Source organism: Silene latifolia, chromosome 7 (assembly GCF_048544455.1).
Source record: "Silene latifolia isolate original U9 population chromosome 7, ASM4854445v1, whole genome shotgun sequence".
Classification (NCBI taxonomy): domain Eukaryota; kingdom Viridiplantae; phylum Streptophyta; class Magnoliopsida; order Caryophyllales; family Caryophyllaceae; genus Silene; species Silene latifolia.
Genome location: NC_133532.1, coordinates 23,728,855 through 23,791,420, shown reverse-complemented (window position 1 = coordinate 23,791,420; position 62,566 = coordinate 23,728,855). Strand labels below are relative to the sequence as shown.

General features: G+C 35.9%; 6 protein-coding genes and 1 pseudogene across 13 annotated transcripts; 4 read left to right on the top strand and 3 right to left on the bottom strand.

Moving 5' to 3' along the window:
• Nucleotides 1-2,842: 2,842 nt before the first annotated feature.
• Nucleotides 2,843-3,709, bottom strand: LOC141589872 (uncharacterized). The gene has a single exon (XM_074410494.1). It carries the CDS (start codon nt 3,707-3,709, stop codon nt 2,843-2,845), a length of 867 nt encoding a protein of 288 aa, XP_074266595.1.
• Nucleotides 3,710-6,582: 2,873 nt separating this feature from the next.
• On the top strand, nt 6,583-11,726 carry LOC141591957 (protein FLX-like 1). Of its 4 annotated transcripts, none has more exons than XR_012521007.1 (6): nt 6,583-6,750; nt 7,349-7,992; nt 8,079-8,242; nt 9,562-9,647; nt 9,734-9,907; nt 11,445-11,726. XR_012521007.1 is itself a non-coding variant. In XM_074412480.1 (6 exons), exons 2-5 carry the CDS (start codon nt 7,382-7,384, stop codon nt 9,824-9,826), a joined length of 954 nt encoding a protein of 317 aa, XP_074268581.1. In that variant the 5' UTR covers nt 6,617-6,750; nt 7,349-7,381; the 3' UTR covers nt 9,827-9,842; nt 11,445-11,726. The 4 variants fall into 4 exon arrangements, 1 of the variants encoding a protein (XP_074268581.1); XR_012521008.1 differs by having other exon boundaries at nt 7,331-7,992; XR_012521009.1 differs by having other exon boundaries at nt 6,617-6,750; nt 9,565-9,647.
• Nucleotides 11,727-12,512: 786 nt separating this feature from the next.
• Nucleotides 12,513-21,220, top strand: LOC141591956 (poly [ADP-ribose] polymerase 2-like). The gene is made up of 18 exons (XM_074412479.1): nt 12,513-12,701; nt 12,790-13,081; nt 14,128-14,279; nt 14,404-14,485; nt 14,906-15,132; nt 15,410-15,539; nt 15,844-15,899; nt 16,407-16,480; nt 16,627-16,673; nt 17,113-17,162; nt 17,324-17,386; nt 17,584-17,664; nt 18,334-18,444; nt 18,690-18,765; nt 18,858-19,000; nt 19,900-19,973; nt 20,477-20,582; nt 20,846-21,220. Exons 1-18 carry the CDS (start codon nt 12,606-12,608, stop codon nt 20,936-20,938), a joined length of 1,953 nt encoding a protein of 650 aa, XP_074268580.1. The 5' UTR covers nt 12,513-12,605; the 3' UTR covers nt 20,939-21,220.
• A 4,291-nt stretch (nt 21,221-25,511) lies between these two features.
• Nucleotides 25,512-37,142, top strand: LOC141591955 (gamma-tubulin complex component 4-like). Its single transcript, XM_074412478.1, has 17 exons — nt 25,512-25,790; nt 25,882-26,152; nt 27,182-27,318; nt 28,091-28,189; nt 29,037-29,157; nt 30,259-30,555; nt 30,658-30,738; nt 30,802-30,885; nt 30,964-31,050; nt 31,603-31,658; nt 32,531-32,695; nt 32,903-33,128; nt 35,092-35,180; nt 35,455-35,605; nt 36,084-36,206; nt 36,423-36,513; nt 36,594-37,142. Exons 1-16 carry the CDS (start codon nt 25,624-25,626, stop codon nt 36,483-36,485), a joined length of 2,217 nt encoding a protein of 738 aa, XP_074268579.1. The 5' UTR covers nt 25,512-25,623; the 3' UTR covers nt 36,486-36,513; nt 36,594-37,142.
• A 275-nt stretch (nt 37,143-37,417) lies between these two features.
• On the bottom strand, nt 37,418-41,639 carry LOC141591954 (O-methyltransferase 1, chloroplastic-like). 3 transcript variants are annotated; one of them, XM_074412474.1, is made up of 7 exons: nt 41,361-41,639; nt 40,167-40,318; nt 39,963-40,083; nt 39,148-39,272; nt 38,511-38,639; nt 38,206-38,422; nt 37,418-37,670 (listed from the first exon to the last, which is right to left on the bottom strand). In XM_074412474.1, the coding sequence occupies exons 1-7, from the start codon at nt 41,548-41,550 to the stop codon at nt 37,636-37,638; spliced, it is 969 nt and encodes a 322-aa protein (XP_074268575.1). In that variant the 5' UTR covers nt 41,551-41,639; the 3' UTR covers nt 37,418-37,635. The 3 variants fall into 3 exon arrangements, with proteins under 3 accessions (XP_074268575.1, XP_074268577.1, XP_074268578.1); XM_074412476.1 differs by having other exon boundaries at nt 38,264-38,422; XM_074412477.1 differs by lacking the exon at nt 40,167-40,318 and having other exon boundaries at nt 39,963-40,067.
• Nucleotides 41,640-46,685: 5,046 nt separating this feature from the next.
• LOC141591951 (outer envelope pore protein 16-4, chloroplastic-like) lies at nt 46,686-50,095 on the top strand. 3 transcript variants are annotated; one of them, XM_074412471.1, is made up of 7 exons: nt 46,734-46,914; nt 47,014-47,065; nt 47,251-47,282; nt 47,386-47,419; nt 48,418-48,485; nt 48,781-48,941; nt 49,697-50,095. In XM_074412471.1, the coding sequence occupies exons 1-6, from the start codon at nt 46,840-46,842 to the stop codon at nt 48,913-48,915; spliced, it is 396 nt and encodes a 131-aa protein (XP_074268572.1). In that variant the 5' UTR covers nt 46,734-46,839; the 3' UTR covers nt 48,916-48,941; nt 49,697-50,095. The 3 variants fall into 3 exon arrangements, with proteins under 3 accessions (XP_074268574.1, XP_074268572.1, XP_074268573.1); XM_074412472.1 differs by having other exon boundaries at nt 49,644-50,095; XM_074412473.1 differs by lacking the exons at nt 47,251-47,282; nt 47,386-47,419 and having other exon boundaries at nt 46,686-46,914.
• Nucleotides 50,096-50,833: 738 nt separating this feature from the next.
• LOC141591953 (UDP-glucuronic acid decarboxylase 2-like) lies at nt 50,834-55,959 on the bottom strand (annotated as a pseudogene).
• Between the last annotated feature and the right edge of the window lie 6,607 nt (nt 55,960-62,566).

Genomic DNA, 62,566 nt, shown 5'->3' with positions numbered 1-62,566 from the left:
TCTTCCCTATTTCCTAAAACGGATTATTCAGGTTTTCTTCCCCTTTCCTTTTTGAGAAGGTTTTTATTAATATTATACTCCTACCTCTCTCCACTCATCAAACCCCACTATATCCTTTATTAATATTTAATTCTAATTATTCCTACATCTCTCCAATAACCAAACCCCACTCATCTCTTTTATTAATATTTAATCCTAATTATTCATACATTTCTCCAATTACCAAACCCCACTCATATCTTTATCAATATTATATTCCCCACCCTTAATATCCGTACCCACTTCAAATGGGAAGAAAAGAGTGGATGGTAGGGAGTATGTATGTGTGCCCTTAGGCTTAATATGGAAAGATATACAAGATATTCTCATGCTCAAAAAATGGCAAAATAATTATTAAACTAGTTTTGTTACCCGTGGAAATCACGGGTTATCTCTAGTAAAATTAGAAATTTAGATAGTTGATTTTTTTTGTGAATATCAAATGAAATCGAAATTTATTTCATCATTGATATATATTCCTATTCTTTAATTTTGATCATTATCTAATAAAAATTCATAAATTTTAGAATTTGATTATGTACGAATTATAAAACTTTAAAACCAAATTGAAATATTGAACTTGTTAGTTGTATAAAAAGTGAATTTATCTGTGGAGTGTGCATGGCATCAAGAGTTAGCCATTAACCATACGACTTCACCACAAAAAAAAAGTACAACAAAAAACAATACACAAATTAGTAATTCGTCATTCCAAATTCAAGTTAAAGAAAATACTAAAAAATTTTACCACCCCAAAATGATTGTTTTGGAGGAAAACAAATGAGACGATTTTAAATATGAGAGGCTAAATAATGCTAATTTGGAAGTTAAATGATGTATACTAAAATTAGTGTTACAAACTTAAAATGACATAAATATTAATTAGGAAAAAAAACAAAAGCATTCAAAGGGTTGTATATAATGGGGTGCTTTATATAATCTTTATGATGGTAGGAATTATTGCAAAATTAGTATGAGAGTTAAATGGAGTAACAGTTAGACTAGGGTAGGGAATTAAAAGGGACTTGTGACAAAATTCGACGATGCCTTTAAAACAATCATTGTACTTTTATGAAATTTATCATGGTTGAACTTAAATAATGGTTGAATATAAAATGCCATAAATTTTACATTTAAGAATTTTTTTTTTTTTTTTTGCAAGAAGAGCAAGCCTTTTTATTCATCCATATAGGGAATAAATGGCCAATCTTACAAAAGGAAAACCAAAAGTTTCCTCAACTAACATCCATCTAGAGCTTCTACAATCTCACCCTCTTTAGAGGGGTGAGTTACATATAATAATCTAATTTTCACTAAATATTGAATACGTTTTACCACATAATCAAACTGATGCTCCTGTCCAGAAAAAATTCTTGAATTACGCTCCTCCCAAAGGCGAGAGACAAAGAAAGACCCAACAACTAGAGTACCATTTGGCCTTCCAATGTTTGCAAGCTCTACGACCAAAGAATCCAATGCATCTCCTTACTTAGCTTAACAGTTATGTGGTACGTTTAAGAATATGATTAAGCTACTCATTTGTTTTTCTTTTCAAGTTTGTGTAATTTTAAATAAATAAATAAATGTATAAATTTTACGAGCTATATTACTATAAAAAATGTTAATCGATTCACTAACATTTTTTATTGTAAAATGGGAATTTAATTGTAAATTAAGAAATTTTGATGTGAATTTTGGTAAGTTACACCTTTTTTTTGGAATTTTTTAATTCAACCATGAAATATAGTTTGTAATTTGGAAGTTCATGAGTAATAATTATTAAATGGAGTATTAGTGAATATAAACTATCTATAAAATATAATTAAAAGGCTACCCTAAAATGACAAATAAATGCCACATAGACAAAGCCACTTAGGATCCAAAAAGTCACCTAGATTAAAATTTAATGTGACGTGGCATATTTAAATGTGATGTTGCATATTTTAATGTGACATAGCGAAATAATGTGACATGGATTATCAATTTATTATTACATGATATTAATTTAAATCATTTATCTATAAATTAATTTAATTCACTTATATCTATAATATTAAATGATATCATCATTATTCTTAAATTAAATTTGTATATTAAATATATTGTTTTCTAAAATTTATACTCGTATAACTCTTACAAATTTAAATCAAATTTCATAATTTATAATTAATATTGACATTTTAATTGAAATTTTTGTAATAAAACATGTTAATAAATTTTATAATCTATAAAATTTTATTAAAAAGTTAACCTCAAAAGGCCACGCAGACAATGCCACGTAAGATAAGAAAAAGCCACGTATGCATTTGCAATGTCACATCTTAATCCACGTGTCACCCTAATCTATAAATTTTTATTAAAAGTCCACTTGAAACACCTATTAAATGTCACGTAGTCATCGACTAAAAGCCACCTAGGATTATAAATGTCATGTAGACATCGACTAATACCATTTAATTTAATTTCACATGTAACCCTTAAAAATTTACATCAAAACTTTATAATTTATAATCAATATTGACATTTTAATTGAATTTTGTAATAAAAACATGTTAATAAATGTCATAATTTATAATTAAAATTGACAAGTGGTACAATTTAGGAAAATTAAGTTTAATTTTTTACCAAAAAAAAGAAAAATATACAACATTTTCAACCAATATTTCATCATATGAAAATAAATTTAAAAAAAACTATGAAAAACTTTAATCAATTCTTTTTTTGCAAGAAAGTACATCCTACTTTATTATTCATCCACAAGGGGAAAGAAAATAGGAATGGTTCTTACAAAAGAGAAGCCAGCTTAAGCATAAATAAGAGTGAGATGGTCTAACACCTCCTTACTATGCTTAGAATCAAGAATTTTAACAGCAACATGAAATTTAATCTGATGTAACAAAGTAGGAACAGATAACTCTTTGCCAGAAAAAATCCTAGCATTCCTCTCCTGCCAAATTGTGTAGACAGTCGCGGTTAAGCAACAACCAAACCAACAAGCCTTCCAATGTTTGCGTTTAGTACGTAACGCACACCAAAGAAGCTCCTGCCTAAGAGTAGAAGATCTACCAGGTAGGCTCATCCATCCAAGAATACCCCTCCAAACAGAATTAGAGAAAGGACATTTGAAGAACAAGTGATGGTGGGACTCACCAGCCTGCTTGCACAATACACACCAGTTAACCAGATACATCCCACGTTTGCAAAGATTATCCACAGTGGCTAACTTGGTTTGAGCAGCCAAGGCCGTAATGAAGCTATGCTTAGGTAGGGCCTGAGCAGTCCAGACAGTCTTAGCCCATCTAACTATAGGGAATTTAGGCCTGAGACAGTCATACATTTTACAGACCAGGAAGTGCCCAGCAGAGGTAGAGCATTGCTGCAAAATTTTATCAGCTGCCAAACAATTACCATACAGCTTTAAGAGTGAATCTCGCACACTCAATATACTCCTCCAACTTTCAGAATGATGGGAACTGATAGGAGCAGTCCAGAGCTGGCTGTGTTGGAGGTTGTAATGGGTATGCCAGAGAGCCCAAAGCGAATCAGTAGGGTGCAATAATCTCCAAAGCCACTTACATAAGTTTGCTTTATTCCAGGAAAGAATTTCCTTGATGTTGAAACCTCCCTCAGCAAGAGGGCAGCAGCAAGATGACCAGCTTTTCATATACATCCTGTGCTGGTCATCAGCAGTGTTCCACAAATAGTTCCTGCAAAATTTGTTCAGTAGCTTTAGGAGCCCTCTGGGAAGCAGCAGAATATTACACCAATAATTCTCCAGGCCAAATAGGACAGAGTTGAGCAGCTGCAATCTGCCACCATAGGAGAGCAGTCTGGTGGTCCAATGATTTGTGGCCTGTTGAATCTTGCAGATCAAAGCACTGTAAACTTTAATCAATTCATTAACATGTTTTATTACAAAACATTCAACTAAAATGTTAATTTTATAAGTTAATGTTATGTTGTCAATTGTCATTAATCAAGTAAGCAATATAAATTAAAATTAATTAATATTAAACAATCTAAAAATGACATGTGAAATAAAATTAAATGGTATAAGTAGCCTTTTAACTATATAGTATATAGATGTCTGCATGGAGAATCGTTGGGTAGGCGTGTGTCAATCTTAACCAAGGTGGCAATGTGAATGTCTATGTGGCTTTTCCACATCCTACGTAGCTTTGTCTAGTTGACATTTTTTAGGATGCCTTTTAATAGTATTTTATAGATTTTAAAAACGGATACTATCCTAATTTAACCCGTCCAATCAAATATTTGGAATAAAAGTCAACTTCATTTTGTTAAAGAAAATAGTAACTGATTAACAAAGATTTTTTTACTCACAATAATTTGTATAGAAAAGAAAATTGGGTAACTGGAATATTTGAAGACGGTATTCATGGTAACTATATCATACATTATGAATTTATGATATTGAAAGGTAATGAGTAAACAAAGAGTTAGCAAAAAAAATGTTATATCCATTTTAATTTTATTGTTCAATTTCCCATTTAAATTATCTCAAATTAACTTTGTTACATGACAAAATGATTTATAATGTTTAGAGGCAAGTTCTAACATGACTCATTAACAAAAACATAAAATAAAAAAAGTTAGTATTGGCAACTTGAAAGGCGAATATATGACCGGTATTGATGGTGGGAGGTCGTGATGGGGGATGGGTCACATAGGTTGGTAATAATAGGATGGGGAGTCACAAAAGGTTATAAGACGGGTTAAGGGCCACGTATGGGTCGGGTGGACCAGCATGGTGGTTATGCTGGAGATACGAGAAGTAAGGGATGATGGAGGCAAGATGGGGTAGGGTAGTTGGAGGATGTAGGATATGAATTGCCGGGGGTGATTAGTTGTGGGAGCTGTTGAGACAAGGTTGAGAGAGATGTTGTGGTCCAAGGCGTACGTTGGATGTGGTCAGCACTACGTTGAGGGTCTGGTGGTGGATCTTGGAGTAGTCGGTCATTGATGGCAAATGCTGTTTCCAGATGTCAAAGCGATGGTGGTGAGAGAGAAAATGAGAGAGAAAGTAGAGAATTTAGAGTAGAACAAACAAGAGGGGTAATATGATAAAAAAAAAAACGTACAACAATAAGTAGAATTAAATGTATATTGCGTAAATAAACAAATTATGAAATCTACAATATTATTTTTAATCAAAATTTCAGATTTCACCTCTTAGATCATAAGTTAAAAAGTCGGGAAAAACAAGCGGAATACTTCGAATAAAATTAAGGAATATTTACTTATCAAAAGTGTATAGTAGGCAGAGTAAATTTTCTTTTCTTTTTTGGTGAAATGTAAGTAAATGATACGAGTATAAATCACGAAAAAAAATCATCCAAAATATAAAGAGAGTAAATTTTCTAATATTTAGTTATTCATTTGAATAAAAAAATCTATAAATTTATACCTTTAATAATACTTTTCGTTACCACTCGTGCAGTGCACGACTAGGTTGCACCAAAACGGACACGGGCACGACACGGACACGCGACACGGCATCCCATGAAATTTAGGACACGTGACACGTTATTTAAATTTAATAAAATATATATATATATATATATATATATATATATATATATATATATATATATATATATATATATATATTTTGTAGTTATATATGTGTGATTTTATTTTTGAAAAAGTAGATATTAAATTTAAATAAATGAAGGTAAAATTTGACGTTAAATATAACTTAATCTCATTTCTAAAACCAAAAACTAACTTATAATCAATCTATTTCGACATCTCATTACTTGTCTAAAGAACATCATCTGCCCACCAAATTCAACCATATAACAATTTACGTCATTTACCTTAAATTCAACTTTCTGTTTGAAGGTGTGTCCAAATAACATGGACACGGCTCAAAATACCATGGACACGCGTCGGACACGTGCCCAAATAAAAGATGAAAGTTAGACACGGCTTTACAGGTGTCCGTCACGTTTTGACGTGTGTCCGACGAGTGTCGTGTCTGACACGGGAACACCGATTATGAGGAGTGTCCGTGCAACCTAGTGCACGAGTTCAAAAACTAGTTACTCCCTCCAAGTTTGATCAATCTTCCCTATTTCTTTTTTGAGCTTATTTTCTTATCTTCCCCTTTACTTTTTTGATTATCTTTTATTCATTCTTTATTCATCATCTCTCCTAAAAAGTCAACAATTTCCCCCTACTTTGTCCTACTTTATTCATTTTTTATTCATTATTCATTCATTATTATTTTCTCTCTCAACAACTCATACTACTTTATCCATTTTTTTATTATTTTCCTTATTTTTGGTGCAAAAAGCAAAGGGGAAGATTGATCAAATTTGGAGGGAGTATATGATTAAGGAGGATGAAAGTCCTTTACCATTATAAAAAATGCCTATACTTACCCGTTATAATTATTGACCCGAATAACTCGTAACTCAGTAAGTTATTCACCTTCTGTCAAAAAAAAAAACTCTGAACCCAACTCGACCGGGTACCCATACAACCCGTATCAAAATGATTTGTTCCATCATAATCCGACTCATAATTGACCCGAGTGATGCGATTGACATCTTAGTCACACAAGTCACAAAGTCAGGTCATGTGAGAGTTATGATTAACTCCTTCCCTATACAACAAACAGATCCAAATCCCTGAAATCGACAAACCCTAATTTCCAAACAACCCAGTTCAAATCGTCTTTCAATCAAGGTAATATCGTCTCTCTCTCTCTCTCATTCGTATAATCCTTTTTATTTTTTATTTTTTATTTTTGTAGTTGTTTAATTTTCAATTAAAGTTGATTTGGGTTTGTATAATTGTAAATCTTTATTTTAATGTTCGAATAAAGTTGGTTGGAGTATTTGTTTTCAAGGGTAGCCTGTTGATTAAAGTTGGATTGATTGATTTATAATGTGTGAAGTAAACTAATAAAGCTTGTCAATCAAATTTGTTTAATTATAATTATTCAAATTGAATTACGTATCATTTGCTAAATTGTGATGTTATAATGTAAGTAGTAAGAAATTTTAATTTAGATAATCTGTGATGATACTGATAATTTGTATGGATAGGAAAATAAGGGCATGATTTCCCATGTATGGTGTTGTTTAGATAATGGGTTGGGGAAAATCGAAGGGATCCTAGTTTCCTCCTGTTTTCGAACTCGAGAAGGATTCGGATCGACTATGATATTGCTCAATTCCCGTCCCCTTCCGTCGTTTTTTTTTGTATCAAAAGAATGGCTTGGCTTGGCTTGACTTGGGTTCTAATTTACATGATTAGTCATCAGGGTATCTTTATTTCTCAGGCTATTTAGTTAACTTTAAGAACAGTAGAAATAATGGCGGGAAGGAATCGTGGTCCGCCTTTGCCAATGAACAACATGTCCCATGGTCGGCTACCTCCAATGGGTATGGAACCTCCATTTGGCAGAAGCATGGGGGGTCCGAGGCCTCCTCACCCTGCACTTCTTGATGAAATGCGTGAAACACAATTCGGGATGGGTGGCCCTAGATCACTTCCTCCTCATCCAGCTATCCTTGAGGATCGTCTAGGGCTCCAACTTGAAGAAATTCAGGGTTTGCTGGTCGATAACCAAAGAGTGGCCGCTACCCATGTTGCGCTGAAGCAGGAGTTGGAAGCTGCTCATCATGAGTTGCAACGGATGAACCATTTTGTAAGTTCCTTCCACATGGAGAAGGATATGCAGATGAGAGAGATTTGTGATAAAGCTGCCAAGATGGAGATGGATCTTCGTTCAGTCGATGCAATGAGGGCTGATTTTATGCGGGTTCAAGCTGACATTAAGGAGCTCACGGTTGCTAGGCAAGAGCTCATGGCCCAGCTCCAAGTAATGAATTCGGATGCTGCTCGGGCTTCTGCTGATGCCCAACAAGTCCCTGCTTTGAAAGCTGAAATCGAGCACATGAGACAAGAAGTTGAGCGAGCAAAGTATGTGAAGAGCCTTTATGTGGTTTTTAGCACCCTAGTGGCTGGTCTTGTATGCTAATATTTCAATGTTTACTTTTGGCATGCAGGGCAGCAATTGAATATGAGAAGAAAGTCTATGCAGATAGCTATGAACAAGGACAAAGTATGCAAAGCAATTTGGTCTCCATGGCTAGAGAACTAGAAAAGCTTCGAGCAGAGATTGCTAATGCAGAGAAGAGAGCTCGTGCTGCGGCTGCGGTTGGCAATGCTGGTAGGTTGTGTGTTGGTTATTACCCGTAAGCTTTCCATTGTTTCTTTCTTATGTTTTCGAAGGATACCTCAAACGTACTTGGGGCTTAAGCCTCACTAAGTGATACGAAAACGGAAGTCACTTTAATTTTAAGGGTAGTTTTATGTGAACTTTTATTGTAACCAAGGTAGCAAGGGTTGGATTTTATTTGATTGAAATTAGCGAGACACACGAGAAAAACGTGACCTTGAGGGTCACGGTTTTATCACACGAACACATGAGGTTATTTGCTGGACGTTGACAAAATCCCACCATAACTTATAGCCTGAAAGTATGGGGTCATCAAATTTGGAATACAAACTGCAACGTTAACACCTGCATGTATATCTTGACTTAACCTATTGGACCTATAACATTTCTGGCAAACTATTACTCCGTATATACAACAACATTATCGTTGTGTCTCCAAATTGCGGTGTAAGGGGGATGTAGCAGCTTTACCAACACGGAGATGCAGTTTCCAAGTGAAACAAAATGAAGTTGGATTAAATTGTCTATAATCAGTTCGATGATTTTGAAACCAGAACTTAACTTGCCGAGGATGAAAACTGAGTTGCTTACTAAGTTGTCTTTGCTTTTCATCTGGATGGGGGACTCTTTAAACAACCTGCATTGTACTGTTTATTAGGAATATTAGCACATGCATCATTTTCTAAGAGATTGAAGTGGTAATTGTGTCATTGTGTCAACTGATCGTAGTAGGCACTTAAAGATTTGGTAAGTAGCAGTAGCACTAGTAGTAATTATCATGCTATAGCTTTCATTATGGCCAAATTATCAAATTGGCAACAAAAACTTCCGGACAAGTGACAAATTGAAACCCTTAACAAAAAAAACCCTAGGTGACGGTGTGATGCCTTCCAAAAATTACTACGGGCGACAAGTTAGAATATAGAAATATGGCTGTATAAAGTTGGCTTCGGAGCCTCATATTACTTTCATACATATTAGTCCTCTTCAAAATCTAAAAGGGGAACTGATGTGCAATATATTTGAAAATACGTTTTTTTTTTCTTGCAAAAATGGTGCACCCCTTGGGCATGAGGTGTGAACTTCTGCTTTGCGCCTGATGCCTCATAGCCAAGAGCTCTGTTCACGTGAGCGTGCCTCGAAAACCATGGCTTTCCTTTTGCTGCTTTGTGGTCTTCAAACCATTCTAGTTTTCTGCCTCTTCTCCCACCAAACCAGCGCTGGAATCAAAGCTTGTTTTATAGGTGTTCACATTCAGATAATAGTTTTAATCCATAATACTAACATCCCTTTCTATAAATTCTTTTCAGCAGCTGCAGGTTACAATGCAAATTACGGCATCCCTGAAGCTGGATATACTCCAAATGCATACCCTGCTGCTTATGGGGTGAATCCAGTGAGTTGTCATTCATTGCTCTCTGGAAATGTTTTGAAATGGCAATTTTAGTGTTCCGTTCTAATACATCACCCTTTGATTCTCAGCCACAGGCTGGTGTCGAGAATTATCCTCAATATGTTCCTGGACCTAGTAACTGGGGTGCATATAACATTCAGCATGGTCAAGGGCATAGATGAACTATTGAAGTGGCAGGCAAGTACCTGATGATGAGGATTCATGTGCATGCTTGACTTCTTGTGTCCTCATTTCACAACCTGGTATATATCTTCTGTAGCAATTTTGATGGAATTTTTTTTGTCAAGATCTTTGGTAGCTTAGTTTATAATGCTGCGCAACTTGGCTGCACTTAATGCAAAGGCTCGGTCGAGCACTAGCCAGAAGGCCTCATGCGCCATTAGTGTGTCTTGTAGATAAAGCATAGCTAGTGAAACTCACTATTATGCAAGTTCCATATTTTTTTTTCTTTGAGTCCTTTACTATGCTCATGTGTTTTGCACGTTATTCCTAACTTTTAAAATTTGGCATGCTAGCCCTCTATAATCTATATAATCCTATTAAGTTATTGCTGCACCGTAAATATATTTTTAAAATATAAATTTGTTTGCAAAAATAGGGCCCTATTTGTCCATCAGGCGTGAGCCTTTGTCTCATCGCATTTTGAATCTAGGCTTGGTAGCATTATGTAGAAAAGTCTTTTGTAAAGCGGTTTACGATATTTTACACTAAGATATTGTTAAATCATCTACTCCGTATTAAAGACTCCTATATATTATAATTATTATCTATTTAAATATTTATCTTTTTATTGGGGTATCTAGGTCGAATAACATGTTGCTTTACAAATATACTTGGGTAAACACTCCCCACCCTACATAAGTATTTTGTGCATTTTGCGGACTGTAGTTGAATTGAGTTAGTCTCATACTCCCTCCATCCCATTTTTATAGCCCCCTTTCTATATTAAGAGGATTAAGGAAAAATGTTGAACTACATGCTTTACCCCTCGAATAAAGGAGTGTTGAAACAATAATATTGTGGTGAAGGTGGTAGTTGATTACTTAGGAGCAATATTGGATAATCAAATTTCTTAATTAAGGAGTACTAATTAGAAAAGGGGACAATGATTTAGAAATAAATTTTGAAGTGAGAAGGGATAATAAAATTGGGATGGAAGGAGTATTATACTCCCCCCCATTTGTTTTTGGCACAAAGACCAAGGAAAGGGGAGGGGACCATTTACGGTTGTTGTTAGTGGATGACAAGTGGATATAATTGATCAAATTACCCATAAAAAAAACCTACCTAATATAGACAGGTAAACAAATCAACGAGAAACCCTAAAATGGAATAGGTAAACAAATGACCGGGACGGAGGGAGTATTAATTAGAGGCCGTTTTATACTTGACCATTTGTGTTACCAATACTCATTTGCTTATGTCAGTCATGTCCTTGGAAGTTTATGTGGTCTTTGTCTTAGTGACAGAAGACCATTCTCTATTTCTCTACACTGCAGTTATCAACTTATGATAAGCTATTATTGTCTTTCACCAGATATTGGTCTATATTTGATCTTAGATCGGAATATCCGTCTTAAACTTAAAATAGGTCAAATAGCATAGATAACACAAAAGCAGAATGCCTAGATATTAACAAAAAACTCGTTTCTTATCTATGCAAGTGATATGCTATTTGACCCGTTTTAATCAAAAGGCGGATATATTCGTTTTAAGAGAGACTAATTGTTGGTTGAGTCCTTGAAGTCTTATACATGATCCTTGGTTTGTTTCCTGCAGACAAAGAGATCAATAGCTGTTGCTGCTCCTATGGCTCACTAATCGTCATTGAGGCTCCATATGATACAAACAAATTAGGCAATTTGTTAAAGACTGGAAACACTGGGCACTAAACTACATAGGCTGTGTTTTATATTCTCTCTTGGTCTCCTGATTGTATTTATTTACATAAATGTGTAAGTCAGCTGGCCATCATTTAAGTTTTTTCCTACCAAGGATCATTTTTCGTTGGGAACTTTATTGGCCATGTTTGGTAAGCAAATCAAAATCTCATATTCGTCACAAGCTTGTTACGGATACCATTTCCTCTCACAAAATACCATGAGAGGTGAGGGGGGAAGCACATGGGGGATGCCTCACCTTGTCCCATCTCCCTTTTTGTGAGAGGTCTTCAGAACCCGTCACAAGCAAGGCGCTTTGGGTAAACAATCTATTGAAGTTAGTAGATTCCAGTTTAAATGGTAGATTGTAATCCCATCACAAGCAAGACGCTTTGGGTAAACAATCTATTGAAGTTAGTAGATTCCAGTTTAAATGGTAGATTGACAAATTAATCTACTAATTTCATGTGTTTGGTAAACAATACGGTATGTTGCTGATAGCAATATTGTAATATATTCAATTTATGCATAAAAATAATATAATTGTCATATAATCTAAACAATTTTCTTAGTTATGTCAATTTAACTTGATGGTTAAAGAATTTGCTAATTGTGTATTGCCAAGGGTCAATGAGTAAAAGAATTTCTCGTATAACTTAATAGTCAAACATGCTACTAAAATTTACAGTACTAATCATATTTTGTTAACGCTCTCTTAATTTGCTTCTATCGGTTTGGCAAACTTGGAAACGTATCAGAGAGTCACAGTTAACCATTGATCTCTCTTAAAATGGTTATATCTATCTTTTTCTTTTTTCTTCTTTTGTTTTACTTATTTCATTTGATCGGACTAAAATTAAAACAGATATGCTCGTCTTGAAGGACGCACAATCGAGTAACTACGGCATCAAAACAAACAACTCAAACGTGCGTAGCACAAAACACCCACTTACTTACCTCTTTCTTCCTTCTCTTGCAAGCTTTTCTCCGTTTATTTAAAATCTTTTTAATTTAATTATTTCCCTCCCAAACCAAACAACATTCTCTCTCTTCCACAAAAATGGCGACGACTAGTACCAACACCATGAAAGTCGACGAACTTCGTACCGAGCTCTCCAAACGCGGCCTCAGCACTGCCGGCATTAAACCTACCTTGGTACCTTCCTTCTCCACTCTCCATTTCTCTCTCTTCATTTCACTGATCGTTTATCTCGTTTCATCCAGCGGTTGTCGTTTTATTTCAGGTGAAGCGTCTTGATTCCGCGCTTCGAAAAGAGGCCAAACAATCGGCGAATGACACCGCGGCGGAGGCTGCGGCGGTGATTGCGGCGGAGGACACGGCGACGGCGGTGGTGGTAGGGGAGAAGAGGGAGAGAGAAAGTGAGGAGTGTGACGGAGGAATTGAGGAAAGAGAGAGGTATCAAAAGATGAGTGTTATACAGTTGCGGAAAGAAGCGTCGAATCGAGGCGTTTCGACTAGTGGCACTAAGAAGGAGCTTGTTGAGAGGCTTTGTACTGCTGTTGACACTGTTGATGGTATGAATTTGTTTGCTATTTGAATAATTTGCTAATGTTTAGTTTTGTTGTGTTTGCTTTGTGTTGTGATTTATTGGTTTGATTGTAGCTTAGTTTTGGAGTGAGATATAACAATGGTGAAATGTTATGGCAAGTTGTAGGTTAACAATGTTAGTTTCAACTAAAAGGTCAAGTTAAGGGCGTGTTTGGACTGAGGAATTTGTGTTGTTTTGGTTGATTAAGTGAGGTAGGGCGGAAATTGAGTGATTCATTTTTCTTGATGTAAGATAAATTAAAATCCGTCCAATAAAGAATGGTTTTGCGAGGAAAATAGCATGTCGCCGTCCCCTCCCCAGCTTTTATCGAAGCCAACTGTGAAGGGAAATTTGAATTAGTTACTGAAATGGTTTAAGCAAAGGGAGTAACAATGGTGAAATGTTATAGTATTAGTGTATTACTCCTTGCGTATTGGATTGTTAGAATGTTAGTCGCTTATGGCAATGTGAGTTTCAAGTATATGGGCAAGTGAAGGCCGTGTTTGGAAGGAGTAATTTGAAGGGAAAAGGAGAGAATGAACAGAAAAAGGAGGGATTTTTTTGTTATTGTTTCGTAAGTTCTGTAAGACGTAAATTGAGGGGTCCATTATCCTTTGTGCAGACGTTGGGAGGTTTTGGAAGGAAATTGACGGTGTCCCCTCTTGTCCTTGAACTTCTATTTAACAAGTTTTGAGGGAATTGTAACTAGTTAGTGACTGATTTTCAATAGGTTATCTGATGTTGATGATCATAGTGATGGAGCTCTATGACCAAGTACGCGAGCACCTGTTTACCTTCTGTGATAGGAGCTTTTCAACAAATAATATTGTCAGCATGAGACACTCACTTAGGCAAACTTATCATACTAGGAACATTTCAACAGGTTTCCGAAATATAGGTGGTAGGAAATGATGTCCATTGTACCACATATTAGAATTGTCACTTAGAGTAACACAACGGAAATGTGGCATACATATGTTTGTTGCATTTGATGTTCAATGAGTAAGTACTTCCATGTTGGTGTGTGCTAAGATAATGGAGAAGCAGCAGATGGAAAGCAAGCGGACAAGGTAGTGGAAGAGGTTAAGAAGGAGAAAGTGGTGACAGCCACAAAGAAAGGTTCAGCGGTGTTGGATCAATGGCTTCCTGACAATATAAAACACCACTACCATGTTTTAGAAGTGGTATCTCTCAATTTATAGCCCTCTTAATTTTGTTTTTTTAATAATGTCATACTCGTCATTTTAAAAAATCACTACCATGTTTTAGAAGTGGTAGTTCTAACAGCTATCTCTTTTGAGGGTATAGGGAGATGAAATATATGATGCGATGTTGAACCAGACAAATGTAGGGGACAACAACAACAAGTTCTATGTGATTCAAGCTCTTGGTATGTGTATTCCTTTCTGTATTTTTATTATGAGATCGGTGGGAGGTATTGTTATCTTGATTTAGTCACTTAAAACTCCTTTATTTTACATGAGCACATTGGCATAAAAAGCGAATATAGTAGAGGGTAATGGTTGGGGCCTGGGGGAACTAAAAGGCAAAATGCATAGTCAATAATCATGCTTCGGCTGCCTCCAAATGAAGCAACGTAGCAACTGAATCAGGTGACACCGGAACAGTATGTGGCGGATTTAGCTATGTCATTCTTGGTACTTTTAAAGTTTTAAGTTATCTTAATGTCATTCACAAATGATAAATGTTTTAACGGGTTTAACCTATAAATACACTTTTTTCTTACCGCTGATGCCTGATGCTTAAAGTTCTTTTACTTACCCTTCACTTGCTTTCTCACAATGAGCAGAAGCTGATGGTGGTGGCTTATACATGGTATATACCAGATGGGGGAGAGTAGGTGTAAAGGGCCAAGATAAGTTATTTGGGCCATATTCTTGTCAATCTTCTGCTACTGAAGAGTTTAAGCAGAAGTTTCTGGCCAAGACGAAAAATGATTGGTCCGATAGAAAAGATTTTGTTTCCTATCCTAAGGCTTACACTTGGTTGGAAATGGACTACAGTGAAAAGGATCAGGTATATTCAACAGCTAGATACATAGGTATTAGTTTTCTTCAAGAGTATTATTTTTATTTGTACCTCGTTTTAGTTAAAATCTTATTTTAAACTATAAAACTTGCTTCTACCGGTATTACTAAAATGCTTTGATTTTGTTGATAAGTAATTGAAAAGAGTAGTTCTTTGTAGTCACAGACTCACAGCACTCCTTAGATGTATATTATCTCAAGACTAGTGATGGTTAGTTTTAAAATGTTTTATGATTTTGCATTTTAACTTTTGTGATCACTTTTAGGACCAGGCAAAGCCCTCCGCTTCTTGCACAGAAGTTCAACCTACGGAAACCAAACTTGAGTCACGCATTGCAAAATTCATCTCCCTTATCTGCAACATTGGCATGATGAAGCAGCAAATGATGGAAATTGGTCAGTATCTTTTTGGAGATTTTTCTTTTGTGCTATTTCCGCTGTAAGTTTGAAACAAAGTACTATAACATCCATACATTGTGTAGTTTCTAAGATTATGTAGATGTGAATGTCGGTGTTCCTTTCTCATGTTTGTATGGGCGGATGTTGACTGGCTCTTTCTATGCGTATATTATTATTTGATATTGTTTTGACAGACGATGTAGGGATGACAAATTTTATGACATATACCGCCATATGAGACTTTTTTTTGTTTTTCTCAGCCCTTTTTAAATACTATCTGTTTTGCAATTTTTGTATTCAGGTTACAATGCGGAAAAGTTACCTCTTGGAAAGTTAAGCAAGTCAACAATTTTGAAGGTACATATATAATTTTCTCTTGTTATTAGGGCACGCTAACCTGTGATTGGGGTGCCTCAAGGATTTGGAGTAGCTGTCTGGCATCTACAGGGTTCTCCATATCGGGCGGGGATTCAAATTCCTTTGTTGACTAATTCATAGGACATTATCATAAATTAAAGAAATACTCCTTATACATCTTAGGTGAATGCAGGATGAACTTAGGTAGAATCTTAAGGTTGCATGAAGTGAAGTCTATTCTTCATTATAGGAGTGTATGGCAGATAACCCTAAGCAGAAGAGAAAGACATTCATTATAATGCTCCTTATTTATATTTTAGTCTTTAAAAGCTTTTGAGTTGACTATTGGTCTTGAATACTTGAATCGATAGTCTTATGGGTTTAGCATGTTGCTAATCAATTGCCTCATTTGATATGAAACACAATCCTGTTACAAAATATTCTCTGCATACTGTTTTCTGTCACATCCTTGATGTGTGGTGGCTCATCATTTTTCTCTTTATGTAGGGTTATGGCGTCTTAAAGCAGATTGCTGATGTCATGGGGCAATCCAACCGAAAACTACTTGAACAACTAAGTGGGTGCGTATTTACTGTTCTTTAGTATTTTACCTCTGGTGCCTGTTACATATGCTTTCCGCAGGTTTCTAATATTTCTCTCTTTTTATACTTCTGTCAAATGCAACCTTTCACGAGCTTCTAATTATTTAAAATGCTTTTCATTGCAGGGAGTTCTATACAGTTATTCCTCATGATTTTGGGTTTAAAAAGATGCGTAAGTTGTTTTCTTATGGAGCACAATGGTTCTAAATATTTAGCATTTGATGTCATGGTCTTTTGCGTTTTCCAATGGAGCTAAAGACTCAATATTGTTTAGCTTTGTAATTTGATGGAACAATTCTGACGGGCACACTATAATTCTCGCACTTCTTATATTGTGAAGTAACGTTTTGTCGACGCCATTCTGAATGCAATTTCATTATGGGGCATACTTAAACACTCTCTTTATATTTTGAACATGCGGGCAAGGTTGAGTATATCCGACCCTTCGTTGTCTGCAATAACCAGCTTAGCATTTGGTTGTAACATTGCTAATTTCATTGTCTTGCTCTCCATTTTTTAATGTTTCGTGGATTTTTATCAATTAGTGGCCATGTCGCCCGTAGAGTGTAGGTATGGATAAGTTCCCATCTAACATATGCAATTGCTTGCAGGTGAATTTGTCATTGACACGCCTCAGAAACTAAAAGCCAAGCTGGAAATGGTAACTTTTTAAAGTTCTGATTAACTTATGTTTTTACTTATTGCCTTGGGGATTTGGTTGCAGAAAAGTTTATTATTGAAGTAATGAAATTACTAGTTTTCGATATGAAATCTTTTTTTTTCCTTTTGTCATTAAGTAACTCAGTTGCTTTTCTTTTAAAGGTTGAGGCTCTTGGTCAAATTGAACTTGCAACAAAATTGTTGAGTGAAGGTGTCGGAATGCAGGTATGTTCGTGTCCTATATCTTTTACACTAGTGGTATTTGCTGCTTTTATACATAGATGTCCTTTGTCATTGCCATTCTCTTATGCATATTTTCTTTCTATAATATTACTCCTTGTTTCTCTATAATAGAAAAAGACTGTTTCACTTACCTCTAAATAAGAATATCGTAATAATAATATGCTCTATTATATTTGCAGGACGATCCATTATATGCTCAATATGAAAGACTCAATTGTGAACTGGTACCAGTAGACAATGGCTCAGAAGAGTTTTCCATGGTAAGCCATCATCAATATTTCTTTGATGCTCATAATATTCCCTGAATTTGATGACATTTCCTTTATAAATTTGGATGTATTGGTGTTGCTGAGACAACAATTAGAATTATATATGGATGATTTCCAGCAACAATTTCTATCATCAGCTGAGCTGTTAGTTTCTACCCGTGCAACGCAAAGTCGGAAAAAGTGATTATTGGTGTCTATGACATTATGACTGGTGTTCTTCTCAAAACATGCATCTTGATTGTAAATGTGCAACAACCCTCGACCTCGTAAAAAGTTTCTCATCTTTCCATATTGGTTTGTTCCAATGTAACCTACTCATTAGGTTAAAACATTTAACAGTTTTCATATTAACCTCAATAAAAAAGAAACAAGTTGGGAGATTTCAATGAGAAAACAACATTTCTACCTAGTACAGGACATTTTGAATGTTCTCCATCGCTATCTTAAAATGAGCCACGATAAAAAAGAACTATATTTTTTTTGGACGGAGGTAAGTATGTTTGTGCTCCAATGATCCTGCCTATATTGATGGCTGCTACAATGTTTCCGAGGTATTAGGCTACCAGCAACGATGTTACTTAGCAGTTAAAAGATCGTGGGTTTGAAAAATTGCTAGCTAGTGAGTAATAAGTTTTCTGTTTTTTTTTTTTTTCTTTTCAGATTGACATGTATATGAAGAATACACACGCTAAAACACATTCTGGCTATACAGTAGAAATTGTTCAAGTGTTTAAGGTGTCAAGAGAAGCCGAACACGAACGCTTTAAACCGGTAAGCTGTTCTATTATTGGTGTCCATATGCGGTTTTATAATATATGACCCAAACACAACGACTTCTATGAGATGTCTTCATAGTGACATGTGATACTAACCCATGAACTCCACAAGTAAACGGGGAATGCATGAAGATTTGGTTTGTGTCCCACATATGACTGATGTGAGACCGTCTTACACAAGACTCACTGAAGTTTTATCTTTTCCTTCACTCTGATCTGTTTCTTTACTATTTACCCCAGTTTGTTAGTACCAAAAATAGAATGCTCCTGTGGCATGGCTCTCGTTTGACCAACTGGACTGGGATTTTGTCTCAAGGTAAACAACTAGCTAATGTAATAGGTGGAAAACTATGTACTCTTGTGTTCTTCAGAGTTGATTCTATAAATAATTCTTGCATCTATATTCAGGGTTACGTATTGCGCCACCAGAAGCACCCGTAACAGGGTATATGTTTGGGAAAGGAGTTTATTTTGCGGACATGTTCTCTAAGAGTGCAAACTACTGCTGCTCAAGTTCCACTTCTCCGTCTGGTGTGCTCCTGTTGTGTGAGGTAGATTATGCTTATTATGTTTAAATCCTTTTCTATGGTCTACAGATAGTAGCTTGGGTAGATATGCCTATTACATTTTTTTTTTTAAGTTGAATTAATCTTGGTATTTCGGACCGTTTGGAATACTCTAGAGTTCATTTCACTTGAAACAGTTTTCATACCTTGCTAATACCCTAATCTCCTGAATCTGGTTTTGCCTAGATAAATTTCATAAACTCAATATTAGTTCCTATGCCCTTGGTGTTAAATCTTGGCTGGGACGCAGGCACACAGCATATGACCTAAGTTGTGAACATTGGCACGACCATATTTTGAGGCTGTATTGGCCGCATTTATGTCACAATGGAATGAGATCAAGGCCAAAACTGAGATTTAATACCGTGCCTCTGCCTTAAGCTTTGTTTGAACTTTGAATGGAAGGAATTAGAGGGAAAAGGGAGGGCATGGGATAGAGAGGGGCAATATATCTTGTTTGGTTAGCAAGTGTGTTTGGAGGTACATTGAGGGGAGAGACATATCCAATTCCTTCATATCCTTCACGCCTTTCTTCTAACAAAGCCTTTTTAAGCCTAATCAAAAAAATTCCAACGTAGGATTTGGAAGGAAAATGGCATTGGTCCATTCCTCCTCCCCTCTCTTTCTCTTGGTTTTTCAATCCAAACCAAGGGTTAACTAGCCAATTTGATTTACTTTAAAAGCATGCCCCCTAAACTACCTTTTGTAGTGTTTTTCAGATGACATGTTTCGTTTTAGCATATACTTCTTAATAGGAATAATTATAATAGTTGGGCCTCAACCATCACCTTAAGGTTTTGGTTGAGATGGTTCATCTAGCACTTCTAAGTGTAGTTCCTAATAAATCTTGTGGACTGATGAAACTGTTCTGCATGCTTTGTCAGGTTGCGTTAGGCGAGATGGAAGAACTCCAATATGCAAATTATGATGCAGATAAGCTGCCGCCTGGAAAGTTAAGGTGCGACTGTTTCTACTGTCTGTAATAATGTGCTGTGTGATGTTCAATTTGATTAGCAGGCATATGGAAACTAGTGGGACTGTGAGAACCCGTGTATTGTAACTCTGCAGTGCCGTAGGCCCTTCTGGATATGTAAAACAAAAGAGAGCGTACACACATTGGAATTATCTATCCTTAAGATTCTATTATCTACCTGTTTCCCTTGTTGCATTTAGTACCAAAGTTCAGGAAGTGATTATTTACGAAAGCACATCAAAGCTCTAAAACCAAAGTTGTTTCTTGACTAACTATTGTTCTCACTTTTGGCATTATCATACATGCTACTCAAACTTGGTTGCAAGTGTCAAGTTCGGATGAGTATCTTTTTCTTTTGAAAATTTCCGTGTTTTGGCCTGAAATGAAATGTTTTAGTGTCATGCGCCTATGGTGTTGTTAGTAGGTCCTTGTCCGGAATATTATGCAACCTAACTATTCTCAATCTTGTTAACAATTATATGCATCAGTACAAAGGGAGTTGGCGGCACTGCACCAGATCTCTCTAAATCCAAGGTCCTTGATGACGGTGTTGTCGTTCCTTTGGGGAATCCAGTTCAGTCGAAAAATGGGAAGGTTAGTGTGTCCCTTGTAAGGTGGTTTTACACTCAAAATTGCAAAACCAAATGTTAATTACACGAAGATCCCTATAAATTATTTTTCAGCAACAACTGAGTTCCTTGATGACGAATTTTGTAAATAACGTGCAGTTTTATTGCACGTCAAATGCTTGTATTTTGCGTACACTAAACTTCATTGCAGATAACGAATTTTGTCGTCTTATACAACAATTTGCTGTCAAATGCTTGCCTCTTACAATGTGTATGTTCTGCTTTCAGGGTGGTCTACTGTACAATGAGTACATAGTTTACAATGTGGATCAGATAAGGATGCGGTACGTTCTTCAAGTAGATTTCAAGTATAAGTGGTAGTTCATGATGTAGATCAGATATCATATGGAGCTCCATTCAAGGTATTGTTGATGGCAAAGGAGCTTTCATGAGATTTACTCTCATGCTAACTGCTGTAAAAAGATGGAGCATTTTGTTGTACTGAAAAACTTCCATGTCTAGTGAAGTTCTTGTTTGTGTAGTAAGTAGTAACTGCATCGGTACATAATTTTTACCATGTTCGTCCTAAAATATCTCCAAATTTTCCAAGTGTAATGGACGGCACAAGATCATTAATAAAAGGGTAAATTGATAACTTATACCTTATATAAAGTCACTTTTTCAAATTTTATACCTAAGATCCTCATTTTTTACTTACTCAATACCAAATCTTACAAATTCCCCATTTTGCCTTTACTAATTTATCCATCACCATCTTTTGCTCTTACTAATTACATATCCCTACCACATTAACCCATTAAAGATCTACATTAACCACATAAACCCCATTACCATACCACAACTCACCTCTTCCCCGGCCGGTACCACCACCGGCTGCCACCACAAGTGCCACATCGGCATCGCTGCCCGTATGACCTACCCTCGGCGTAGTCCCTCGCCATCCCCATCGAATCCCCAAAAAATGACCATCATCCCCTTATCCAAGATAACCCTCCCATATACTTAAATACACCAGATCCGATATTTGTAAGGGTGGGGGAGGGGTTTCGGTGGTGGGGTAGTGCGTGATAGGGTAGATAATGGTGCTAAGAGCTTTGGGTTGTTGAGTTTTTGGCGAGCTCAAAAGGTAACGCGTGGATGGGGCGGGAAGGTGTTGTGATGGGTGATGTGACAGCGGTGGGGTAACGTGGGGGTTGTGGGTTTGGGGTTGTTTTGTAGGTGAGGGTGGTGCTGATTGTTGGTTTAAGTTCGTGGTATAGATGGATGTTGTGGGTTTGGGTTTTGACAGGTTGTGGGTGTTTAACGGATGGCACTGAGAACACTCGTCGGCGGGAGGACATTTATGATGGTAGTCTGAAATCGGTGGTGGTGTCAGCGGGGGAGGATGTCGGTCGTGGTGATGGCGGTGGGGGCGGGGTGTGCTATGGATGAGAGAGATTAGGGGTTAATATTTGGGAGGTGTGGGTTAATAATTAATAAGGGCAAAACCGTCAATTTATGTCATTATCTGAGATTTGGTATATAGTTAGGAAAAAAATAGGATTTTAGGTATAAGTTTTAAAAGAAAATTATCTAAGGTATAAAATTCAAAAATGTGTGTTATCTTAGGTATAAGATATCAATTTACCCTTAATAAAATACAAAGAGGGCAAATTTGGACCTTAAAGTATTGTACAGGGGAATTTTAACTCAATATTTAGGTTACGATCTCTTAACTAACTAATGTGAAACTTCTCTTTGGAATTGCATTCAATTCAAATTTTGTATAGCTAAGCTAGAGTTGGACATTGGACCGGGCTGTGCCTAGTAACTTTGACTCGAGATTGGTCCATGTGAGGTAGCGGGTCAGGCTAGGCCAGACCCTGTTATCTGAAGCTTGGCACAAGACAATTAGACAAGCCCTTAAGGAGGCGGGCTTGATGCAATTCTTATATCCTACACCCATGTGTAGGATACTCTATACTCCCTCCCACTCCCCCACTCCTCACTCATCCTCAACTTCTTCCTTTTTTTTTTCTTTTTTTTTTTTAAAAAAAAAACAAAAATTTAACTTCCAATTATAAGAAGTAGTCACCACTATCATATTCAATTTAAGTGTTTTGTGTTTGTAATAATGCATTCATGATATGACACTATCATATTCACTTTAATTTTAGTGAATATGACAATGTTGTATAATGAATATGCGCTTTATAGTGTGATATTCACAATATAACACTATTATATTCACTTTTAGTTTAGTGAATATACGACAAAACAGAGTCGATGATTCATCTCATGCTCATCGTTATATTCACTTTTAGTTTAGTGAATATGGTTTTATAGTTTAGTGAATATGACTCTATTTGTTCAAATATATTGAACAATGACGATCTTGAACGTTTTATTCCATATCAAAACCGCATAATACAAAATAATTTAAAGGAATAAAAATAATTATGTGATATGATATGAATATGTCAGTTACGTGATGTGAATATATGAGAAAAATTAAAATAAATAACAAAATATATCAAATATGATCTCTATTCGTAGAGAAATAAAAATTATGAATAATGATATATTTTTTATAATTTTATAATTTATTAAATTTAATAACTATTTATTATAAGAAAAGTTTAAAGGAGAGAGTACCATGCACCATACTCCTGGGTGCATGGTATAATTTACCGGGCTTGTTGGGCATGGCTTTTTTTTTTATGGTTTTTGTGGGCTAAGTAGGTGGCGCCCCAAAAACTGAAGCCTGGGCACAACCCGAGTGGTGGGGCGAACTAGGTTGGCGGGTTGGTTAATCAAAAATCAGTCCGAGGTAGGGTCGGGGCGGCCCATACCTTTGTCCAGCTCATTTTATTTTGTCCAAGTGTCCATCTTCATTTGAAATTAAGTGCGGTTCAACTTTATTTAAATAAATACTGTTGAAATTAAGTGCGGTTCAACTTTATTTAAATAAATACTGTTAATATCAAACTTGGACATTATTTATGTATTCTCTATTGTATCACTTTTTTTTTCGCAATTGCTAAATTCCGCACGCTCTTTTACTAAGTCTCGCACATTTTGTCCTAATATACCGTAATTACCCTTCATCATAAAAAAGACCTAGAAGAGTTATCTCCCTCCTCCCTCTCTCACAAACCTAACCAATTCATTAATAACTCGACAATTTGGATCGTAATTCGAACATACCACACATAATTTCTCCGTTTTATCAATAATTTTATTAATACCATCTTTTAATTGATTTAATTAATAAAAGGGTTTTTTTTTATAATTAGGTTTTAGGTTGATATTAATGTAGTGTTCTTGAAGGGGTGGTTGTGGGGTCATCAAATTCGTGGCAGCGGTGAATCGTCAAACATACCGGAGTTTAAAGTTGCATCTCCACCAATTACATTTTGCTAATAATATAACAAGAAACAAGCAAAACTAGAACAATATCAATGATTCTGAATTTCTATTAGAGTAATACTATAACAGTTGATAATAATTCTTTGGTTTTTGATTGTAGAGATTTGCAAAATTGACAAGGCTAATGTCATTGGATTTTATCACTTTTGGGTTGGGAGAAGGACGATGGGAGGGTTTGTTTTCTTAACTTTTGGGTTTTTGATTTTCTATTTTGGTGGGGGAGAAATGAAGGGGATAAATTTGGAATAAAAGGTAAAAATGTGCGGGATTCAGTAAAATTGTACGCGGGATTTAGCACGTCCCTTTTTTTGTTTTCTTATTATTATTTGAAATGTAACTATATACAACTTCCTTAAAAATTGATCCAATTAAATAAGATAGTGTTTGACAAACAACATTTGATTTGAAATCTCTCATTCTCAATTTAGTGAAGTGAAATAAAGATTTTTAATTTCAAATTTATTTTTGGTGTTCTTAGAGTTTTTAAACTTTAAATATTTGAGAAAATCATAACAAATTGGCAAACTTTAAACACAACTTCAAGAAAAGAAATATAAATTGTACATGATCGAAAATAAAAGAGATTAGTCGATAATGAGGAATTGAAGATGATGGATGTTGTACAACCTATACTCACACAAATATATTTGCAAATTACAGGGGTAATAAATTTCAAATGAGCTTATTTTAGCTTAACTTTAACTTGAATTTAAAAGCATTTGCATAAAATCCAAACCAAATGTTATGAATTTGCCAAACACCTAGATTAGGTCAAATTGTTTATTATTTACTAAAACACAAATCAATGGAGCTCCCTCATTTAATGTCACCAAATAAAATTGATGCATCACCACTCCAAATTGATTCGAATAAAGCTGATGTATTATCACCACTCATTTAATCTCACCAAACAAATAGAAACAATACGTGAAATTGTGCGAATATTAAATTTTAATTCCATTAGGTGTAAATTGAAGTGTATACGGTTCACAATTAAAGTTGGCTGGTATGATTTGTGAGTGACCGGGACTCCCATAGTCTCATCTTTTAAATAAGTAATAGAGGTTCGATTCATAACTCTTCCGAATGAAAAAACCAAATTTGGGAGGGGTCTACCCATTAAATAACCTTAAGTATCCCAAAAGCGATTGCCCAGCTGTCAGCAAGGGATGCTCCTGATCAACCAAAAAAAGTATACTATCCATAATAGTAACTAGTAAGTAATTATGCTCTCATAAATGTAAACGATTAATCACGAAGTTTGCTTTACAATTTTTATCTCAAAATATTAAATGAACGATTCTTTTTTCCAATCTACTTAAATTTATTTGGATAATGATAAAGTGTCATCGAGTTGTACGACTGGTATTCAATCTCGGTACCACCAACTCATATATACCGATTTATTGTAGGGATTCCACTTATTATATGTGAGAGAGTTGTGTCGAAATGAGATGCCAAAAAATGACGACAACTCATTTTCCAATTTAATTTAATTTTCTTTTTTCCCGCACATTTCCCTGCCTAGTCCAGTTCCCGCACACACTCAGGCGGTCACACTCCCTCAAGTATTCATACACTTTTTCTGCCGCCTAAAACTCCCACACGCTTCCAAATCAAAAATAACAACACAAAAAATGTTACAAGAAATATTACTAGCATTACTAGGTTTCACCGGCGATTTAATTGTCGACGACGACGAACACCGTAACTCCCTCGGCCTCCCTTCTCTCTCCACCGCTTCCACCGCCGCACCCTCCTTCAAGATCGCCGCCGACCTCTCCTTCATCCACCCTAGCGACCGGTAACTCCCTCATTTCTCAATTCTCCGTTTTTTTTTTTGATTTTTTGGAGGTTAATTTATAGAATTGACGTAATTTAGGGTTAATTGTTAGGGATGTGATTGAGAGGATTGTGAAGTTAGGGTTTTATTACCGGGGGCTTGATCGGTTTGCGACAAAATCACGGAATTTGAGCTGGATTAGGTCAGGGAGTGGAGAGGATGTGAACAAGTTTCCAGAGAGTCGGAGTGTGTATCGACGGGCGATTGCGAATGGTGTTGTTGAAGTTCTTTCGGTTTATCGGTCTGCCGTTTTGCAGATTGAGCAGAAGTTGTTGGCTGATCATTTGCCTATTTTAGGGACTGTTACTCAGGGTCTTAATAAGGTTTTCCGTCTTCTCTTTGTAATTTAATTTGTAGCTCGGTTTTTTATGATACATACCTCCTCCCATTCTAATTATTGTTTATGGTTTTATTCTTCTGTGATGAGTATTTTATTGAAAGGTAACAACTAGTTGAATGGGAGGAGTAGCTTGAAATGATTCCAGTTTGTGCTAAATTGCATTTCACATTGTTCTTCCCATTTTTCAAAAATACGTGCTTGAATAAATTTGAAAAATGGGAAGAATGTGAAGGAAGGGTGGAGTTTCGTTTACTCCCTCCATCCCATTTCTACTGTACTGATTTTCTTTTCGGGACTTTACAATTTTTAACCCCCTCCCCTAAATTGAAGAAAAAAGGGATAATGTATCTGTGATGGAGGGGGTATTAGCTACAAGTTCTTAACTATGGGCGATCTCCGTGTATACTCTTTTTTATTACTAAATCTAGAAAGAGGATAATTGAGTTGGAATGAGTTAAGTAGGAAAAGAGACAATATAAATGGGATGAAGGGAGTATTATATTTTTGTGCAAGTGGTAATAATGAAAAAATAGAATAAATGATGCAAAGTTGAGAGACCCATATAGTTGGCAATTTTGTGGTATGTTTCCCCTCTTTTTATCCTTTTTGAGTTCATCAGTAGGTAGTTTGATGCTTGGTTTCTGTTTGATTAAAAAAAAAAAGAACCATTGTGATGATTAATGTTAGATGACGAATTGGATGCTCCTTAGTCGTGATGACGGATGAGTGATGAATTACTGTTTTCGGTAAATTAAGACTGATAGTTGGATTAAAATAAAATTCTAGTGACAACTTTTTGCTTTTTGTTGTTGTTTGATTAGCTTGAATCTACCGTGTTTGGGAGCAATAGTTGGATCTATGATGTCTTTTAACTTTCCCAGAGGAGTATCTAGTCAGCACTGTGTTTTTATTTTTTTTCACTGCAGAATTGTGAATGGTCGTCTTCCATTTTTTGTACTATGTTATTTCCACTTACCCTCAAGGCTGTGACTAAATGTTTTTTCTTTCCCAGTTTTTTGTTCTTTTGCCTCCTCTTTACGAACTTATTTCGGAGGTAGAGCGTGATGATATTCGGGGAGGAAAACTTCTTGACCTTTTACATAAAAGATGCCACTGTGGGGTGCCTGAACTACAAAACTGCTTGCAGAGGTAATTTTTAATTTATTTCTGTGTGTGTGTGTGTGGGAGATGCTTCTTAGTTACCTTTGTCACAGTAATGAATAGTAGTACGTCAATATTTCATGTCAGTTAACAACAGCAACAACAAAATCATAGCCTTAATCCCAAAATGATTTAGAGTCAGCAGACATGAATCATCATTTAAAACCGTATCTGAGTGATCGTAAACCTCAAAGAGATAGAAAGAGAAAAGTGAAAAATTTCATGTCAGTTAAACAAAATATTAATAATAATAAATTCATGCTATTTTGTGGGTCAAGTTGGTCTTGTATTAATGCTTCTGTAATTAGAAAACTGAAAAGAGAACATGCGTCGAACTGTCAGAAGGTTCTTTATGCCTGATTTGAGGAATATTTATTATTTTATTATACACAAGTTCATCATCCTAGAGGAAAATGCACTGATGATCTAGTGCCTGTTCTCCTGAACTTATTTTTCTTCCTATGTTGTAAAAGATGTCCACGAAGTTGCAAGAGGTTGGGATTTCACCAAAATATAAGTTAGTGTTAAACAACCTAAAATCTTCTATGTTCAAGAAAGTTTAAACGAAAAATGCAGATAGGAAACTGAATAATTTAATTTTTTTTTTATTGTCAAAGTAGACAATATACATCTAAGCCCTCCTTACCCCGCAATATGCATGAGCCCTTGACTAATGTTGTTGTTGATGTTGATGGGTTGTGGGACTATTTTTCGTTGTCATATTATATCTGTATTGATGTGTTTCTATCCCCTTAATTAGGCTACTTTGGCATGGGCATCAAGTGATGTATAATCAGCTTGCATCTTGGATGGTTTATGGAATCCTCCAAGATCCTCATGATGAGTTCTTTATTCGAAGGTAATCTAATGCTTATTATTCTCATAGGTCATTTCTTTTGTCATGAGGCTTGGCTATGTTTGTTAATTAAATCACCTAGTTTCTTACCAGTACACTTGTTTCTTATGGTATTGCAGACTATTGCTTCTAATCTAGTGACACTTGGTGAGCCGTGTTTTATTATGCTTCTAATCAATCCATCAATATTTTGTGACCAGCTACAACTTTTCAAGGAATGCTAACTTTGAAATGTGCTGTTATTTTTTATGACAAGTTTTTTGCAGTATCCATGTAAAATTTTAGATTACAAGGATCCTCTTTTTTGTCAAATTAACTTCACAGCGACTTCCTTTGTTTGTCCTGTGGCATTTTTTAACCAGTAAATATATATGTTATCGTTTTTGTGGCCAAAACTGCACTAAGTTGGTTTGTCTGTGCTCGTAAGTATGTGAGTATTTCCTTCTTTAGCATTCTAAGAAAGAGCAATGGGTGGGGGTTGCAAGTAGGATTAGGTGTCTCAATTAGCTAAGACGGAAAATTGTGGGCATCATCAGATATCAGTTTAGGTTGCTTTGAATTGCAGTGATGGGAGCGATCTGAAGCTCTTCATTTGTCAAGACCTATTCAGGATACGTGAGTACGTGACCTGTTATATGGCTGGGGTTGTGAATTCTTAATAACATCAGAAAAAAACTTCGCCACAGTTTTTCTCTCTAATATTATGATTTCGGTGCTTTTTTGTGTTTGAATTCCCCACTCCCCCCCAACATATTTCATTGTACTTTTTATGGTAGTCTCGTGTTACCCCTGTTGTTGTTTGAGCACCAGTTTTATTGGTACAATGTGCTTATTTATCCGCTTGTCTCAGTCAGGACGACAGCAAAGCAGAGAAAGACTTACCAGATTCAGATATGCATAGAAAAATGACACGCTTAAAACTAGGGGATTCATCGCTGGTTAACTGGCACTTGGGATTTCACATATCTTTGGTATTGCTCACCTCTGCCCATAGATGTTTGTTCAAGTATCTTTCAATATTCCGTATATGTTATTATCAATTTATCATTTGTGTAACACTTGGAAATACCTGTAACAAATCTGTTTTTTCTAGCTGCCTAGGGGCAAGTTTTTCGCGTTCTTTTTCCTGTACATTTTAAAAAGCCGCAGTGCTTTATGAGCCCTCTATTCCCCTTCTTGTTATGCTAAGTGAGCTTTTCTGGCATATGGAACAAATCTTAAATATTTTATTGGATTGTTTCATATAACCTAGAGTATAGCCTTGTAAGTTGTAAATAACTGCCTTTGTAGTTCTTGCTTGCTTTTTTGGTACTGCAGATGTACCATGACACTCCTTCAAATTTATTGAATAAGCCCTATTCGATTCTCTTAGTGAGAAGGAGATTGTTCATTGTGGCTTTTAGTTGTAATGAAGGGCGTATGATTTACCTTTTATTGTATCTTCTCTAGTTCGGCACCTAAGGGATATGGCATTTTGTCCTCTCTATTTATTTTTTCTGCCACTGCAGTTACTAGTGTCCAAAAGGTTTGGTGGGATCGTTCCAGTATAGGCTACTCTAGTTTGCATGAGATGAATACATTTTGGTAGAGTTGTTCGAATGTATTAGGCTAGTTTATTTACATGAGAAGTATCCAGATTCAAAACTAGTGTCCCAAGGGTGCTCTAAGATAATTTTGTAGCAGGGAGTTAGTTTTTATGATATCAGATCTCCGGTTTCTAACAGGAAGTTAGATCACCATAGATCTGCTATCAATTATGAGTGACGGTCTTGTCATATGGTTATGTATTTTGATATACAAGAACTTCTGCTCTTACTATATGTTTTTGCATCTCTGATAAGAGAACGGACAGATCTTATCTCGTTATCATTCTATCTCCTGCCACTAAAAGACAAAAAAGTTTGTAGCAGCAGTTTTGTGAGAAGTGGGCAGCCCCTTTCTTCTCTTTTTACATTTTGTCATTTTTTAAATGAGACACCGATTCTTTCCATTTTAGCAATGTGGAGTCTTGTTCTTTAAGCTATTCTGACTTCCCTATACATATCTATAACGGGAATAACATGGCAATGCAGGATATGCTTCCTGAATATATCCATATGCGAGTTGCTGAATCTATTCTATTTGCTGGGAAAGCAATAAGGGTTCTTCGAAATCCGAGCCCTGGCTTTTTTATGAAGGATTCCTTGTATCATCACAAAATTCCCAGACAATCTCGCAAAAACCAGAGATTCAGTGGCCACTTCTCCTTCCAAAAGGACACAGAAGCTGTCAGTAACAAGCTCAGTGTCGATGACTCAGAATCTCCCGGAGAAGATTTACTTTCTCAATCTGAGGCAGACAAAATCGAAACAATGCTTCAGGACTTGAAGGTCTAGCACCCTTTTGTTTTTTGCTTATGTAGACTGTACATTCTCTCCGTGTTTTTTGGTATTTTCTTCTACTAATAAGCCGATTCTTACTCTGATATGCAGGATTCAACTGAATTTCACAAGAGGTCATTTGAGTGTGCTGTTGACTCCATTCGTTCTATTGCAGCCAGTCATTTATGGCAGGTACGTTATGCAGTATTTTCTTTACCCTTTAGGGCATGCATCTAAGATTAATAATAATTGCAGCTTGTAGTTGTTCGCGCTGATCTTAATGGACATTTAAAGGCTCTTAAAGACTATTTTCTGCTGGCCAAGGGAGATTTCTTCCAGGTTAGATATGGAAAATTTAAGATTTCACATCTTGCTAGTTGCTACTATGGAAAATTAAGGCTTTAATTTTTGTGCCAGTGCTTTCTTGAGGAAAGTCGCCAGTTGATGCGTTTACCTCCTCGCCAATCTACGGCGGAAGCTGATCTTCTGGTTCCGTTCCAGCTGGTATAGTTTAACCCACTTTTCCTTCTGTTACCTGTTGGACCCTTAATTTGGTAGTGGCTGTTTCATGTGGAACACTATATGGACAGCATATTGTGAAATCAAGGCTCGTAATATTTTATTTTATAGTTATATTCTGAAAGCTATTTGACTCAGACCACGCAACAAGTGTAGGATGCTGATATTTGATGCTTTTATGAAAAAAAATGAAGTGATTGGTTAAAGTGTAGCGTTGAAGTAACATACTCTAAAAGTCTCTTTTTTTTTTTTTTTTCCTATTGAAGCTGTCCTGGTATAGTAAAAGTATCAATCTAAAGATTTCTTCTGTCAGTGTCATTTCCTGCTGCAATCAGGAATTAAGGCATGATTTTTTCACAGAAAATAGATGACGTATCAGAAAAGATGTAGGTGCTGTAGGCTCTATACAAATGTTACTATGCTATTTGTTTGGAACTGAATTGATTGCAGTTCAAACTAAACAACGAGTCTGTCGTGATAACTTCTATTATGATTTCCATTGATAAAGGTTGAAAATTGAGTTTCTATTTAATGCAGGCTGCTTTGAAGACAATTAGTGATGATGACAAATACTTCTCTAGAGTATCATTAAGGTGAGGACCTGTACCATAAATCCATAATACTTGCTGATGCTTTATGATAGTAGTTTGTTTAAACTAAGGGGGTGAGGGGTTTTTTATGGGGTTGATTTTTTCTGTTTTAAATCCCATATATTTTCATACCAAACAAGAAGACAAGTATAAGGGAATTCTTTTCCTTTCCTTTCCTTTCCCTTTCTTATTCCCTTTCCCTTTCCGTCATTCGAACCAAACGCCCTCTAACCCAGTACTTCTGCATACTTCTGCCTACGCTATCATTTGATTGATATTTGAGTTGCTATGCTTTATCATACGTTTCTTAATTTTGGGGCCAAGTGATGCCCCCTGACCCCCTGCTGTTATTAATTATAGGTTACTTTCATATTTTTGTTCTGAGAGAATGTAGGTAGATTAGGTGTAAAATTTTGTCACTTCTCACTGCCCTGGCCATGAAGGGATTGGTCACAGTGGCTAGAATTGTCTATTAAACGGCATTATTGTTAAGTTTCCCAGAGTAATTGTTAAACTAGGTTTCTGGTTGTATTCCACTTATTACCCATATAAATGTAGATATTCATCTTCAATCATATATCAATGCCTTTGTGTGACTTTTCTCAAAACTTTAATTTTGTCCCTTCAGTTCAGTAGCAATTTTTCTTCCATGCCATCACAACTATTTTGTTTAACTATATGCTAGCTAGTTGGTGTTGCTAACACAAGGGTAAGGCTGCGTACATCCGACCCCCCCTTACCCCGCAATTTGCGGGAGCCATTTTGGCACTGGGGTAATGTTGTTGTTGTTGTTGTATATGCTAGCTAGTTGGTGTCCACTGTGCTGTATCTCTGTTTCACCCTATACCCTTTTATTGATGTATTTCACACTGTAGGATGCCTTCGGCTGTAAATCCATCCCAAGTTGATGTTACTAAACCAAAAGTTCTTCTTGCCTCATCAAGTACTGCAGCCGACCTGGATGGCTGGGATGGTATTACACTTGAATATTCTATTGATTGGCCCTTGCAGTTGTTCTTCTCACAAGAAGTGCTATCTAAGTAAGCCTTTATTTGTTTCAGGATACATCATTAGGAAAAAATGTATACAATTATGAAGAGGTTCTCTTTTCGTACTGGGGCTCTTTGTTTATCTTTGTAGGGAAATAGCTAGTGTTGTGGGCTCATGGCTTGATTTTGGCCGTTATGGCTGTTAGATAAGATTGCCCTTACTCTTCTTCCAGTAAAAGGTCACTGCTTTCTTTGCAGATATTGCCGTGTATTCCAGTATCTGTTGCGGCTTAAGCGGACCCAAATGGAGTTAGAAAAATCATGGGCTTCAGTGATGCATCAGGATCATAGTGATTTTGCCGAGCATCGGAACGATCCTGCAAAGTGCTCAACATTGCAGCAACGACGACAACGCTTTAGACCAATGTGGCGGGTTAGAGAGCATATGGCCTTCCTGATTAGGAATCTTCAATTTTATATCCAGGTATTCAATTCAAATGCGCGATGTTTTAATAATAATAATGTGATATATAGGTTTTCTGAAAAGCATGTAAGAGGAATAGTTGGCTAATTTCAAGGTAAAGTCCGTATACGTCTTTGTATTAGACGCTTGGGTAATTATATGGGATGATATAGCTGTTGTAACCATGAGTGCTCTGATGATGAATGTGGTCCAGTTCACCAGTGAGGCTAGTGCCACTTTCATTAAGATAGATTTTTACCAATATTTTTGCTGCTCAACTTTGTTTCATGAGTTTGATTAATTTATTCATCCAAATAAACATAAAAGACAAAACAGTAATATTCACTTTAAGCACTTGGCGTTTACTCTCTGGTCATCCTGTCCAACTTAAAAGTCAAGACTCCTGACATAGATAAAATGAGACTCCACTTATCATTTTCTTTCAACTGTTGAAGTGTTTGTTTTTGGATGATGAGTTGCCTTCTGCACGACTCGTTTCTCCTTGTAGAAGGCATTCATGAGCTGTGTTGCTACTACTTGTCTGTGGTTTTGGGCTCTCAGTTTCACTTTGTTGTCTATACACCATCGTGTTGCATGGCGGAAGACATGACAAAAAGACACCAGACAGAGATGACATCTACACATTTGCGATGAAGAGGTTGTGTTTCTCATATGAAGTTTCAAGGACAAAACATAGACGCATGTAAAAAGGAATAAGGAAGCCAAATTAAACCTGATACATTTTTAATAAAACAATGGGTTATTTGGTTAAGGTCTAAAGGAAAGGGAAAAGGAATCAAAGATACTGATTCCCTTTGTTTATGTTTGTTTGACACAAACAAAGGGAATCGGTTTTCTTCCCTTACATCCATTCCCCTCACCCTCTTAGGGTCAATCCTTTTCCCTCACTCACCCTAACTACCATGACACCAACTGTCACTACACTACGCCTACCGTCACACCGGCAACATTCCCACCATGCCGTCGCCGGCGATACCACCACCCTGCTACTTGTACAAACCGCTGTCACTCTCCCGTTCGAAATTTCACACCACCCACACAAACACCACCCGAAAACCCAAAGGAACCTCCCCCCCACCCCCCAAATCACCTACCCTGCCCATGAAAACACCAGATCGGCTGGGGGAGTTGATTTAGGGGGCGGGGGGAGGTTCCCTTGGGTTTTTAGGTGGTGTTTGTGTGGGTGGTGAGGAATTTCGAACGGGGATGTGGCGGCTCGAGCAAAGTGCTAGCATCGGGGTCGGTGGGAGGTGGTTGTGGCAGGAGGAGGTGGTTGATGATGGTGTTGAAGAAAGTCGGTGGTTCATGTATTCCCTTTCCTAAGCAACCACCAAACAAGTATGAATATTTGGGGTAATCCCCTTCATTCCCTTTCTTGTTTCCATTCCCTTTCCCTTTGTTGAACCAAATGCCCCTTAAAGAAGAATAGGGAAGGGAGAGAGAGAATGTTTAATTCTGCAAAAATGGTTCCTGCCTTATCCGGTACACTGGTACTTGAAACTTATTTTCAACTATTTTGTATGGTTTGTCTTTCTTGTCTAAACTGAAATAATTATATTACTGTCGTACTTGCCTAACAGTTGGTACTATATGTATATATAATACGGTGTAAGATATTTATCAACTAGAGGATTGGGGCGGTTTTTGAGCCATACCTGTATCTGCAAGACGCCTGTCTGTTCATATATAAATATTCAAATGTGACCTAATTTTGGATGAAGTCTTGGAATTTCAGTACCATTTCAAGCCTTAAATTTAAAGTGTCATAGCTGTGTTAACTCAAGGTTGGATTAAAATGGTAAAATTTGGGTGCATATGCTAGAGAATCCAACTTGGGTACTTAATAGAATAAAAAGTGGGAGTATTGTACCACCATACTTCCGTTTCTTTTTACTCTTAGCTACTTCTTTTGTTGTTTCTATTCTGCTTTTCCCACTTAATTCTCTTGAGTCTCTTTCTGCAGGTGGACGTAATAGAATCTCAATGGAATTTGCTGCAAAACCATATCCAAGATTCACGTGATTTTACTGAACTCGTGAATTTTCATCAGGAGTAAGTAAATTATTTTGGTGATGGCCCTTTCTTACAAGTAAGGTTGCGTGTTGTAGCTGCGTGATAGTGGATTATTTATATTAGAGAGCTGAACAATGTGTTTTATTCTAACCTGGCTTCTCAATGTTGTTAGCACCTGGCAGTGTGACCATCTCTTAAATTTTGTGTAGATGATTATATCATAACTGAAAAACATTTCAGTAAATTGTATGCTTGCACGGTGTGAGGTTTTTAGAGGCCAAAATTCCCTAAAGTACTTCTACTATCTTTACAGGTATTTGTCAGCCTTGATTTCTCAGTCATTTTTGGACATTGGTTCTGTGTGTAGAATTTTGGACAGTATAATGAAACTCTGTCTGCAATACTGTTGGAACCTTGAAAACCAAGAAAGTCCGAATACAGCTCAACTGGATCATATAACTGAGGTAACTTCAAAAGCACTTTTATAGCAATGATACCCAGTGTGCACCTAGATGAATCCTTCTTCGTTGGTGGAAGTCATGGCTCGTGGACTACTATGTTTCCTGGACATTTGATATTGACTATGACACTAGGACGGCAAGATGCTTCATTTTAAGCCAAAAATATGTGGATTTGTCATAAATATAGCCGGAGTCTGTCACTTGAGCACACGCCCATGTCAAATACTCCGTGTCTCACATTTCAGAGCAACATAGATAGTGTAAATCTACTTTTTTTTTTCTCTTGTGTTTTTCTGCTTGTAGTCATGATCTTTAAAAACATGGAATTTTTCTACCGTTTGCTACCGTTTGCTGAACCACTGAATTTTTGCATGCTTTTTCTTGCTATACTAAAAGTGTGTTTTGTGATGGTTGACACCGTGCTAAAAATGAGGACCCTTTAGTTTGTCCACTCTAATATTGACTTGAATTCACATTTCAGGAATTTAACAAAAAATCAAATTCCTTGTACACTATATTACGCAGCAGCCGGCTTGCCGGAAGTCAGCGAGCCCCCTTCTTAAGACGTTTCCTTTTACGTTTGAATTTCAACTCCTTTTTTGAGGTAAATTTATAATCATCCTCTCTCAACTCCTTTTGTTCGTACTTACATTTGACTTTTGCTCCTCACTACAACAGTCATCTACATAAATGTAGGCATTACTATTTTCTTAGCCATATTCATTATAGACCTAATTGATACTCCGTATTATCTTCAAGATTTACGTGTTTGCTGACATTTTTTTGTCTCTTTTCCTTTCCCTTATTTTTTGGTACACAGGCAACTGCAAGAGGCGTGTTGAATGTTGTCAGGCCGCGTCCCTCTCTTCCCATTTTACAGTAGTTTGTTTGTGAATGATCTAGCCATCTAGGTACTGCATTTCTTACTACAGGTTACCTGTTTCTATTACTCTTTCGTTGGATACATAAAAAAACCTGATCGGTTGTGCAGGTCTCGTCACTTTGTCCAACATTTTTCAAATATTCCCCCATATGGTGGATGTTGTGTGCTAGCTTTCAAAGTTAATGGTATGTCTTACCTTCTTTTATCATCGAGAAGCAGATGGTTGAGGTTCATGGGATTCTGGAGTTGCACAAGTCCATAGGCTTTCAATATTTATTTTTTTCGGTATTGATGAGCTTTCATATTGTAAGAGCTCAGAAAGTTGCAATCTGAGTTTTTCTGACTTCAGATTTGTTCTAGGAGTTCTGCTCCGACTCCCCGAGCATTAGTTCAGTTTCGGGCTTGTATATTTTGTATGTCAACATTGTTAATTGCTACGAGTGAAGTGGTCTGGAAATTAGTAATACGGAGGTCTCGACTCTTTTTTTTTTTCTTTCCACGGAGTTCAATGGATCCATTCCTTTCCCTTCTACAAGTCGGATTATTTTTAAAGAAATATTTTGAATGAACTATGAACTCTCTTCCTTCTCCCTCCATTTTTCTTCCCAAGCGAAATGTGTACTCTTATTATTCATAGCTGCTACATTTTTCAAACCATTATATTCTCTCTATCTCGGTCATCTATTCACCTATTTCAATTTGGGTGGTTTTATCATTCATTTATCTTTCTATTTTGGAAATGCTTATGGTGAGTAATTTGATCATGCACATTGATATTGGACCGCTTGTCATACAATTACAATATCTACAATACTTTTTTCAAGGGCCGAAAGCATAGGTAAACTAATAATTGTGATGGAGGACCAAGGGAGTATAAAACTATTACAGTAATATGTTTGAAAAATTACTTGAGTTGAAATCAAACGAGGATCATAAATGCGAAATGCAGATAATAGCAATGAGCAGCATAACGGGTACAGTAGTTTGAACAGTAAAAAAAACTTTTTTTCTACAAATCAACTGAGCAAATTTCTTGATATAGAATCAAAATTTTGACCTCAAACTGATCAAAAGTTTAAAATGTACACAGAAAACAAAGAGATACGAGTAAAATTAAAGATCTTCAAACCCTTGTTCATCGCCCTCATCTTCAGCTCTCTGGAATTCCCAACGCCATGTCTCCATCTGCAATGATAGGCTTTGGCTAATTACCGCAAAAATAGTTTTCTAACACCTACAGGTCGTATTGTATATATAATACGGAGTACTTCCTCTCTCATTCATTGAATTTGATCCCCACCACAAAACCCTCGCACCCATCCACCAAAAAAGCAAGGGTGGTGTAGATCTATCTACGTGGGTGGTCGGAAAGAAGATGTAAAGGGTGTAGTTATGCGTGCCCTATGCTTGACTACAAAATCTACCAACAATATATCACTACTAAAACTTTTTAAAACTGATCCCAACTGAATTTGACTCGAGATGAATTTGGCCCATACCCAACCAAATAACTCGAACATGAGCCAAAAGTCCAAAACACGATTCAACTCAATCTGATTCTAATTTTGCTGGCCCCAAACTGACATTGCTCCTAAATAACCCAATACTTATGTTTACACTTATGTTTACACACTCACTTAAAGCATTGATGACACGAACCCACTCAAAGGTAAACATACCAAAAATAACCCGACCCAACCCAAACGTATCATTTATTAACCTGAAGGTAGAAACTCGAAAATGTCTGCAAACATAAGTGTCCAACAAATCTTACAGACCTGATCATCTGAAAATCGCAGATGCTCCGCCACAAAGAGTATGCTGTTGGGTGGTTCTTTCAATAGCTCAGCACCCAAATTTTTTGCAATTTGTTCATGGTCATACACTTTAACCTGAAATCCATGGCTCATGAAAATCCTGTGTATCCATTCTCCGACCTGCCGAGGAACAAGATTAAAGACGGTCACTGACAAAAATAATGTCAAAGATAAATGAAAAGAAAACATGGCATGAACGAGCTAATACCTCAACCTCATGGGAAGGTTCTATTAACTCTGCCGGGATTTCTCCTATTAGGAGACAACCCTTCATGGCCAAACTGCCAACAGTCGACAGAACATTCTCAAAATTTGCCAGTGTCATCAAAGGCAATCCCTGTCAAGCAAATGCACACCTGATAAATTATATTCACACACACACACACACAATACCAACAACTAACTCCATTACACTAGCTCCTGTCTAAGCAGGGGTAGCAGGATCGGACGTATGTAGCCTCACCCTGTGTTGTGAAACACAAAGAGGTTGTATTTGAATGAGCTATTATAGTAATTACGTTGAAAACTGCGTCGTTCACTATGTATGTTACTCCGACTCTTCTAATTCCCTCGCGTACCCGTGTCCGACACTCGACACTCGGACATGGGTATGACACTTGGACACCTCATTTTTAACCAAAATATGCATATTTTTCATAAAAATAGCCGAGTCCGACACTTGGACACATACCCGTGTCGGATACTTCTAAACGAGTCTGAGTAACATGGAGTCTCGTTCAACTGTTGCTCACAAGAAGCACAGCCTGTTTAATGAGCTATTCTACTTCATTCGATAATGTTTCAAAGTACACACAAAGGTCGTATATTAAGAGCCTAAAACCAACCTGGAGGATCCAGATGCTTGGCCGGTTGCCATTAAATCCTTTCTTACGTAAAGCTTCTTGAACATTTGGAGATTCCTTTGGAACATGAATCAATAAGCAGTTTCTGGTGATCTGAGCCCCCACATCTAATATTGGTGAAGAGTTATATCATGAGATCTTGAAATTTTTGTAAATGCAGAGCAAAGGAGCAATATTATTAAATAAAGAACTGATTATGCATGGTTTCTGGTGAAAAGTGAGAATATCCGTGAAGTCAGTCACTCAGGGCCAAAGTAAATGCATATTCAGTGAAATCAGCAGACAACGTTACCCCCACTGCCTCAACTACTCAAGGGCTCCCGTAAAACGTGGCGGGGTAATAGTGTCTCAAATATAGGCAACTTTACAAATTGTTAACACAAAAGACTGTTTCAGGATGACCCGTGATGGAAACTGCAGGGAATGACTACAACTTCACAATAAATAAAACGTAACTAATTTAGATAGCCATTTTTTCGCTATTCCATCATCTCTAGAACCAAGTGAAATCAGCATAAAGAACCATGTATGATTTTTTTTTTCTTTGATAAGAATAACAAACCATTATATGATGATGATATGCAACCATCCATCAATCATCCTCTTTATACCTAGATATAGGAGAACTACGAGAACTTTTACACTCACATCTTTACTTAAAAACAAAACTAAAAGAAAGATGAGTTCAAATTCTACGGAGTAGAAGGGAAAATACATATCTTAATTCCTAGTTAACTGGAGTATATAACAGACGCCTTAAGCGTCACCACATTAAGGACTAGTACATAACCACACACCTCTAAGCTTCGAAGAGAGTTCACTGTAAATCTTTTCGGCTGATATGTCAAAAATCAAAGTGGAGTTCGGCCAGGTTAGCCTATAAGCACGAGTATCAGCACCATCTGTCAACAAAACAACCTACAAAATATTTTTAATGCTCCAAAACGCGGTAATTGTGGTTATCAAAAACTGCAAGTGTCTCAACTTCGAACTGGCCATACCTGTTTCAGCTCATCGGTATGTCCCAAAATCTGGAGCAATTTTTCATCGAGGAACCTGGTAGCAAGGCAATAAGGGTGTGCACTCTGATTATCATTGATTGATGTACTTGGAGAAACAAAGCAGGCCACATAAGGATCATGAAAAAGAGGCTCTGAAAATTTTATATTAGGCTTGCAGTGAGAATTCTTAGTGCATTGTGTGATAGTACGAGTTTTGTAACAGAAACATAGCAAAGTGTAGACACATATTGATCTACAGCTAGTCAGGCTAGACAAACGAATGCTTAATGCAACATTTAGAATAAAGAACTTTCCAGGACTTCAACACAAGAACATTTACAGGCTTGACATGCCTCCGATTCGATTTTCCTCTGTGCCTAGGTTTGGAACAGGTCTAATGACTCATGAGAACATAGTTGGCGAGTTAAATTCATTATATTGCTTTGTAAATGTTCATTAAAAGCTCATCTCACCATGAATATCCAACCACAATCAAACATTTCTTATAATATTTTATGCAACTTACAAACAGCCTTGTGGACCAACATCTGGTAGGCAGAAGTTTTCATTTAGCTATTGAAACATTCTAAATCAATCAATGCTCCGTAAAATGAATGTTTGCTCATTTGAGCATCCTTAACGAACAATAGGAAGAACCAGTGTTGAGACGAGGTTGGTGCTAGTAGAGACTAGTTCCCTCCTAAGCAATATAAAATAGGAATATTTAATCTTCGCCTTTTTAAACTCTATTTCACTACTATACCGTCATTTTCAACGCATATCAACAGATCATTATCGTAAAAACGGTGCAAAAAGCTTAGCTGATACTCCCTCCATTCGAATCATATGTTTACCATTGATTAAAATATCTCTCGCAAAGAATGAAAAAGGTAAACAAATAATTGAGACGGAGTGAATATTATGCTAACAACTCTAAATTAACTACATCATTTTGCAGAAAGAGTGATGTATTACTACAATCTGAGCTCTCCAAGCAAGAAATTGAGAACAGTTGAAACAAGAGTCAGAAATCTCCGGTATTCGCCACACAAATATAAAACCACTTTCCTAGCTACTAAACCTTCCAATTCCATGAACCCAATTGATCCAAACAGAGAACCCTAACACCTACCAAATGTTCGACGAAATGCCTGAATGAAAATGCAATGAAAAAAGATTAAGAAAGGAGAATACTTTCACGAAGGGTCTCATGAAAACGAAGTGTAGCAGCATTAATGGCTGCTTGGAGTAAAGGGTCATCACCATTGCTCAAATTTGCAGAAACCCTCAACTTCATTTTACGGATTTTGTAGAAATTACAGTGAATTTGAGGTATTATCTTTGTAAAAGTGGAGACTTTGGTATAACCAAGTACACCTTCCATAGTTATGGTCACAGAGAGAAGACAAATTATCTGGGTTTAGAATCAGGATTTCCTGGACGAAGCAGAGTCCTTCATAGATAAAATTGAGACCTGACACCTGAACTCAAGACTTAAACTTGACCCGAGTTATTAAAACACGACCCAAATGTTTTTTGTTACAAGCTGATTATTATTCACAAATAATTTCATAAAGCTGACCCAAATCCGAGATGACTCGGCCCGATCCGATTGACCCTTTTGTCAGTTTTAGTTGAGAGTAGGGGTGTTAAATGGTGCGGGTCAGCTCGACCTAGCCCGCACTTGTGGGCCGTTATTTTCCAGCCTGGCTAGCTCGTGTGTCAGCCTAGCCCAGCCCACCTCTCCACAGATTTTTGTGCCCAGTCCAGCTTGGTTCGGTAAAATATTGAAAAAACACAAAAAAATATTATATGGATCGGACTGGGTTCGCCCTTATTTAGCGCCGCCCTAGGCCACGAACCACCAGCTCGCCCCAGCCTGCACCGGCCTACCCACTGCACAACCCTAGTTGAGAGTACTCGTTTAAGACTTCCACTTATCATTTCAGTTGGGTTCGATTAGTTAAACTTAATTACAAATCAATCAATCAATCAATCAATCAATCAATATATATAACTAAAGGAGGCTTTTTTTTCCTAATTATACTATTAGCATTAGAATTAGGAGATAATTAATTATTTAAAATTTTTCTATTATAATTAGGAATATAATTTTTCTATTAGAAATAAGAATTAATTAATTATATTATCATTTTCCTATTAGAAATAGGAAATAAATTACCAATTTATTAAGGCTTTTTTTTCGTAATTATACTATTAGAATTAGGAAAGGCTTTTTTTTCATAATTCTACTATTAGCATTATAATAAAGAGATAATTAATTATTTACAATTTTTCCATTATAATTAGGAATATAATTTTTCTATTAGAAATGAGCATTAATTAATTATTTTATCATTTTCCTATTAGAAATAGGAAATAAATTACCAATTCATTAAGGCTTTTTTTTCCTAATTATACTATTAGAATTAGGAGATAATAATTATTTAATTTTTTTCTATTATAATTAGGAATATGATTTTCCTATTAGAAATGAGAATTAATTAATTATTTTATAATTTTATTATTAGAAACAGGAAATAAATTAATTATCTACAATTTATTAATATTAAAAAAATATTCATTAGTATTTGTTCACTTTTTATTAAATTAGAAGGAAAAAAACCTTTGATATATTTATAATATCCAATTTTATAACAACTTCCGATGAAAAAATGAGGTATTATGAGGCTAAAAGGTCCTAGGACGAACTCGGTTGTGACAAATGTGCATGCATAATAAGTACTACATGGAATTTACTCATGTAAAGAGTAAAATGAACGCTGAAATATGCCCCTACGTCTTTTGTTATTGCTATTGTCATATTTAATTATACATAATACAAAGTTTATTTTTCAAATGTCATATGTATTTCTCCTACTAATTTTAAAGTTATCTCCCTCACAATACACTTCAACTTCTATTGATAATTTATTATTATATCATTTATCATTCATTTGTCATTATATAAAAGCATATTAATCAAAATTTAAATAAGATATTCACAAATTATTGATAAGTACAAAGTTTGATATCTATTTTTCAAGGAGTATTAAAAGATAAAGAAAGTTGCTGCTAATATGCGAATCGAAATATCATATTATGACAAATGAGTGAATGTTTTGAAAAACTTTATTGTGCGATTGTTTTACAATTTAAAGTAAAAATGATACCACGAGTAATAAAATAGATTTTAATGAGGCTTGAAGATAAATTAGATACACTTATTATAGAAATATGTATAAGGTTCAAATTCAATTTAAGCAACGATCAACATTAAAAAAAAAAAGTCATGATAAACACATAAAAGGGTAAGAGTAGTCTTTCCTTAACATAGTGAAGACCGTCTCTCTCAAGCTTTTCTTCCTCGACAAATTTGCATGCATAAAAAAATGGTACTATTCAATTATATGGAGCAAACTAATTATTGTTGATGCTATAAAATTTTCTTTTGTGTAAATTGGGCACATTATCACTATAATTTAGGGAGAGATACGAATTGGGGAAGGGTGAGACATATTCGTCATGCATAATACGATGCTTTAACCACCTTTAGGCAAAAATATAAAAATAAATGAAAAAATTTAAACCTAAAAGGGGGTCACGTACTTGCCAACTCTTCTATATTTCTCTACCGCATTAATATTCTCATGAAATTTATGACATTTATTTCATATTAATTAAAAAAATGATTGTACTGCTTCGTACAATTTGTGATTTATCACTTTTAGCTAACTTATTTGAACTTGCTTAAATTTATATATTTTAAGTGAAGAATATTAATTATAAATATGATAAAGATAAAGGTTGACCTTTAATTTCCTCAGAGATAAAAAAAAAACTCAATTTTTATTTTCTTATAATATACTAATTGAAGGTCATAATGTAAAACAGGAAATTACACCACAATCTACTATTTTAATATGTCGATGATCAACACTCAAAATAGCACATTTGTTATTTAAATAGTGTAAAAACTCTCAAAATGCTAAAAAAATGTTCAATTTGTCATTATCAAAGAAAACCTAAGTTTCTGCATTTTTTTTTGTCATGTTCAACTTGATCTTTACGGGATGTAAAAATGACGAAGTTCAGAAAGTAGCGGTTAGCTTTCTGTTAGTTAGATGGAATTTTCAAGAGAGAGATGAAAGCTTTGCATTTTAGACCGTTTTATGCGTGAACCGAAGGGATTAAGTAGTGGGCTAAAGGTTGTTTCGAGTGGGAATGAGGTTAATTGCGATGAGTTGGTTGACTAAAGTTTTTCCTTACTAAAATTTGAAGAAAAAAAGAACAATAAAAATAAGATGGAGGTAGTAAGATTTATTTATGCAAAATGAAATAATAAATTGTGGACACGAGGATACATATCATTTGGAGTACAGATTGGTGTTTCATAGAGGTGAATGTGATTTATGACTTTTTAGATGTAAAAGTGGCATAAAGGTAGTGATAGTGGTAGTGGATTGGAGGTTATTTCAAGTAGTAAGAACTAATCACAATGGCCGATATTTTATTTTACGGGTAAATTAGTGGGGTGGAGGGAGGGTGCATTTGTGGAGCGAGATGAGTTTAACGAGGATAGTGATAATAAATAAGGTTATTTATCCGCAAAATATCGCTTGCATTAAACATATAAGTACCATGAATAATAACAAGAAACCTCAAAAGATCATATTTATAAACTTAATTTTGACCCCATCAATCCAAATTAAAGTAAAATTTTAATTCTAACAACATTGTCGAGAACAAGGGTTAGTTTCCATTGGATTGTGGTTTTTTCTAGAAGTAGGGGTTTAGTTTTTCACTTGGTTGGATAAATTTGAGAGAAGTTTCGAAGATAAGGATCGATTTTTGAAGGATTGAGATTGTTTTAGATCATGTGTGTGAATAGGGAAGAAAAATAGGGGTCTGCGTGAGGGATTTTGTTTCAAATGAGAAGATGAGGGGCAAGACTATTGTTATAGAGGGTGTCATAAATGTAAAATTTCAACCATGTAGTATTGCGTTGAAATTTGGTTCACATTCAAAGGTACGTCTATAGTTTGACCGAGAGATATAACATTTAACTACCTCTAAATGTTTTTATGTAACTACCATTTGACCCAACATTGATTAAATTATGGTTGTTAATCTAAAGAAGGAGATTTTTTGCCTCATTGAGTTGATTATGCAAAGTAGATATTATTGTTTTTTTTGACCAATTGAAAAACAAACAATATCAATGAATAAAATCTAAAAACTCTGAGTCCTAAGAATCATATATATAAACTTCATATTGGTTTTATCTTACTAAAAAACACATTGTCGAGAGCAAGGGTTGGTTTTCATTGGATGGTGGATTTTACTAGAAGTAGGGGTTTAGTTTTTCACTTGGTTGGATAAATTTGAGATAAATTTCGGAGACAAGGATCGATCTTTCAAGGGATGAGATTGTTTTAGATCATGTGTGTGAATAGGGAACAAAAATAGAGGTTGCGTGAAAGATTTTGTTTCAAATGAGAAGATAGGGGCCAAGACTATTGCTATAGAGAGAAGGGGAGGGGTTTCATAAACAGCCCTAGCCATGTAGTATTGTGTTAGAATTTGGTTCACATTCAAACGTACTTCTATAGTTTCACCGGGAGATATAACATTCTAACTACCTCTAAATGATTTTACGTAATTACAATTTGATCTAGCAATGATTAAATTATGGTTGTTATTCGAAAGAAGGATATTTGTTACATCATTGAGTTGACTATGGTATTAATGAACAAATTCTATAAACTATCAGTCCAAGTATCATATATATAAACTTATATTGGTTTTATTTTCCTAAAAAAAGTATTTTATTAACCAGACATTCTTTTATTCTTATGTCAATATTATGTTAACGGGAATTATTTGTTGGTCATGCGGCATACATAAAATCTTAGACATGAACGATGTACTATATGTCTATATTCCATTTTATTGTGAAATTTATCATACATTATTTTAATATCCGTGCAACGCACGGGCAAGAAAACTAGTTTTTAGTTATTTTTAGGTTATTAGGTTGCTTTACAGATGTAATTAATTTAGGTCATCGGTTTGGTTATTACGAATCGTCTAAATTGGTCGCATTGTGTTGTTTCTATTCATGTATAACGAATTTTGCTCCATACCAATCGGTTGGGTTATCTTAGTTCATGTTTGTTGGAATATTTTAGATTGAGTCATTGATATAGGCTTGCTACAAGTCATATATTGTTTGGGAACATATCTTGTAATTTCCCTCTCAATGTTTTCTTTTATAAAATTGAAAGTCAAGTCGCTAACTCAATTTTAAAGTATAGAAATCACATTAAATAAGCTTTAAGCTTTCACAATATGCTCTAATGCTCTCAACTTTAATTAAACTTAATAAAACTGACTCGCCCCAATTGACTTGAGCGTACCAAACTTGCATCTAACAAAAAACCCGAAGTTGACCCACAATCTTAATTGATCTAACTGCATCCAATCTAACTTAAATATTTATCGCCATTATTAGGCATTGTATCTCAAAATGGTCACATAAAGTCCGTCTAAGCCTTCAACGAATTTGCCGTATGAAATGAGAATTTGTGAAGATAAGAAGGCAATAATAAACCCATACTAATTTGGTGACAAAATTGGTGGGAAAAACACAAGACAAAAGAGGGAATGAGACATGGACGATGATTTTGTAGAAGCCGACACACCTTGTTCCTCCATGGCCGTTGATTCCATTGCTCGTATTACTACTGTAAAGCTTTTACTTTTCACTCATTACTTTGATTTTCTTACTTGTTTCAATATTTTTGATTGATGCTAATCATCCATCAAAATCTTATTAATTTCTCAGGCAGGTGCACTTTGGGGCTCTTGTATAGGACCCTATGATGCCAATAAATTAGGTACAGTAATAAATTATTACCCTTTAATTACAAATATGAAATACCCATTTTTTGTATTTTGAATTTGTGATTTTTAGTTGACATGATTCCAGTTTGCAATTTTATTGGGTTGTTTGTTGTGAAAGTTTGGCTCTTTGAATTGGGTTCGGGTTTTTAATTTGTTTTAGGGGTTTGAATTGATGTAGGGTTGAGTGGCTTTCCTCGGGCTTCTTTCGTGGTAAGCTCAAAATCTCGAAAGATAGAAGAAAATTAGTGTTTGTTTGTTTGTTTGGTCTGAGTTTGTGTATTGTGTTGCTTGACCTATGCAATGTGGAATGCAGGCGAAGTCAATTGGAAAGACGAGCCTTCAGTGTGGTAGGATACCTATATGTTCCTCTATTTCGTTTGATTCTTTGCGTATTCTATTTTGAGAAGCTCTTCACTCGATACTTTAGGCTTGTTATTGGCGGGTTTGAGAAAGAAATGCATCCTTACCCAAATGTAATATAAGTCCACTTATCCCATTTCCTTCCTGTATTCCCTGGTTTGTGTGCTAAAAACAAATGTGAAGAACCAACGGTATTGGAGGAAGGTGTTTGCTTTGGTTTTGTTTTGTGTTTCCCATTCACAGTTTAATTAGTAAGCGCATGGGGTAATTAGTAAGAGCATGTTCTACCTATGTTTAGTTACTAAGACGCGTAATGGTAAATTAATTATATTTACGCGTGACTTGTTCGTTGTAAATTTGATGCTGAATCAAGTTAGAGAGGGAGCTACTAAGGTAGAGGTACGAAGATTTTTTCAGTAGTCTCTTGTCAATGACCTTCCCCTTTGTTAGACTACGATGAGCCAAATTATTGGTTGAGAGTACGTCATACCTTGTTTTCTAGAGAATAAGGCTAGTAGGCTACCTTGTAAACGACGACCTAATTTCCTGTCACATACGTGTACTATCCAATAGGTTTCTGTGGTAAGAGTGAGGCGAATACTTTAGTGGCCTTTACTCATTTTGGGTTTCATCAGACAGGGGTTTTCCTTAAAGACCAAGGTTGTGTCATCGCCTCATCGGATCATCAAAGATTGATGTGATAACGATATTAAGTAGAATTAAAAAATTCCTGCTTCATGGGAAAATGAATGCAAATGAAAAAGAAGATTGATTACTTGAATGGGAGTGTCCCTTTTCTGGGAAGAGAAAAAGGAGGAGATGTCAGTGAGCAGAAATTTTTAGGTTATAAGCGTGCTGACTGTAAAACAGCATTTGTATTTTACTATCTTGCATGTATATACCCTCGAGCATATGATCACAATCGTGTAAATGTCTATTTTTCTTACGTGCTTGAGCTTATATGATTATAATTCTCATTGACTAGGAATTTTTGCTGGAATTTTTACCATGACTCGCTGTGGAATTCAAAATTATCGAGGGCGTTCAGATGTGGTTAGTTTGTACATGTTATGCTTTGGAAACTTGTTCAATGATCTTTGAAATGTTACTCCCAGATGCTGTCATTTTCGCAAAGAGATTCAATCAAGTCCCTGGGATTCTAGTTATCTATTACTTTCTTTGGAAACTTTGTTCAATGATCTATTTATTCAATCATTGATGGTCAAGTTGACATCAGTCATCCACCAAAGTCAAATACAAACAATAATTTTAGATGGAGTTAGTAATTTGTACGACTTTTGTATTTTCATAATCTTTAATTAACAACTGAGCAAGTCACACATTGCAGATTAATGCTGCAGCTGCAGGAGCTATAGTTGGAGGTCTTATTGCTGCAGGAACTCGTAGTAAAAAGCAAGTTGCGGGAATGGCTGCTCTTCTTTCCATCCTAGGTGCTGCTTCTGATTACTCCCGGACATTCTGACATCGCCTTGTATTTTGTGAGGCAAGGTTAGCTTTCCTGTGCATCTCTCTTTTCACTTATTGAATTTGGTTTTGTTGCCGTGTAAAATTTCCGTTTTGAAATGTATTAGGATTTCACTTAGTCGTTAAGTAACATTATCTTCAATGGTAAGAGCTTCTCGTATACTCTTATCATTGCCAAATCATCCTACATCGTCAACTAAAAATTCAATCCTTGTAAAACCTTATAACCATCAGCAGGAAATCTGCAAACGTCTTTAAAGAGAGAGGAGTTTCTATTAGGAACGTTTATTTAGAGGAACCTTTTGTTTTTTAATTTGACCTCTTTGCAAAACTATATTTTACCATTTTGCGTAAAAAAAGCTATATTTTGCCATTTCATATATTATGGGGGAAGCTTTTCTTTAACAATTTTACTAGGATTCTATGAACACATGAAACATGATTTTAATAGAATGCCAAATTTTAAAGGTAACACTCGTCACACTGAAACAAACAAAATTGCTGAACAAGTTTACGCAACATTTGAGTCGTGTCATATCCAAGCATACAACTTCTTGTCCCATATTCCTCCGTTGCCCAAATTAGGCCATCGTATTTGTATCGAGTTAGGCAACCTTAAACAGTTAGACTCACTTGTGGTTATAACTGCTCATTAGATCTCATTTAATCTGCAAGTCTTATAATGTGTGATTTTATTGTTTTCTTGGTTGTGTGATTGTGTATCAGTGTATGTGTCGGATCTAAAATGCTGAAAATGATCTATTTTCCCCACCTGCCAGGAAAAGATGGAATTTTTTTTGCTGCCGTGGTTTATTGGCAACTAATTGCATTCCAGTTTCAAGGTCTTTAATTCTCTATTAAGCAAATGCGACCACTTCATCAAAACTCTTCCTGTCTTGCTCTCGGCTCAAGTAGTAACTTCCAAAGCCAAGATATCGACTCTCTAATTAAACATTTTGACCTGTTTTTTTCTAATGGTACCGTTTAGTTAGAATTTTTTTTTAAGTGACGAAGACCACCATTGTGCAACTGTTCTATTTTCGCTGGTTGTTTTGGCCTTCCAAACATTCAGCTAAGCTTTTTTTTTTTTTCTTTTTTTTGATTTTTGAGAAATTGTCTGCCTACTGTTTCCTCGATACGGGAATCATATGATATGCTAAGATAATGCTGTAGAAGAAGAGAGACTTGTAATTTCTTATCTATGTATAAATCTTTTGAACCAAAATACTAAATGGTCTTTGATCAAGTCTCTACCAAGTGGGAAACTGAATTTGAATTGGAAATCTTGAGCAAAAGGATGGGATAAAAGATTGTCAGCCATAAGAGTCACGAAACTGTTAGGTTAGGTTGTCGAAGAAAAAAGTCCTTTAACAATAACATTCTATATTTTTGTACGAGACAACATTATCATGTACATGCTCGTTCTGTTATTTTGAATACTAGGTTTTCTTGTAACAGATTATTTCATAGCTCATGACTTTTGAGCGATATCAAAGAAAGACGAGAGTATTTCAAAAAGAGAGATTATTTGGATATGAGTCAAATTGTCACCATTACTAATCAACGGCCCTCTTCAAGGGTAACTGTTTCAGGGTAAAAACTGAATATCAGAGCTTTGGGGCCGGATGACCATCTCGAGCTGTAGACGTACGCCAACAATTTAGGATGCTGTCAAGTGATGCCACGACGTCACTAGACTTCTAGGGTCATATGGACCCCAAGTGGGTCATCCGACCTCAAGGAGTCGTTTTAATCAGTCGAGAGAATTTTTCCCCATCGGTAACAAAATAGTTTTGACGTTGGGATGGACAAAGCGAGGGAACGGGGAACAGAGTTGATGAACGAGAGGCACGAAATTAAGATATAAGGGACTGTAATTATCATTTTGGCCAGTTTGTTGATGGGCAAAGAATTGGTGAAATGAATACTGGGTGATATAATATTAATGAAGGCGGTCTACATTAAATCAAAATGAAAGGAGAACAAAAATAGCATAATACAATATGACATAAAAATGCTGAGATCTCTGCTATTACTCTAAATCTATACTCATTAAGGGCACCATAGGAGGCGGCCCCACTACTCGGAATCCCGTTCCTTAAAAGGCATCTCCGCCCTTTTGATCACCAAAAATACGCTGCCTGAAGTCTGAAACCATCATAGGTAGACCTTTGTGGAGCGCAATCTTGGGCTCCCATCCTAGCATATCTTTAGCCTTTGTGATGTCGGGTTTCCTCTTGTGAGGATCATCCTCCGTGTTTGGCCTAAACTCAATCTTTGCATTCGGGTCTATTGTTTCCTGAACCACCTGTAAATAGATAAAAAAAAAATAAGAGCTTCGTAAGCAACGACTGTTGTTTTCTGGCTGCTACGGATTCTACTAGACTTAAAATGCTACCGAGTACATGTCAAAAGGGAATAAATAGCGTACCTTGGCAAGCTCAAGCATGGTGAATTCACCAGGATTCCCTAGATTGAAAGGACCGACGTGTTCACCCTCCATCAATCGCATCAGCCCATCGACCTGTTCAATAAAAGACGGATCTTAGTTTTTCCTTTATGTTCAATAAAAGACGGATCTTAGTTTCTCCGTTACAGACAACTAACTACTAAGGTACACATCTCGCAAACATACAAATAGTTCAAAACATCAACAAAAATCCAAAACATCCTAAATTTAAGAATTAACCAAGGCATCTACTTTATCTTAATTCTGAACCACTAGTGTACCACCATAGTTTGTCATACATTTCAAATCTATTAAATTTCCAAAGGAGACAAAGAAGGCCAACAAAGGTGTCGTACTCTCGACGAGTTTGAGTGAGGAAACCCCATGTGCCATAAAGAATGCCATAGATGACTATTCTTCGTAGTACTCACTTAGCAGAAGAATTCAACGAGGAAGCCGCCTAAGCAAGCATATTAAATTCAATTTCCATGAAAATTGAAACTTTTAAGTGTAGAAGGATTAAAGGACTGCTCTGTGAAGTGTGAAGCACACTTTAAGTAAATAACTTAATAAATAAATCGATCTTAATTAGGTGGTTAATTTTATTGACTTTTTGAGTTAGCTTGCTTTAGAGATGAGAATGATTGATCGTTTCTGGTAATTAAAGTAGTCATTTTCCTAACAGGAGCACAAATGAGATTCAAGGTTCTGACATTAGCCACCTAACTTTTGTCTTGCATCAAACAGCGTTGGGTCGGTAAATGTACTACGACGAAAATCAGGCCCCCCTCTATTTATCATAACGTTACCAAACAATGTTTATTAGTCAATATTGTACATCATTATTGAAAATAATGACTTGTTAAGAAACTACTGTGACCAATCATAGATATTCCAGCTTATTTACCCGGGAACCCCTACAAAAATTGTCTTATATAACTTCCCTAAGTTACTGTATCAGTATAAATATCTTTTATATGTGGGATTGTAAATAAACCATGCAAAATTACAGGAGGAACGTTGACAGCAACGGAAGAACAAACTTACCAAGTCAGAAACGTACTGGAAGCTCCTCGTTTGCTTTCCATCACCATATACAGTCATTGGCTCCTTTCTTAGGGCCTGCAATATTATATAAAAAATGCAGTTACTAAGCTTGGACAGAGAGTCAGTTTAGGTTTGACTACCAAGATGGAAGACAGTCATGAGATCCTAATTACCTGCAGCAAAGTCTTACAATAAGTTTTTGTGGGACCATTTTAAAATTAGTAGTAGGACCGATAAAAGTTGTAAATTAGTATCGATGTCAACGATAAAATTGTTAAATAATGATCGATAAACAGTTCTCTATCTAAAAAGGATCGATGTAAACGATAAAATGGTTACTGGCTACAAGAGTCACTGCTAAAAGGAAAGGCGTCACTACAAAAAATTACTAAGTACCTGAGCAACAAAGTTGCTAACAACACGGCCGTCATCAATGCACATCCGAGGCCCATAAGTGTTAAAAATCCTAGCAATTCTCACCTGCAGAGTACATAGCATGTCAGGGAAATACAATCCTAAAATAATCCTACTGGAAGTGAACCTTGAAAATATACACCTTACTGATATGTTTTTTAAAAATCTCTAACTAACCTCAACACCGGCACCTCTGTGGTAGTCCATGGCCAATGTTTCAGCTGTACGTTTTCCCTCATCATAACAACTTCGGACACCTGTCATATCGATCAATTTATGATTTGTCACGCACGTCTTTACTAATTAAACCTGAATATCTAGTTCTCTTCCAAGAAACAATTACTAAGATTTCCCTTGCTACAAAAACTCAAAATTAACTAGATAGACATACCGTTTTACTTTTAGTAATTTTTTAAGTTAGAGGTGCATAGTAAAATACAGGTCAAAACATCTTTTTTTAGCATTAGTGTTCATTAGACTTGTAAAGTATGTCTTATTCAAAAGATTTTTCCGGGTGTAGGCCTAAACATGTTCAAAATACACGTTTCCAAACCTACCCAAGCAAAAAAGAAATAAATAAAAAATAAAAAAGGGTATGGTGGTCCTATAAAGGTCCCAACTTTTTATTAATTTTACACTGTTAACATGTTCTCCTGACTAAAGTTCTGACATTAACCAACATAAATCTATTTACCGACATTTTCATTAATGTCAATAATGTCCCAATAATATCTGAAATTGATATAAATATATTTTGAACTTTCATTAGAAGAGAATCGGCTTGGGTCATTCCAAAACCGTCTTTTTATGTTGCTAACATAAGGGTAAGATTGGGTACATTCGGCCTCCCCCATACCCCACTGATTTCGAAAGCCCATCAAAATTAATTTTAATGTTGTTGTTAATAAAAGAAAATCAACCCATAATTCACACTTTAATAACCTAAAAAATTATAAGAAACACTAGATTTATACAGTACCCTTTTCCGAAACAAATATACCATTGGTATCCTAAGCAAGTAAACTAGCATATACTCCGTATACCGCTTAACCTACTCTTTGTTACGTATTCGTCACTTTGAGTATCTAAGCCTATATTTGTCACTTTGAGTATCATATTACCAATTTGTCATTAAACCTTCCTGTTCTCACCAGTTTGGTAGTTCGACCCACCTAATCAAGGGTTTCTTGAAACGGGTTAATATATAGTCGGTATAATATGTCCAAAACAAAAAAAGAGTATGTTTCCAAATACTCCTAATTAAGAATTGGCCTTAGCCTAACAACAAACAAATGCCCCAAAAAATGAGGAAAAAGCAAGCAACACTTTATTTGTAAAGAAGCAAGGCTCACGTGGCTTCTTTCATTGCTACTTTCTAACCCAGCAAAATGTACATTTATGGCATGTCAAGTTGCTATCACCATGTACCCATTTCATAAAAAGCCAGACGGTGAGATTTATACGGCGCGTGTTTAACCAATAAAAGAACCGTCTAACAATACAAAACAGTCTTATTCTATAACTTGTGTAACGAACTAAAGATAATAAGCGGAAGGAAGGAAGAAATTAACGAGATGAAGCGAGTAAAATACCGATGGGATTGACGTTGCCCCAATAAGTCTCCTTTTGAGGGTGTTCCAAGGGATCACCATAAACCTCACTTGTGCTTGTTAGTAGAAACCTTGCACCTACCCTCTTTGCTAATCCTAGCATGTTTAATGTTCCCACCACATTTGTCTTGTTAATTCTTCCGTTAAGGCTTTCACAATCATAAATGACAAATCATACACAATCAACCAAAATATTAAACCTAACATAGTACAAATTTTGAATATTCAACTTGAAATCGAAAGCAAATATCTTTTCTTTGCGCAATTCGCCGACCTATCAATTCACATCCAACTTACTCCCACCGTCCCAATCATTTCTTCCAAAATCGACACAATGAACCAAAATAGTTAACCAACCAAGCATACAAATTTTGAACATTCCACAAATCGTCCACCTATCAATTCGCATTCAAACTACCCCCTCCGTCCCAATTTACATTCAAACTACTCCTTCCGTCCCAATTCACATTCAAACTACTCCCTCCGTCACAACCATTTGTTCAAAAAAACAAACTTTAGCAATTCGTTCAGCTATCAATTCACATGCAAACACATAATTGTGATACTAAATGTACACTAGTAAAATCGTCAAGACGGACAGCCTTAATCTCAGACCGTCTAATCTTATCATAAGACCGTCTCATAAAAATCTAGATCCGGACTCAAAAACAATCCACATTATGCAAAAAGGTCATAAAAACATCAAATTTAACGCATTTATTAACAAAAAACACGTAATTAATCAATCAATCAAATCATTAACAATAAATACACAAAATTAATCAAAGGATATGATAGTTTTGACGGGATTATGCTTGTAATGAACAGGAGAAGCAGGACAAGCAAGATGATAAATCTGATCAACCTCCAACAAAAGAGGTTCAACGACGTCGTGTCGTATCAATTCAAACCTAGGGTTACCAAAATGATGCATCACATTCTCTTTTCTTCCTGTAAAAAAATTATCAACAACAATTACGCTATCGCCTCGAGCGATCAATCGGTCAACCAAATGCGACCCGACGAATCCCGCCCCGCCCGTTACAACGATCCGGAGCCCCTTCCGTTTGAGCCCGAGGGGCGCTTTTCCGGATCGGAACGAGTCGGGGATGACTCGGCGGGGTGTGAACCGAGTCAACTCGCCCGAGAGGAACGAGTCGGAGAGCTGGTCGGAGGACGAAGCGAAGGAGGAGGAAGAGGAGGTGTGAGAGGTGGTGGTTGAGAAGAGGAGGAAAGCGATGGCGGCACCGAGGATGAGGAAAAGGAGACGTTGTTCACGGAGAAGGTAGTTTACGGGTCGGGTTAGGGTTAAAGTGGAGATGAGTTTAGCGGGTTTGGGTGAGTATGTGTCGGGTTGTGGGTGGGTTTCTTCGTCGTGTCCTCGGAATATGAGCTCCGACGCCATGGATTCTTACGAGTTGGAGGTGAGTGACTCGGTGAGTTGGGAAACGAGTTGAGAGAGGAGAAGGTGTTTGTGTTTGATGAAGGGAGGGAAGGAAGGTGTTATAAAGAGGGAGGAGGGGACTAGTTTGAATTGAATCTCAATCTACGGAATTTATTTATTCATTATAATGATTATAATATTATGCTATTTGAATTGTTATCTATTTCTGTTTTAATCTGTATTATATTTGAAATTTGTTTTCGGATAATTATTAGATAATTGGGTTAAACATACTTTCTTTTTTCCTAGTGTAAAATAAAATCGATAGTAATAAAAATTTGTTTTTTAGCAATTCTTAAGCCATATTTTTCAAATATAATTGGGTTAAACATGCTTTCTCTTTTCCTAGTGTAAAATAAAATTGATAATAATAAAAATTCACCATGATAGAGTGGAAATTATTTGTTTTTTAGCAATTCTTAAGCCATATTTTTCAAATATATGTTAACTATTTATCAATTATACTATCTCATTCTTAAAATTTCCATTTATCTCTTACATAATAAGTAACATAACAATTAAGGTCGTGGGTGAGGTGATTGATCTCGCCAATAAAATTATTTATTATCAATCATGCTTGCAATGGAAATTGGCAATTCTATTTAATAGGCGAAAAATGAAATATGCGTCAATTTATGAGAATTTAAGGAGTCGTTTGGTTACATACGGGAACTTACAATGCCTAGGAAGTGTCATATCACATGATTTTAGAATTCATGTGAATTAGAAAATGTTGTTTGGTTACATATATACATTCTAATTCATGTAGGCATTCCCACTTACCTAGGGGGATCTAGGTAAGCAACTTCCTCCATTATGGAGGAATTAGAATTCATGGGAAGTTCCAATTCATGTGAATTGGGGTAACCAAACAACCTACCCATTTTGCAATTCACATGAATTAAAGTTCCTGTGTAATTTAGTGGGCAACCAAACGACCCCTAAGTAATTAAAATATTCTCTCTTTTTTTTCCAAACTAATTTAGGTGGTCTTTTAAATATGACATTAGTCAACACATGTATGTTATTTCTTTTGTCCAAACAGTATTTTGTGAAAGATACTTAAGTAATAAAGGTAAATAATTGTAGTTTTATGTAGGTATTTTGAGATACGGTATTTCAATAAATTTATTAGGAAACCAATTATATATTGATGATGATGCTACGAAAACATATAGGAATATCAAATAAAAGAGATCATAATCAATAATAATAGGAGTATGGAAAAATAAATAAAGCGATAATAATAAAAGCAGTCTCTCAATAATTTAACGTGAAATCGTCTCTTCAAAATAGTACTCCATGTAATAAGAAGAGAATGGAGGTAATGACTATTTGACTAATGAGGTGAGTTGGATTTGGAATTACGGTATTGCCCTCTTGCGTGTTGGTGTTTCGTGGGAGACTATATACTTGACATTTGTAAGAATTCTAGTTGAATCAAGCTAGTTGCTCATGTGGGACTTGGGAGAGTATTGGTGTGGCTTGTGGTGTAAGTTGTGACCGAGGGAGGTGCTTTTCAAAATAATGTTGTATTTTTGGGTGTTATTAGGATTTATTGGTGTGTCTTGTGGTGTGAGTTGAGATTAGACCCCGATAAATAGGTTAATTGGATCGAATTTGGTACTTTGGGTCGAGTTGGGTTGTGTTATTTTCAGGTTAGCTGTTATCAAGTTATTTGTAAATAATAATCAGTTTGTACAATAAATATTTGGGTCGAGTTATACCGTGTCGGGTCAATTCGGGTTCGGGTCGAGTTTGGATCGGGTCAATTTTGTCAGGTTTAATTGTGACTAAGGGAGATGCTTTTTAAAAATAATTTGATCTAAATTGGAATTGATTAATTTGGAAATTATTATATAAAACCTACCTCTAAATGATTTGGTTTGAATATGGTTTATTTCTAGGAATGAACGAATGGAACTTAATTATAAAATGATGTGATCAAAAGTGTATCAATCTTAGCTATATTCGAGATGGCTCAAAAATTGTAAAATCCAGCATTGTATAAATTTGGATTCAGTTCTTTTATATAACTAGTATTGGTGCCCGGCTTCGCCCGAGCTACCTCTACCTATCATTATTTTTTTTTTCATTAAATTAAAGTGTTTAAAGTTGCATAACTCGTAAATTTATCATTAATATATTTTTCTATAACATATCCTAAAATTACAATGAAATAAATTTTGAGACAAATTCACTACTTCCGCTATTAATATTTCACTCTTACTAATGACACATAGTAATAACATTTTACTACTTGGCCATTATCATTGGTTACTTTCACTACTCCCGCCGTAATTATTGTTACTGTCACTACTGTTGCATTAACATTGATAATTTCACTACTCCTGCCGTAATTATTGTTACTTTCACTATTGCCGCATTAATATTGATTATTTCACTACTCCTGTTGTTGTTTCTACCCCTCTCACTAATCTCCTTGATAATATTGTTAATTTTACTATTCAAATGAGTAAATTACTATCATATAACTATATTCAATAATGTTACTACAATTCTTTTATTTACTGGCGAAATTACTTTTATTACTTAGGCATGCAATTTTAAGAGGGTTATATATTTATATAAATATATTGCATATATGCATTAAATCAAATTGAAAAAATTATGCAATTTATATATTATGGAATCTAACTTGAATTATTTATAACCTACTTATTATATTTTTGTATGTTAAATAATTTAAATATATATATAAATCTAATAAACTATAAAGTTTAATAAAATTTCATAGATTTTAAATTTAATATATAATTTTATGATGATAATAATTAATACCATAAATGTGCATGTTTATGCTACTTAATTATTTTATTTTAAGGAAATTGGCCATCTTTTAGTCTTCTATAAATATTTAGGAAAATTACTAAACATCTTCTTTCCTTTAGTCTCCTTGAAATTGACCATCTTAATTAATTATTTTATTTTAAGGAAATTGACCATCTTAATTAATTATTTTATTTTATGGAAATTAACCATGTTTAGGAAAATTATCAAGCTTTTATATAATTTAATTTTAACCCAAACTATGTAATATTTGCATTGAGATCCCTCAATCGGGTCCATCACACGGTGCTAGTGATTTAAAACTATATAGTATAATTAATTTGTATAACTTTCTTTAATTACATTGAAGTCCCTTGGTTTCTGGAATTAATATATAGTATTGATTGATTGATTGATTATACCTTGGTATTTTTTAAAATTTTAGCATGGTAAGTTTAAAATTGAATGTGAGAATATATAAAACGGTGTGTATTTATTCTCGTGGATAATAAGAATATTTTTAGGATTGACACATTAACCATATGATAAATGAATTTTAAAGGAAAAGGAAATCAAGAATGATATGAACTTGTACAAAATTGTTCATTTAGAATATTCAAATATTCGAGAATGTAAGTAGTTTATATGAGATTCTTCCACACATTATACATGTTGCGAATATTTAAGCTTTTTAAGATACTTTTTATTGAAAATCAATTTTTTATTTTGTTTAGATGATACATAAAGAAAAAAAATAGGTTAGAATTTCTTATTTTCCTTTTTAAAAATAACATGAAAATTCAAATAAGAGCGAGTACAAGTGTACGACGATCCTATTTTAAGTTGTGCACAACATTTGATAATACTATATTATTTAAAATGCATGTAAGCAATGGATTTCTATCAAATTAAGGTTATGTTTGGTAAAATTAACTAGAAATATTGCTGAAATCTTGTACGAGTATTCTAGTGGATTAGTGGTAATTCTTTAAATGAAGTTTATAAATGTGTTAAGATACTTCTTTCATCCTGGTCAATTGTTTATCTATTTTATATTTGAAGGGTGATAGCTCACCTGCCCTGTGCGGCTGTGCTAGCCTCCCATAATGACACCACTTCGAACAAGCTACAGGAGGCACCTGTACGGTTGGCTTCTTGTCCAACCGAAATTTACTTGTTGTGCACACTTCTAAGTTCCAAGATCAAGGGGCCGGGTGTCACGGTCCGCTACTTTTGCCGGACCGTGGCGCGCACCCTTGCCCGTCTCAAGGCAAGATGCAAGCGAAAAGGATCTTCGTGCTAGTGAGGGATCGCCCACTAGCACGATACTCGGTCTCGGGTCGGTGTGTGTCGGGAATCCTAGTCACGATTATCAAGTCCGGCACACGAAAGCAATAAAAGTAAGTAATACGATTATTGAAAGCAAGCAACAAGCAACAACAAGCTTTTGGATGAGAAGCGGTTTTTGATTGACTAGCACCTCTCATAGAGGCAAATTTGATAGTTTGGTCCTGGTAGCAGGAAACATTGAAATTACAAGTTTAGTTCAGAATAACGATATACCTATTTATGGAAATAAAGCTATTCTAAAACTATGCTAAACTAAGAAATTACTTACTACAAATGTACAAGGGAAATGAAATTACATAAGCATAAATAAAACTAAGGGTTCAAGTGTGCGGATCGTCACACTCTCCCCCACCTAATCTGTTGCCGTCCTCGGCAACGCTTCAAAATCTTCATGGCTGGTTCATCGATGTCGCTGGAAGTTGATTGGAGCGGATGTTGGCGCGCTTGCTCTTGTTGCGGGTGGGATCTTCAGGATCTGGATGGTAAGGCTTTAGACAGCTCACATGAAAGACAGGGTGACACTTCATCCAGGCAGGGCGGTCCAGCTTGTATGCTACTTCCCCAATCCGTTTGATCACTTGGATAGGGCCTTCGTACTTGCGCACTAGACGCTTGTCTCGTCCTCGGAGGAATCTCATCTGCTCTTTGTTCAGCTTCACCATGACCATGTCGTCTACTTTAAACTCCCTTGGTCTCCGATTCTGATCCGCCCACTTCTTCATGCGGCGGGACGCTTTCTCCAAGTAAGCTCGAGCAATTTCGGCATTCACGTTCCATTCTTTCACATACTCGTGGGCTTTCTTTGTCCGGCCTCCATATGTATCTCGCAAATCGTGGGAGGCAATAGCGGCTATTGACCAGAACAAGCTCAAACGGGCTCTTGTTGGATGAAGAGCTCGTCCCGCACATTAAAACAGAATTGGGCAACATCAAGGAGTCTTACCCACTCCATTTGAGTTGCCCCAACAAAGTGTCTCAAATACTCTTCCAAAGATGCTATTGAATCGTTCGGTCGCCATCCGTTTGAGGATGGTAACTTGAGGACATCCGCAGCTTCGAACCCAGGAGATTGAACAATTCTCCCCAAAATAGTCCCGTGAAGCGAGAGTCGCGGTCACTGACTATACTTTGAGGCAATCCCCAATATTTCACAACATGTCCAAGAACATGGTGGCGGTTTCTTCACGCTACACGCCTTAGGAAGAGGAATGAAAGTCGCGTATTTTGAGAATCGATCCACAATGACAAGGATCACACTTAACGCCCCTACCTTCGGCAACCCAGAGATAAAGTCCATAGAGATACTCTCCCATGGTCGTGTAGGTACGGGCAACGGATTTAGCAGCCCTCCCGGCTTCTGTTTCTCTCCCTTATCTTGCTGGCAAATGAGGCATGTCTTCGTGTACTCCATCACATCATCCTTCATCTGGGGCCAATAGTAACTTCTCTTCAATAGTGTGGACAGCGGGCCGCCCACGGGGGCGCTTGGAGTGAAGGGGCTCGAAAACAAGCGTTTGCATTTTGTAAGGAGTCGCCACCAATTTTTATGGGAAATTGGAACCGTTCGAATACCTCGTGTCATGTCAAGACACAAAGTAGTGACATGAACACTAAGCAATCGTTACCCTTAGCATTCTATGTCTAGAATGACTCTCGTGGATGCCAATGAACACGGGTGCTCACGGAGATCTGGAGTAAGGGGTGAGGGTACGTATTAGGAAGCTCTTTTGATCGAACACCTAATCCCGCCCGCCTCGATAGCGGCCTCTACTAATGATTAGGGAAGTTATTCGTACTTGATATATCGTCGGCTATATGCGTGCAATGCAACATCCATAGATTAATCCTAACATGTGAGAATTAGACTAAGTCGGTAGACAATTAATTAGCAAACAATTAATGTCGAAGTTGGATTTTAATGCTCATTTTACATGTGAAAACATACAAATAATAAAAGAAATACAATAATTATAAATTTCAATAAAGGAAAATACATTAATTACATCGGATAGGCGATTTATGTCGAAAATACCTTTAAAACGGATAATTTGAGAAAAAGAAAATAAAAGAATAAAACAAGGAAATACGAATAAGTCAGAAGGTGATAATACGGATATTAGTTGATTAATACGTGATCTAAACAAACTAGGTCAAGGCAGAAAAGGAGTTCGAGGCGTAAATCACCGAACAGCAGCAGAGACATCGCGCCCTTTGGAAGAGGCGCAGCGATTCTTTGCGTCTGTTCTAAGGGTGAGTTCTCGGCGTGAAGCTTGAATCGCAGATTGTTAATGTTATTTGTTAATTTTAAGGATTGATTACGATTTTAGACTCGGATGAAAGTGATTAATGAATTATTTACATATGATTGAGGTCATAAAACAGTAAAACATGGATGAGACGGAAATAAACGGATTAATTATGTGAAGGGTCGATGTTAATGAATGATTAATAATTACAAACTAAACAAATTATTAATTAAACATGATGAATATGACGACGGACATATGAATATGGATGCAAATATATCAATGACGAATCTCAGAAA

What these genes read in the sequence shown, in the direction of transcription:
- LOC141589872 (XM_074410494.1), bottom strand. Translation starts at nt 3,709, where the DNA reads ATGTATATGAAAAGCTGGTCATCTTGCTGCTGCCCTCTTGCTGAGGGA.
- LOC141591957 (XM_074412480.1), top strand. Translation starts at nt 7,382, where the DNA reads ATGGCGGGAAGGAATCGTGGTCCGCCTTTGCCAATGAACAACATGTCC. An exon ending in CAAGAAGTTGAGCGAGCAAA is followed by an intron (nt 7,993 to 8,078) that starts GTATGTGAAGAG and finishes TTTGGCATGCAG; the next exon opens with GGCAGCAATTGAATATGAGA. An exon ending in GGCTGCGGTTGGCAATGCTG is followed by an intron (nt 8,243 to 9,561) that starts GTAGGTTGTGTG and finishes AATTCTTTTCAG; the next exon opens with CAGCTGCAGGTTACAATGCA.
- LOC141591956 (XM_074412479.1), top strand. Translation starts at nt 12,606, where the DNA reads ATGGCGACGACTAGTACCAACACCATGAAAGTCGACGAACTTCGTACC. An exon ending in TTTTGGGTTTAAAAAGATGC is followed by an intron (nt 16,674 to 17,112) that starts GTAAGTTGTTTT and finishes AATTGCTTGCAG; the next exon opens with GTGAATTTGTCATTGACACG. An exon ending in AACACGAACGCTTTAAACCG is followed by an intron (nt 18,445 to 18,689) that starts GTAAGCTGTTCT and finishes TATTTACCCCAG; the next exon opens with TTTGTTAGTACCAAAAATAG.
- LOC141591955 (XM_074412478.1), top strand. Translation starts at nt 25,624, where the DNA reads ATGTTACAAGAAATATTACTAGCATTACTAGGTTTCACCGGCGATTTA. An exon ending in TGGGATTTCACATATCTTTG is followed by an intron (nt 29,158 to 30,258) that starts GTATTGCTCACC and finishes ATGGCAATGCAG; the next exon opens with GATATGCTTCCTGAATATAT. An exon ending in CAGCCAGTCATTTATGGCAG is followed by an intron (nt 30,739 to 30,801) that starts GTACGTTATGCA and finishes TAATAATTGCAG; the next exon opens with CTTGTAGTTGTTCGCGCTGA.
- LOC141591954 (XM_074412474.1), bottom strand. Translation starts at nt 41,550, where the DNA reads ATGGAAGGTGTACTTGGTTATACCAAAGTCTCCACTTTTACAAAGATA. An exon ending in TCATGAGACCCTTCGTGAAA is followed by an intron (nt 40,319 to 41,360) that starts GTATTCTCCTTT and finishes TAAAATTTTCAG; the next exon opens with AGCCTCTTTTTCATGATCCT. An exon ending in CAAGCATCTGGATCCTCCAG is followed by an intron (nt 38,640 to 39,147) that starts GTTGGTTTTAGG and finishes TTTGCTTGACAG; the next exon opens with GGATTGCCTTTGATGACACT.
- LOC141591951 (XM_074412471.1), top strand. Translation starts at nt 46,840, where the DNA reads ATGGACGATGATTTTGTAGAAGCCGACACACCTTGTTCCTCCATGGCC. An exon ending in CCATTGCTCGTATTACTACT is followed by an intron (nt 46,915 to 47,013) that starts GTAAAGCTTTTA and finishes TTAATTTCTCAG; the next exon opens with GCAGGTGCACTTTGGGGCTC. An exon ending in TTCCTCGGGCTTCTTTCGTG is followed by an intron (nt 47,283 to 47,385) that starts GTAAGCTCAAAA and finishes TGTGGAATGCAG; the next exon opens with GCGAAGTCAATTGGAAAGAC.